The sequence below is a fragment of the Abrus precatorius genome, unplaced genomic scaffold (assembly GCF_003935025.1).
Source record: "Abrus precatorius isolate BTA unplaced genomic scaffold, Abrus_2018 Scaffold4, whole genome shotgun sequence".
Classification (NCBI taxonomy): domain Eukaryota; kingdom Viridiplantae; phylum Streptophyta; class Magnoliopsida; order Fabales; family Fabaceae; genus Abrus; species Abrus precatorius.
In genome coordinates, this window is record NW_020874384.1 from 2,892,742 (window position 1) to 2,964,830 (window position 72,089).

General features: G+C 30.6%; 6 protein-coding genes across 7 annotated transcripts; 4 read left to right on the top strand and 2 right to left on the bottom strand.

Annotated features, from left to right (window-relative positions):
• The first annotated feature begins 6,754 nt into the window (after window positions 1-6,754).
• Window positions 6,755-8,976, top strand: LOC113865525 (protein HYPER-SENSITIVITY-RELATED 4-like). Its single transcript, XM_027500133.1, has 2 exons — window positions 6,755-7,942; window positions 8,458-8,976. Exons 1-2 carry the CDS (start codon window positions 6,926-6,928, stop codon window positions 8,806-8,808), a joined length of 1,368 nt encoding a protein of 455 aa, XP_027355934.1. The 5' UTR covers window positions 6,755-6,925; the 3' UTR covers window positions 8,809-8,976.
• A 5,972-nt stretch (window positions 8,977-14,948) lies between these two features.
• LOC113864394 (bifunctional dihydrofolate reductase-thymidylate synthase-like) lies at window positions 14,949-20,148 on the bottom strand. Its single transcript, XM_027498038.1, has 12 exons — window positions 20,025-20,148; window positions 18,869-19,327; window positions 18,368-18,767; window positions 18,251-18,295; window positions 17,980-18,045; window positions 17,233-17,294; window positions 17,070-17,144; window positions 16,815-16,980; window positions 16,607-16,730; window positions 16,109-16,215; window positions 15,832-15,994; window positions 14,949-15,397 (listed from the first exon to the last, which is right to left on the bottom strand). Exons 2-11 carry the CDS (start codon window positions 19,309-19,311, stop codon window positions 15,884-15,886), a joined length of 1,599 nt encoding a protein of 532 aa, XP_027353839.1. The 5' UTR covers window positions 19,312-19,327; window positions 20,025-20,148; the 3' UTR covers window positions 14,949-15,397; window positions 15,832-15,883.
• LOC113865196 (phosphatidylinositol/phosphatidylcholine transfer protein SFH3-like) lies at window positions 20,035-30,975 on the top strand. The gene is made up of 15 exons (XM_027499599.1): window positions 20,035-20,210; window positions 27,572-27,816; window positions 27,913-28,012; window positions 28,096-28,362; window positions 28,594-28,671; window positions 28,761-28,862; window positions 28,959-29,008; window positions 29,243-29,342; window positions 29,417-29,509; window positions 29,608-29,673; window positions 29,811-29,861; window positions 29,963-30,032; window positions 30,290-30,648; window positions 30,777-30,848; window positions 30,964-30,975. The coding sequence occupies exons 1-15, from the start codon at window positions 20,157-20,159 to the stop codon at window positions 30,973-30,975; spliced, it is 1,719 nt and encodes a 572-aa protein (XP_027355400.1). The 5' UTR covers window positions 20,035-20,156.
• A 906-nt stretch (window positions 30,976-31,881) lies between these two features.
• LOC113864337 (phosphatidylinositol/phosphatidylcholine transfer protein SFH8-like) lies at window positions 31,882-37,305 on the bottom strand. Its single transcript, XM_027497941.1, has 14 exons — window positions 36,962-37,305; window positions 36,553-36,856; window positions 36,362-36,461; window positions 35,984-36,250; window positions 35,822-35,899; window positions 35,580-35,681; window positions 35,433-35,482; window positions 35,200-35,299; window positions 35,003-35,101; window positions 34,768-34,881; window positions 34,342-34,480; window positions 33,177-33,574; window positions 32,324-32,398; window positions 31,882-32,227 (listed from the first exon to the last, which is right to left on the bottom strand). The coding sequence occupies exons 1-14, from the start codon at window positions 36,993-36,995 to the stop codon at window positions 32,210-32,212; spliced, it is 1,878 nt and encodes a 625-aa protein (XP_027353742.1). The 5' UTR covers window positions 36,996-37,305; the 3' UTR covers window positions 31,882-32,209.
• A 16,032-nt stretch (window positions 37,306-53,337) lies between these two features.
• LOC113864509 (bZIP transcription factor 11-like) lies at window positions 53,338-55,844 on the top strand. Its single transcript, XM_027498309.1, has one exon. It carries the CDS (start codon window positions 54,351-54,353, stop codon window positions 54,813-54,815), a length of 465 nt encoding a protein of 154 aa, XP_027354110.1. The 5' UTR covers window positions 53,338-54,350; the 3' UTR covers window positions 54,816-55,844.
• Window positions 55,845-65,698: 9,854 nt separating this feature from the next.
• On the top strand, window positions 65,699-69,524 carry LOC113865660 (U-box domain-containing protein 44-like). 2 transcript variants are annotated; one of them, XM_027500366.1, is made up of 4 exons: window positions 65,699-65,770; window positions 65,885-66,627; window positions 66,730-67,030; window positions 67,913-69,524. In XM_027500366.1, the coding sequence occupies exons 2-4, from the start codon at window positions 65,896-65,898 to the stop codon at window positions 69,364-69,366; spliced, it is 2,487 nt and encodes an 828-aa protein (XP_027356167.1). In that variant the 5' UTR covers window positions 65,699-65,770; window positions 65,885-65,895; the 3' UTR covers window positions 69,367-69,524. The 2 variants fall into 2 exon arrangements, with proteins under 2 accessions (XP_027356167.1, XP_027356169.1); XM_027500368.1 differs by having other exon boundaries at window positions 65,710-65,749.
• Window positions 69,525-72,089: the final 2,565 nt, after the last annotated feature.

Below are 72,089 nucleotides of genomic sequence, written 5' to 3' on the forward strand. Positions count from 1 at the left end.
GGGATACCCTCATCAAACTGTATAAGATGAAATCACTTCACAATAGAATATTTTTGAAGAGGAGGTTGTATACTCTTCGGATGAGTGAGTCCACATCAGTAACAGACCACATCAACAATCTGAATACGTTGTTTGCTCAGCTTACATTGTCAGATTTCATAATACCAGAAAATGAGTGTGCCGAACTTCTGCTTCAGAGCTTGCCAGATTCGTATGATCAACTCATCATCAATATAACAAATAATAATATTGTTGGTCCCTTGCACTTTGATGATGTTGCCGGAGCCATTCTTGAAGAAGAATCTAGATGCAAAAATAAAGAAGATAGTAAAGAAAGTTCAAAGCAAGTGGAAGCATTGACGATGATGAGAGAAAGATCAATGGAGCATGGCCCTAGTGGGAGCTAGAACTATGGTAGATCAAAGTCTCGAAGACGGAAGAACTTTAAATGCTACAATTGTGGCATGAAGGGGCACCTGAAGAAAGATTGTTGGTATAACAAGAAAAATTCAGAGAAGTCTACTGGAGCAAGTACGTCTCAAAGGTGTGTTGCTAGTACCTCTGATTATGGAGAAATTCTATACAGCGAAGCTACAATTGGTTCCAAAGGCAAAAGACAACTCACTGACGCATGGATAATGGATTCTAGAGCAACATGGCACATGACTTCACAATGAGATTGGTTTTGCACTTATGAACCTATCTCAAAAGGATCTGTGTTCATGGAAAATGATCATGCTTTGGAAACTGCTGGGGTTGGTACTATCAAATTAAAAATGTATGATGGTACTGTTTGCACAATTGAGGGAGTACACCATGTGAAGGGATTGAAGAAAAATCTATTATCAATAGGGCAATTAGATAACCTCAGTTGTAAGACCCATATTGAAGGTGAGATCTTGAAAGTGGTTAAAGGTGCTCTAGTAGTGATGAAAGTAGCGAAGCTCTCTGCTAATCTATACATGCTTCTAGGAGATACATTGCAGGCAGCAGATGCATTAGTTACTTCAACAAGTCAAGAAGAAATGACGACGATGTGTCATTGTAAATTGGGCCATATGTCAGAACGTGGCTTGAAGATTCTTGCAGATCGCAATCTTCTTCACGAGCTCAAATCGGTAAATTTACCTTTTTGTGAGCATTGTGTGACTAGTAAGCAACATAGATTGAAATTTAATAAGTCTACCACTAGAAGTAAACATATATTAGACTTGATTCATTCTGATGTCTAGGAGTCACCAGAAATGTCCCTGGGAGGAGCAAAATATTTTGTATCTTTCATTGATAATCATTCCAGGAGATTATGAGTGTACCCAATCAAGAAAAAGTTTGATGTATTTCCAGTATTCAAGGAGTTTAAAAGTGGAGCTTGAAACTGGTAAGAAAATCAAGTGCTTGAGGACAGACAATGGAGGAGAATATACAAGTGGTGAATTTATTGCATTTTGCAAGCAAGAGGGTATTCAGAGGCAATTCACAGTGCCACATACGCCTCAGCAGAATGGTGTAGCAGAGCGGATGAACAGAACTCTCCTGGAGAAGACAAGAGCTATGTTGGAGACTGCGGATCTAGCCAAGTCTTTCTGGGCAGAAGCAGTCAAAACTGCCTGTTACGTGATAAATCAGTCACCATCAACTGTTGTTGGTCTTAAGACACCAATGGAGGTGTGGAAAGGAAAGCCAGCAGATTACTCTTCTCTACATGTATTTGGTTGTCCTGTGTATGTTATGTACAACACAAAGGAAAGAACAAAGCTGGATCAAAAATTCAGGAATGTATATTCTTGGGCTATGTTGATGGTGTTAAGGGGTATCGCCTGTGGGATCTCATTACCCACAAGGTTATTGTCAGCAGAGATGTAATTTTTGCATATAATGAACTGCAAACTGAGCAGAAAAATGATAGCACTTCTAAAGAAGCTACTACTGTTCAGATAGATAGAAAGTCTAGAAAAGATGCTTCTTTTGAAGCAGAACCAGAGCACGAAGAACAAGAACCAGATGAGACCAATGATGTAGAAGTTTGACGATTAACACGTCAGATAAGAAGACTATTTTGGCACTCAGACTATGTGATGGCAAGCCACGATGCATATTATCTTCTAACAGATAAAGGAGAACCGTCAACCTTTCAAGAGGCTGTGAGCAGTTCAGATGCTTCTCTGTGAATGGCAGCAATGCAGGAAGAAATGGAAATCTTACAGAGAAACAAGACATGGAAACTTGTAACACTTCCAGAAGATCGAAAAGCCATTGGAAACAAATGGGTTTACAAGATCAAACGATATGGCAATGATCAAGTGGAGCAGTATCGTGCTAGACTGGTGGTCAAAGGATATGCTCAGAAAAAAGGCATTGATTTCAATGAGATTTTCTCTCTAGTGGTTAGACTTACCACTATTAGAGCAGTCCTGACTATGTGTGCTGCATTTGATTTACATCTTGAACAGCTAGATGTAAAGACTACTTTTCTTCATGGAGAACTTGAAGAAGAAATATATATGCTCCAACCAGAAGGCTTTAAAGAACAAGGAAAAAGAAACTTGGTTTGCATGTTAACCAAATCTCTATACGGTCTAAAGCAGGCACCAAGATGTTGGTACAAGAGATTTAATTCCTTCATTATGAGCCTCAAATACAACAGACTGTGTTCAGACTGTATTCAGACCATTGTACATACTACAAGAGGTTTGATGATAATACTTTTATCATTTTACTGTTGTATGTAGATGACATGTTGGTTGTAGGCCCCAACAAAAATCAAATCCAAGAATTAAAGGCACAATTGGCTAGGGAGTTTGATATGAAGGACTTGGGACCAGCAAACAAGATTTTAGGGATGCAAATTCACCGAGACAGAAAAGATAGGAAAGTTTGGCTTTCTTAGAAGAACTACTTATTGAAAATTTTGCGTCGCTTCAACATGCAAGACTGTAAGCCATGTATTCTACCCCTCTTCTTATCAATTATAAATTATCCTCAAGTATAGGTCCTAGCAGTGAAGCAGAGAGGATGGAAATATCTCGAGTACCGTATGCATCAGCGGTGGGAAGCCTTATATATGCAATGATTTGCACGAGACTTGATATTGATCAGGCAATTGGTATGGTCAGTCGGTTCATGGTAGATCTTGGTAAAGAGCATTGGAATGCTGTAAAGAGGATCATGAGATATGTTAAAGCAACCTCTGGTGTTGTATTATGTTTTGGAGGATCAGAGTTTATTGTCAGAGGATATGTTGATTCTGATTTTGCAGGTGATCTTGATAAAAGGAAATCTATTATGGGCTATGTGTTTACACTTGCAAGATGAGCAGTAAGTTGGTTATCTAAATTACAATATGTTATAGCTTTATCTACTATAGAAACAGAATACATGGCAGTGACTCAGGCATGCAAATAAGCAATTTGGATACAAAGGTTATTGGAAGAACTCAGGTACAAGCAACCAAAGATTAGGGTGTATTGTGACAGTCATAGTGCCTTGCATATTGCAAGAAATCCAGCCTTTTATTCCAGGACAAAGCACATAGGGGTACAATACCACTTTGTCAGAGAAGTAGTAGAAGACGGTACTATGGACTTGCAGAAGATTCACACGAAAGATAACCTAGCAGATGTGATGACCAAGCCAATCAATGCAGAGAAGTTTACATGGAGTAGATCCTCCTATGGCCTATTGGAAACGTAAGCAACATGAAACTGGCAAGAAGAGAAAGTTTTGAAATATCACAAAAATGACTTTAAGTGGGAGATTATGAACATGTAAAGCCACTTTTATTGACTTTGTATAGTCAATATTGTTGGTTTTGTTTTCGGTGGAAGAAGTAAAAGAAAGGAAGCTATGAAGTTGGTTATGGATTAGGTGCATCCAGCTCATATTGAAGAAAAAAAAATGATGCATGTTATTCGGTGGCATGTGAAGGCACCGGAACAATCCTTGCCTATAAATACTTGTATCCTCCGTCAGTTTTAAGTATCCCAGCATCCAACACAATCGAATGTAATTTCATAGTGAGTAGAAAAAATATATATAGAGAGAAAAATATAGAGAGATAAAATAGTATTCTTCTGTTAGGTTTTCCTAGTGAGTGGGTTTTTTTTTTCTTATTTTTCAAGAGAGAGTGTCATTGTTCTCTCCTTGTAAATTGGAGAAAAAAAATTATAATATTTCTTTCACTTAGTAAAAATATTTCTCTAGTCTTACCCGTAATTTTTTCCTTATCTGTTGAGGGTTTTCCATGTAAAATTATTGAGCTTCAGTTCCTTTTTTCTCATCTATATTTTAGCTGTGTGATATTACTAAGTTACTCTAGTACCTAACAAAACTTAAAGGACTGAATTAGAAATTTTCAAAACTAAAAAATATTGTATTATAACATGATTCAATAATTGAATAAAAGATGCAAGATTTTTCAAAATAAGCTTATAGGCAGAAATTTTAGCAATCAAATTTATCACCAGTGGGTCATGGTTTTAAATTGCTATTGTGTGTAGTTTGTAAATTAAGTAATAAATTGCAAGCAAGCAAATGAAGCCATGGTTACAAGATAATGTCCATTAAAAATAAAAAACATTAAACAATTTGAAATGAAACAATTTTTTTGAAAAAAGAAATTCCTACTTGTGGAACCAATTTCTTTTCAAAGAATAAAATTCTAGGGGTTTGATTAGTACAAACATTGTTAATGCTAATAGGGTTCGATCAATTAGACATGAAAATCATAAATTATTCGGAGTCCTTTACCAACAAATTTTATATAAATATCGGTCTAAACACGTAGCTATGCATCTATTCCAGTTCCAGTACTTCATGCTAAAATCTTTAAAGTCGTGTTTGGAATCTAAACTAAGAGACTTAATTTCCTTTCCGATATTCCTTTTGGTTTAACATATATAACCGGACATATCAAGCTCTATGTCTCCTAAGACAGTGAAATTGTTTTGGAGAAAGAACACGGGCACAAACAAATGGTTCGATTTTGAACATGAAATACTTTCTAGGACCTCAAATGCAGCAAGTAAATATTCTTTAGACACAGGATACAGAGCAGTCACAATTTGTAGATATCACCAAGATTCATGCATGTTATCCCTTATCTTTTGTGCATGTTTGTATTAATTTTTAAATAATCGTAAATTCAATTTATTTTAAGACTAATAATTTCTGCGTTACATTTACTTTTTCAGATTTTTTTAAACTGACTATTGTTAGTCCTTCCAATAGGTGAATCAAGTGCAGAGGCTGTAGCCTAGTACAATGGAGTTGTTGCGGAACCGATTTTAAATGCATAGTTCAGAGAAGGAAATCATTGATGAATTGTTCCGTAGGTTCAAGAACAAGCATGTTCAACTTCATGGGAGCAGAGAAATTGGAGCTCAACAGCCAAGGGATTACAATGTACATCTATTTGATAAAAAGAAAATTTTCTTATGTTATAACGGGGCTGCTTGAAAATTTTTTCATATTATTAAGATGTGTTCTTCTTGAAAATCACAAGAAAAAGTTGTGATTGAAAGTATATGTTTTCACTAAAATTTGAATAATCATAAAAATTTTACTTTTTTGACAAGTTTTTATGAAAATATAAAGGTAAGAAAATATGAATTTTTTAATAAAAAAGGAGGAATATGAAGTTTTAATGGAAATGAAAAAATATTTTTAATTTGTTTTCTTAAAAGAGTTGTAAATGGGAAGGAAATTTTGTTTTTTTAGTATAAATAAATAAATATTTTTGACAACTTTTTTTGAGAAGTTTATGAATCGTTTGTAGATAAAAGTTGCAGAGCTTTAAGAATATCAAAAGTTAGTTTAAAAAAAGAAGTTTTAAAAGGTTTTTCAGAAGACATCGTCTTCAACAATTAAAGTTAAAAATTAGTTGAAAATAGTTCGTCAAAGAACTAGATCAAGCTATTTTTCGATGAAGTGTCTCAAATGACAAAGGCTTATACGAACAATAATGGATTTGTGTTGAAATTTTAAGTACATTGAGAACAGTTGCACATAAAGATACATAACAAAAATCATAGACAACATGCAAAAGCAGTTACAAAAATATGTTTTAAGTAATTAATTTATATTATACTTATAAATAATATTTCTTTTAATTATTTAAGAGTTACAACTTTATACTAAAAATGTCTTCACTTTAAAGTTCTATTATAAATTAGACTCAACAACCAAGAGATCAGCAGTTCTGTGTTAATTTATTGTTAAAAGTTATATGTTTATGTTTGTATTATTGTTGCAATTTATCTTTGCAATGCAATTACTTTTATTCCAATTTTATGTTATTCTATCTTTATTTTTCTTTTACAATTCTCTTTCTGCTCTATTCTATTTCTATTTTTACTCTTTTTACAATGTTACTAAATAATTACGATAAGAACACAATAAAAAATTAAAATTTAATGTGAGATTACTTTGAATTTATTTATATACTTGTTAAAATTTACCGTAAACAATGTTGCTGTAGAAAAGGTGCATAGTATATGTAATGATGTGCCTTTTAACAATTGTTCACAATCAACAATTTTTTTGGGTGTTTGATTCACAATAAAGTTGAAAAAGAGTTAGATTAAATAAATTCGTACCTGAAACAATATCCTAGGCATTTGAATCTAAGTTCTTTTGAAAATTGTTTCACTTCAAATTATATTTTGACTTTTCTCAATCTCTTACATTGGGCAGAGATCCAACGTTTTTCTTTTGTTGTCAGGCGAGAAGTAAACAGTGGTCAAGGAGTAAATTGCATAGCTATTTCCTGAGCATTAAATCCAACGACTTGTGTGCCAAAATGGAGAAATGCAAAACGACAACGACGACGAGAAAACAACCATGATGTACTAAACGCAGGAGACGACTCTGACCAACGAAATCGTCGTTCTCTTTCACTATCCATTCCATTACGATACTGATACCTACAATGACTCTTAAACTTCAAACAGTGATCTCCACCGCCGCCTCCGTCGCGGCCACCGCCATGCTCCTCCGTTCCTTGACCAGAGACTACCTCCCTCACGACCTCCACCACTACCTCCACTCCAAACTCTCGAAAATCCTCACTGCACTCTCCTCCGAAATCACCCTCGTCATCAACGAATTCGAAGCCCTAACAAACAACCACCTCTTCCACGCCGCACTACTCTACCTCAAACCCCACACCACACCCAACACAAAGCGCTTCAGAGCCACCATGCCTGCGAAATCCTCGCACATCTCCCTCCTCATCGACCGCAACAACGAAATCTCCGACACCTTCAACGGCGTCCAATTCAACTGGAAGCTCGTCTCCGAACAAATCCCCTCCAAATACATCCAATCCGACGATTACCACTCCACCTTGAGATCGGAGGTTCGATTCTTCGAATTGCGGTTCCACAAGAAGCACAAGGAGATGGTGTTGCGAGAGTACTTACAACACGTGATGGAGAAGGCGAAAGAGGCGAGGGAGAAGAGGAAGACGCTGAAGCTCTTCACTCTGAGGGATCGGAGAATGGGAGGGAGGAGGCGCGAGATGTGGCAGGGCGTGAATTTGGATCATCCTGCGACGTTTGAGACTTTGGCGATGGATTCAGATATGAAGAGTATGATAATGGAGGATTTGGATAGGTTTGTGGAGAGAAGGGGTTTGTATAGGAGTGTGGGGAAAGCGTGGAAACGTGGGTACTTGCTTTCTGGGCCTCCTGGGACTGGAAAATCGAGCTTGATTGCTGCAATGGCTAATTATCTGAATTTTGATGTTTATGATTTGGAGTTGACTGATGTTAAGCGTAATTCTGAGTTGAGGAAGTTGTTGATTGCGACGGCGAATCGTTCTATTCTTGTGGTGGAAGATATTGATTGTTCCCTTGAGCTCCATGATAGGCTTAAGCCGAAACCAGTGATTACACTTACAGCAACCACTATGCCCCACCACCTATTTGATGATCAAAAACCCCAGGTACTACAAATACTGTTTTGTCTTCCTCTCCATCAATTTATCATTTTCTTTATCATACTTCCAATAAAAATATCAATATTTGTTGACTTCGCTTCGCTTGTTACATTGTGATGTTTACCACATAACCTAGTTTGATAATGAAATTAAAAAGTTGTATCCAATCCTACTATGAAAAGAATATATGGTTATATTAGAATGTGTGGTATTGTTTAAATTTTTTTAATTAAATATGAAAAATGTGTTTTTATTCTAATATAATTATATTATATTAGTTAATTTGGTTAAAGGTAAATTTGGTCTTTTACTAGTTTGGTCACGTTGTTAGAAATCAGATTACATTTACTTGTTAACTTCATCAATTTAAGGACCCAATTGATTTTACTCGTTAAACACAATCTGTTGTGTGAATTTGACAGAGTGTTGGGATTGAATGGAGGGTCTTAGGATAAGTAAAATGAAGTGGCTGTGTTGTTATGTGATATTGGAATTTATGATTATGTTGATGTCGATTGCAGGTGACTTTATCGGGATTTCTGAATTTCGTAGATGGGTTGTGGTCGAGCTGTGGGGATGAGCGGATCATAGTGTTCACAACCAATCACAAAGAGAAATTGGACCCTGCTCTGTTGCGCCCTGGCCGAATGGATGTGCACATCGACATGACATACTGCACCCCATGCGGGTTCAAAATGCTGGCTTCCAATTACCTCGGGATCACACAACACCCACTTTTTGATGAAGTAGACAAGTTGCTAGGGACGACGAATGTCACTCCTGCAGAGGTGGGTGAGCAGTTTTTGAAGTATGAGGACCCTGAAATTGCTGTCAAAAGCCTGCTCCATCTCCTTATAGAGAAGGGCAATTAGATTTAATACAAGCGTCTTTTGTATCAAAAACTAAATAAACAACAACAGAAAAAGGGAACAACTATAAGCGTGACTGACACAACAGGTGAATGTGGTATTTTAAGGATTACACTAATCTGACCCCTTTTTATAGGGTCAATTTTTTTTTTAAATATGGCCTTTTATTATGAAAGTAAGAATATAAGTTTTTAACTAATATTACATGAATATGAAATTTAGAAAACATTGTCAGTAATAATTTTTGGAGGATAAAAAAATTAGTTAATAGTAAAAAATGTTCTTGGCGATCTTTAGAATGGAAAATTTTATTTTTATGCGTTAAAAAATTGCCATTGATGACTTTTAAAAAAATAATTTTTATACATTAAAAATTCATCATTGACGAATTTTAAAAAACATAATTTTTATACATTAAAAAATTATTGCTGCTAGCAAGTTTATAAAAAAATGATTTATTTAGTTATTAAAAATCATCACTAAAATATTGACTTTGTCAATATATTAAAGTGGAGGCTCAAAAAATAGTGAAGTATAATCTACCAATATCAAATATGTATTTTTGGAGATTTCATACAATATCAAGTAATGACAATAAACAACAATGATAATATTTAACAAATATTTTGGATCTAGCACGAGGTAAGAGTTAGAATATAATATCAAGTGATGATAATAAATAACAATAATAATATTCAACAAATATTTTAAATTTATCACGAGCGTCATAGTCTAACTCTTACCATTAAGTTATATATTGTTTTTAAACAAATTACTATTGGTGTATATACAAATATCATTTTTAACAAAAATGTTAAATGAAAATAAAAGAACACTAAAAGTGACCGATGATTGATGAATCCATAATTTTATTAGTATTTTAATGTAGTTTTAACCCATTTGATAAGGAAAAAATGTTAGAAAAAGCAGAAAAACTCATAAAAATAGAATAATTGAAGGTTTTCTTTAAATACATAGTTATTTTAACATTTGTGAATTTTCTGTTTAGAAATTAAGAATTTAATCATGTTTTTGTAGGAATAATCTAAGTAAAGCTCATGAAGATGAAAAATCAATGAAAAGATAGAGGAAGAGTAGCAATTCTAGACTCAAAAAACAATAATTATAGAATATAGTCTGGGCGTGGTCACTCTTATCAATGAAAGTGAGTGTTCCAGAGAGTTTCTCAGAAGAACACGTTGTGTATTATCACTTTCGCTGGCAAAAGTGAACGTTCCAGAGGACTTTAATGTCAGTAAAGTTGTGCGTGACCACTCTCGCTGGCGAAAGTGAGCGTTCCAGAAGAGCTTCACACATAACGAGTAGTGCGTGGTTACTCTTATTGGCGAAAGTAGATATTCCAGAAAAGTGTACAAAGGCAACTAGCGCGTGGCCACTTTAACTCAAGAAAGTGAAAAAGCGCACTACTCGACCTCATGCATTATCACTTTTATCAACAAAAGTGGTCGTTCCAATCTTCTAGAAACTATATAAGCCTCTGCGTGGCCACTCTTGTGGAGCATAGTGATAACGCACAGAGGCAAAAATTCTATAAATACTAGATAAAGCTCAGATTTTTGAATCTTTTTGCTCATTTTTCATTTTTTTTACTTCATTTAGAGAGAGTAAGGGAGAGGATTGGGGATGAACATCGAGCTCTAGCCTAGAAGGATCAGATTGGGGATCGATTGAAGACGATGCTTCTGCGTTCTTCCTCTTCTATTCCTTCTTTCTCTTTCTTTGTTGTAATCATTGCTTAATTCTTCGTAGTTAGGAGTTTGTAGATTTGGAATAGATGTATTTATTCAATTCTTGACTCTGAACTTTGAGTTCTTGGATTAATTGAGTGGTTGATTATGTTGTCAACGTAATTTTTGAATGGAAATTCAATTGATTAATAAAAGAGGAACTTTTACCAATGAGAATTGGAATTGATTCTCATATCTGAATTAACTACTAGAATTAGGGATTTCTTAGGGATAAGTGAACTTAATTCTGCAATCCTATGGTTTTGATTCTTAATGCTACTTGAAATTGAATTTCACCTAAGGGATTAGGGTGATTTAGTTGATTGTTAGGGTCAATGAGTCAAAGGATTAACCTTTGACTATTAATATGTGAAACTGATTGTCAATTAACTAATTACTTGATTGTTCAGAGACATAGTTGAATTGATATTGATATTCTGGTGAAATAAATTCCTAACTATCCTTCATTCATATCTCATCTTAACACAAAATTCGTACTCTATTTTTACAGCAAGTTTATTACCTTTTCTTGTTCTAGTTTATTACTTTTACATGTTAAAAAACTTCTAAATTCATATGGCTCAATTAGTTATTACTCTGTGAAGTGGTAATTGAATTCCTAATTTTTTATGGAGACGATACTTGGATATTAAATTTACTCATTACTTGTTGCAATTCTTAGTGTGCTTGCTAGTGTTTAGAAATCGTACGACAATGATGACTTTGAAAAGATTATAAAAGTGGTAAGGATGGTGATGATCAAGATTTGAATGATGATGTAGATTATAAGGACTCTCATTTATCAAATCAAGTGATTAGCCAACATTTGTCTGGGACATGTCGTTCATACATGCTTTAGATGTTAATGCTATGCAAGTTCATGAATTTCTAAAATATGCTAACTTAGGTATGTGACATGTTTTATTATATTTGTAGTAATAAATTTATCTTTAATTGTTTACATGAGTTTAAGTTTTTTTTTTTGTGTTTGATAGGTCATTATGAGATAGATGAAGATTTGTATGTTAGAATGCAATTTAATGACAGAGAAACTATTATATGAACAATTAAGTGTTATAATATATCAAAAGAAGTGAACTACAAGTTTTCAAGTTTGAACCAAATACATTTTATTATAAATGTGTCAATTATGACATAGATTGTAGATGATTTGTTTAGACTAGTTTGAGAAAGAACAAGTATTTTTGAAAAATCAAAAAGTATAATCAGCCACATCATTGTACTTAGGTAAAGATTTCACAAGATCACAAAAAGTTTGTGCAAAGATAATTGTAGAATGTATTAAGCCAGTGTTTGGATCTGACCATTTTTTTAAGATAAAAATGATGATTAGTGAAGTTCAAGCTTGATATACACACACAATAACATATCAAAAAACATGGATGGAAAAACAAAAAGTAATTGAAAATGTATTTGGTCAATAGAAAACCTCATATGAAGCCCCCTCACAATGGTGTGTAGCAATGTGTGACATTGTTCAAGAATCATAAAATCTCATTTGTTCTAATGTCACTCTAACATTTCTAAGGTCTCTGTATGGAGTGTATCGATGTGTCGTTAATTAAGTGCAAATGGAAATATTATTGATTCACCAGACATTGGAGCAAACCACAGGCGCAAGTGTCATGCCTATACATGCAACAAATTAGGCATTCACAAATACTTTAATATCTTGTCATAAACAACAATCTAGACCTCTATACAAATAAACAAGGCATACTAAACCATAACTATACATTCCAATTTCATTCACATTCACCAACAACTGTAAGAATTTTTCATGGACCACTAAATTACTTTTATTCAATATTAGAACATGTCCCAACAAAAAAGGTATGTATCCACGATCATATTGTGCTATCCTATGGTCAGAATTAGCAAGAAGCAAACCAAAATGTTGTGTGATTTACTTTAATCCTATTTTTGAACCTTTAACATCGTCTGATTTAGGTCAATTGTCTAGTAACTATTCATGCACATCCTACAGTGCTATAATATTGAGATTAGTAGAATCAATCGTTGATAGACTTTGAATTCGTAGTCTAAGCAATATAGCAACATCTAATCTTACTATGCATTCTTTAGAAAAAAGATGAAATATATGTATTTTTTACCTCTAACATTTAACCAATACATTAATAAGGTCATCATTTATATATATTTGACATATGTGTGCAATACAATAAAGTCCATCATTTTGTAAAATATTATATTTTCCAAGCCTAGGCAACGTTATTATGAAGTGACGAGGTTATAATAGTCTCACATGAAATAAAAAATAATTAATTAATCATTAAATACATTATTTAATAATATTTAAATTAATAATAGTTAAACATTATAACTATTTAATATTATTATAATTTAATTATAATATTACAACTATTATATTTTAATAATAGTTATAAAAATATTAATAATAATATTTTAATACATTATTTAAATATCATAGTTACATAATAATATCATAATTATCATAATTACATATTATTTAAATTATATTTATATTATTAAACTTTTAAATTAATAATATAAAAATATGATATTTAATAAAATTTAAATTATAATTTTTGTAACTATTATTTCATAATTTTTATAAATATTTAATAATATTATAACTATTCAAATATTAAATTATCTTTTAATATTATATTAATAGTTATCATATAACATTATGATATTTAAATAATGTATTTACTAATGAAATATATTTAATAATATTTATTTAAATAAATTAATAATAGTTATTTAATATCATAATAAAATTATTTGTTCAAATATTAAAAAAACTTTTGTTTTACTTAATCATAAATTATTTATTCATTTCTCACTATTAATCACAATTAGTAGTAAAATACTTATTTTTAATTCAAGTTTATAACTTTAATATTAAATAAGTTTACCAAAAGTACATTTAAAGAACACTAATTAACAAAATCAAAAAATGTTTTATACTTATTATTTATAACAATGTTCTTTATAAAAAAAATTATAAATATATTATACATTTTTCTATTAACTTTTCAGTATTTAAGAAAATCAATAAATATATTTTTTAATTTCTTATAACATTATTAAAAAGTTTAACAAATGTATTTCATATATTCCAATTCGTGTAAAAATTACTATAATAATTATTTTAATAAGCAATATCAAATAAAGTATTTAACTATTTATTTAAATATATTTTACTTTTATATTTTTTATAAAAATTTATTTACCACTCAAATAATTTATTATTAACTAAAATTTACTATTAATAACTTACATTAATTATAAAATTATATTTTTAATAACAAAAATAATAAATATTACTTAATTTTGAGCATGTACTTATTCCAAAATGTGTTTTTGTGAATTCATAGTTGTATCAAGAACTATATTCAAGAAATTTGTTAACTATAATACTTTTTGAAAATTTAAACTAACTATTTGAATTATTTTTTTTAAAAGTTTTTTCACTCTTTTTTTGCTCTTCTTTTTTTCTCGTTTCTACCTAGTTTCTCTCTTTCAAGTTGAAGCTTCTCCCTGTGCATGAGCTTTGTAGCTTTAAGGGTCATATATAATCCTAAAAAATTGTCAATGACAACTTTTTCCCTTTTAAGCTCATTCCTAACTTAAGTTGCAGCTGACAATCACAGAGATTCTTCTTAAGTTTCCAAAAATTGTCATTGACAGGTTTTCACTTTGTAAAAGCACTATTTACTGTAAAAACTCCACTATACATGACACATGGCATAACTATTCATAGCAGATTCAAAGGCCATATTCACATAATTTTGTTACAAACCCCATATCACTGTAACTACACACCTTAAATCTCATATTTAAATTAATTATCCTTTTCTATACGTTCAATTTTTGTTCTCCAATTAAAAAGGTGTCAAAGATTTCTTTCAAAACTTTCTTATACACTTTTTAACAATTTCTTTATTATTAATTAAAAAAATTGTAAAATCATGTGTAAAATCAACGGATAAAAAATTAGGATTTAAATAATTTCATGAATTTAATACATTACAATCAATAATAAAAAGTCTTACAAATATTTCTAAGGTGTCAAATAATGATCTTGAAAAAATATTACCTTCAAGACAATGATTAAAAAACAATTTAATTTTTTAATAAAAATGGCATTTGATAATACTAATACTTTTCCACCATAATTTCTAATAATTTAGCTATTGATTACTTTTTTTAAAAAAAGCAACCAAATAATTGTTTCTACGGTAATCACTCTTTGCATGCTGATCTGAATGATAACTATATTCAAGGATAATTTAAAAAAAAAATGATAATTTAAATAAAGTTCTTTCATGCATTTGAGTTTCGATACATAATATGCATCTTTTAAGCCGTCCCTTAGTTCCTCGTGGCCGCGCTGATCTGAATGGAAAATTAGTAAGTACAACAAAAATTGCCAAAAAAAAGAACAGTATCAAATGATGTAACAAAGCCCACAAAAAAAACAAGCAGCAATGAAACATCCAATAGTGATTGCAGCTCGGTTGGCCCCAAAAACAAAAAGTGATCGTAGCTCTTTCCCTCCTTTCCTCTTTTTTAGTTGGCTCCAGGGTAGGTGGAGAATCACAAAAATAGCCAAAAGCCCAACTCAAGACACCTCTAATCTTAAAACGTCATGATGCTGATCCCTCAGATGTATACCAGAACGTCTAATTGGAAAGAAATGAAAATGCGATTAACCTAAATCACCTTAGAGCCACGACAGTTGTGGACCTAAAGGATTCTCAATGTTAATATGATGAACTTGAAATATGTCCAACTAGTAGTTCTTTTATTTGTCCATAAATTTAACATATACCCTGAAACAATTGAGAATACCACGTTTTAGTACGAAGAGCAGAATATGGAACAGAACAACATATGCCGAGACATATTAAAAAAAATATACCATGCATTACAATGCATTCTCAGATAAAATGTGCTAAACAGCAGAGACATTAATAATATATTTCAAATGTGTGGCTTTAAAATACAGAAAACTAGATACTTACTGGTGAAATTGATTCTCAAATCTTTTATGTTAGGTAACTAATAAAACTTGAAAATCCAGTCTTGATTTATCTTTTTCCGATGGCCAGATCTTACTTTATCAGTTGAGTAAAAAATAGTTCAAAATGAATCCTAAACCAGCTGTTTTTCGGATTGCTATGCTGCTCATGTGACTAGTCCCAACCACAATATAAATCTCCTTCATATTAATCAAATCATGGAAAAAGAAATATATATTACTTGCCTCATTTCAAAAAGCATTACAGCCTGAAGAAGGGATTGTTAATCTCAGATTCCTAAACAGCCATCTTCATTTCTATCTTCTGGTGAGGATCATAGCCTATGAGATTGAAATCAGCAGCCACAAAAGAATCTATATCTTTCTTCTTCGGGTTTATCTTCAAAATCTGAATTGAAGTTTAGGTAATCAACAAGGAACAGAATTTATACGAGTGTGTACGGTAAACATTTTGTGTTCGTCTACATTAAAGCAAATGATTTCCTTCAGCATGTACACATACCGGAAAAGGTTTTGGCTGCTTCTGGAGCTGTTCCTGCAAAGGTCTCACATGATTGCGGTAAACATGGGCATCCCCAATAACATGGATAAAATCACCGGGAACGAGGTCTGACAGGAAAAAAGGATATAATAGACGGATCGATTAGTCCAATATGTGATGCCAATTTTCTTTTACATGAAAGGTGTCTTTCTCTATGAAAGATTATCAAACCTATAAACTTACAAACCCGCCGACACCCAAACTCCAAAGGAGAATTTCATAATTTTCCTTTTTCAACTCTGATTATTGGCATCCAAAAGGACCATTTGGCCCCTTGCACACAAAAAGTAAGCGGAACATAAGATCTTTTTAGTGAATCGCTACCCATTAATTAGCATAAAGCTATTTAGAATCAAATAATGACAAATCTCCATTAAACCCATGAAAGTAATGATTTAAGATGCCGTATACATCTAAATACATATTTAAGTCGAGCAAATAATGGCATAATTAGCGTACCACAAACATGAGCAATCATGCATGTCAGGAGCGCATATGATGCAATATTAAATGGCACACCCAGGCCCATGTCAGCAGATCGTTGATACATTTGACACGACAACTCCCCATTTGCTACATAAAACTGCGGAGGAAAAAAGAGGGAAATAGAGAAAACTTAGAGAGAGAGAGATTTCTTTCAATGAGAAATCCAAATATAGCTGCGAACCTGCGCAAACATGTGGCAGGGTGGAAGTGCCATCAATTTAAGATCGGATGGATTCCACGCTGAGAGAATGATCCGTCGATCGTCTGGATTATGCTTTATCTTATCAATAACATCTAAAAGCTGGTCAAATCCTTGCTCGGAGTAGTCAGCATGCATGTCAGTATACCTATAAAATGTAACATGGGTAATAATGAGCTAAGCAATCCAACAAAATTCAGCCTAATTACTTACAAAGATAAAGGTACATCCACCTACTTGGCTCCAAAGTGTCTCCACTGAAACCCATAAACAGGTCCTAAGTCACCCTCTTCTCTTTCTGTCAAACCAATGCTGTATGGAAATTACAAATCCGTCATTAACTGCACGGAGAAGGAAAAATTTGTAACTCATACATAAATCAGCGGACAGTCATGCTTGCCTATCGAGGTACTCCCTTGATGCATTCCCATCCCATATGTGAATGCCTTTTTCCTGCAGCACCTGTCAAATATAACATGTTTTCAGAATAAAATTCATATGATTCATATATAATGAACTAGTAAGACATTCTTGTGAACCAAGAAGAAATCCAGAGGCATTTTTTTAACGGTATCAATAATGAAACAAACAGGTGCTAACCAGCCATCATGAAGCAATTTCTATAATCTATGTTAATAGGCACACAATAAAGTCAATTCCACGAACTTCCATACGGACCATTGGGATCTAATATCAAAATTAGACTCAATAAATGTAATTAGGCAGCCTATAAATTATTGAATACAGTGACACTTGAGAAGCTTCCTATTTCACTGAAGAATCCAAAAAAGCTCCAACAAACTCCTCGATCTTGACGTTCAGTCTTAACTAGTAAGACATTGAACATTAGAGGTATTAATATTCTGTTCACTTGTGTGTGTATTAATAAGAATTCAATGTTTTGATCCACAATTTAGATGTTGATGAAAAAAATTGAAAACAAAATATCACTGGAAATAGTGAGTTGGCTTGGAAATTCCAAAAATTTGCATAAGTCTCGACCTATATTCTTTCCCTAGCTAAATAATATCAAGTGCACCAACATCAAGTTACCAAATAATAGACTCATGCAAACTATTTTGTGAATTGTAACCTAACTAGAAAAAGTCACGTGTCTGTGTAAATGATGGATAAAAAATATCATTACCTTGGCACTCGTTGAGCCACTGACAAACCAAAGAAGCTCTTCAACAACCCCTCGCCAAAATACTTTCTAGGAACCAAATGAAGATATCATGTCAACTTTTACATCAAAATGTACAATAGATATTCTTCTTCAGTCTTTTCTTATTAACTTTCAAAGTAACAAACAATGATTACATCAAAATACATTAAAAAAAAAAAAAAAAAGAGAGCACACAGATAAGAAATTACTTTGCAGTAGTTGATCCAAATCTAAAACCCAAATTCATACACACCTTAGTTGTCAGAAGCGGAAAGTTTCTGCGCAGATTAAATCTCATCTGTGGAATTATAGACAATTAATTCAGCATATAATTTATAGCAACTCCTCAGTAGACAAATCAAAATGTTACCTGGCAACCAAATTTTGACAAGGTACCAGTTCCTGTCCTATCATCCTTAGCTGTACCTTCAGAAATGATTTCTTGAACCAACCTAAGATAATTGAACTCCTCATGTCTCTCAAAAATCATTTTAGGAAGAAAAGAAAATTTCTTGACTTCAAATTTTAGAGAATCTGAATTATTATCATTAAATGGATCAGCATTTTGACTCAGGGACTCCGCTGGAGAACTCCTCACACGCACATAAGTGGTGAAAGAATAGCGGAGGTTGTTTTCCTCCAAGGGAAATGATGAATACCACGGCTGAAATACAGATGTATCAATTCGAGGCATAAAAGTATCACACTCAATGCTTGCCTCAATCTCTGTAATATGGGCAGCTTCACATCCAGGTGCATTAAGAGCCTCTCTGCACAAGAAAATTATCAGCTACAACAGTGAAAGAGCTTCATATGACTATGAAAGGGAACAAACAGAGAGAAAAAGCAAGATAAAAAAAAAAAAATTTACCTAAATATCTCACCACCTCCAGTAATAAACACTTTCTCAATTGACAGGCAATAAGGAGAAGCAGCCAACAATTCCATAGCAGAAGACACACTTCCACATATAACAACATTCTCTACTGTTGCAATATCAAAGCTACCAGAGCGAGTCAGAACAACATTAAGGCGACCAGGCAAAGGCCTGCCCTCGGGAGGGATACTCTCCCATGTTTTTCTACCCATTACAACAGCATTCTTCTTCCCCGGATCGGATGTTATCGTAGTGATCTCATCAAAAAATTTGAGATCAGTGGGTAATGTCCAGGGTAATTTTCCATCCTTAGAAATACCCATATCTCTAGTAGCAATCACTACTGCTTGGTAAGTCCTCTGCGGATGCGGATGCGGCTGCAACATGGCGTTACCATTGCCATTCCCATTGGAAATTACAAAAGAATCACCAGCCATAATAAAACTCAAAAGCCTGCACCACAAATTCTTTTGGAAATTAGATGAAATCCAAACAGTAATTGCCATTGGAAATTACAAAAGAATCACTGGCCATAATAAAACTCATAAGCCTGCACAAGAGATTCCTTTGAAATTGAGGTGGAATCTAAACACTATGAGATGAAACAGATGCAGTAATCAACAAGCAATGAGCAAAACAAGCACAAGGAACGAAGAATCGGCACAGCTAATTAGAATAAATCGTCTAATCCTACCACTTCTACCTCACCTGCATAAAATCAAATTATCTGCAATAATTCAAAGACTGTAAAATCCAAACCAATCAAACAAGTAAAATGAGAGTTGACCAAAATCCGTTTACACACTTAAACTAGATTAATCATAAACATAACTCAGACAATCATCTTCCTCAATGCATCACAATGAACAAAAGCATACGATTACGAAATAAACCGTTAAAACGATCAAGAAAAATAAGAAGCAAACAATATTTATTTAAAAAGAAAAAAAGAAAAACTCCGATGTACCGTACCACCAAATTCACGAACGATCTAATACCAACGAACATCATCTAGAACTCCATTAACAACACAGACACAATAGATTCGCCAAAAATAAATTAAAAATATCTTTTAAATGCAGAACTCAGAATGCGAGCTACGACTTGACGGATCTAAAGAGGAAGAGCGAGATTTTGAAAATGCTCTGACCTACAAAAGTTGTGCGAAGTATTTTCTGCTCTTCAACAATGAAAATCCGAAAATGAGAAAAGAAAGGGAAAGGAAAAGAAGTAGCTGAAACTGAAAAGTCAGAGTGTGTGAGAATAAGGAAAACGCTTCCGAATGCAGAGCTTTGAATCCTTTCTTTCTTGGCAGAGAAAACAATGGAAAGCGAATGTGAAAGAGAGAGAAGAAAATCCAAAACCACAGTTGACGCCAAGTGCCGCCAAGGAACGTATGTTAGAGTTTTTCTACACTGTACGTTACCGTATAGTGGTTGTCTATACCAATTTTCTCTTTTGCCACAAATGCCCTTTCACCAAACCACTCAAGCATAGTTTTTTATTGATAAAATGTGTATCTAGTTAATGCATTTGATGCTAAGATTGTGTGTTATAATTAAGAGGTTAATAACTATATTAAACATTTTACTTATCTAGATCACGCTTGTTGCAATTATATGATATAGTATTTTTGTCTTATTTATTAAAAAAAATACTTGATTTGTCAATGTTAAGAAAAAATAATTATATTACATGAATTTATATTTTAGTTAAAAAATATTCATCACATTGATATGTGTTCATTTATACCAATAAAGAGTGGGTATTTTATTAATATAAATTTCATAATAATTAAATAAGACTAGATATAGTCTTATTGTTAATTTTGCTTTATTCTTATCTTAATGATAACTAATATCTAAATAAGTTCACATTTGCGGTAGAAACTTGTGAAAAATATTTTAATCTTGCTATTTTGGATTTTTTTTAAAAAATAAAAGTAGTATGTTCTGAATTATAGGCATGCAAAAAAATATTAAATAAAATTCTGAATGTGTTTTTTTTATGGTACATTAATTAAAAAAATCAATTAAAATAAAAAAAATTAAGAACTCCTTAGAATATTAGTTAGAAACTTAAAAATATATATTTAAATTAGAAATTAAAAACCATTTAGATAGATACTTAAAATAATTTAATGTAATTCATTAAATAATTTAAATAATAAAAATAAATTAGCATAGGAGTTATACATAATGAATTTGTAGAATATGATGATGGTGAGGGTATTTTTTGAATTGCAGTGATGAATGGAGAATTAAAAATTGTAGGTATGTGACATTAATACAGCAAGTAAAAGCACGTGCGGGCCCCAAAAGGAGGGTTGTGTTAAAGGGCGGGAAATTCACAGATACCCAATAATATCACGCCATGTGTCTACTATGCATCGTACATTCCGCTTTTTGGATCTTGACCGTCCAGTTGGCAATCATCCGTAGCATGAATAGCTTTTGGTAGTTAATTAATCGCTAATAAATAATGTAGGTATTAACTTAATGCGTGGACGTCTTGATTAGATTACCCCAGCAAGCAGCAACTGCATTTCACTTTCATTTCAGATAATCCGTCCCTGATGAAATCTTGGCCGTCCATGTCTTTATCCACAACAGATCTGTAATTCTCATTTCATTTCCTTTTCTTTTTAAACTTTCCCTATGTTGTTTAGATTTGTCAATATTGGTAAAGCTATAGAATTGTTTAGCCTGAAAGCCTATATAACTCACTCAGATATTTGAGTATAATTAATAAAATTAATATAACCAATTATTTTAACATATTTTGACTTGGTCTAATGCAAACTAGCTTGTAATGGATTGGGACAATTTATAAGTTAAAAAATGACATTTTAACCAAGTTATTAAAAAATATCATAGAAATTAATTAAGCCATTAATTTTCTAATTTGACTTTATTTGTTATGGATTGGTCCATGTTTAGCCCCCCTCGAGCTAGCCTAAATAAGCTTTTGTGCTCTGGATATTGAGCTATCAAATAACTGATTTTCAAGCAAACCTAATTTTATCTCTATATTGATAAAAAAAAAAAAAGAATAAAATAAATAGTAATTAAAGTATTAGAAACTATTTTTTATTATTTAATACTTTTAAAAATAAAGTGGAGTGTAATAGATTAAGATGAATTTTTTCATCTCATCTGAAACATTTTATTTTTTCCTAATTAGGAAAGTATAGGAGAACATTTATTTATTATTTATTAATTTCATTATCATTTCGTCCACTTCTCTAATAACAGGATGAAGACTTTCTTCTGTTTTATTATAAAACGCTAAAATATATGTAAACAATTATACAATATTTTTTAACTTCAACTGTTATCAAATATTTAAATGAAACATAATTTTGCAAAAATTACAAGAAACTTTGTTATTTACAAAAATTATTTTATCTCTGATCTTTTATATGAGAAAAGAAGAAGTAACTTATTAATATAAATAAAAAAATTATATACCATAAATGTATATTATGTTTCAAAGATATCCATGGCATTAAATAGTTAAATTAATTTATTTATATTAAATGAATGAATATATTTACTGATAATTGAGTACATATATATATGTCATCAACACAAATTTCACAATAAATAAAAATATAAAAATAATTAATACATTTAAAAGTGAGTTTTTATCTCATATACTTAGGACTAAAAAATATAATTAGTTTTTTTTATAAAAAAAATCAGAGATAATATTAAACAATGAATCGCTTTTTTTATTGTGATTTAACCGTGATTCAGTAAAAATAAAAAGTTAAAGAATATCCTGAGTAAATATGATATTTAATATTAATAAAATAAAGCAAAATGATGCAACAATAATTGATGATAAAAAGAAATCTTAAATCTTATATTGAGAATCTCAATACATTGTTTCGAATGTTGCCCTGAAAAACAAGAAAGTATGGGTTCGCTAGGAGCCAAATCTCTCTTTATCATCACATTATTTTTGGTATACTTTGAACTTGTCTGATAGAAAGCTACACCCAAGTCTAAAAAACGTAAAAGGGTCTTCATATCATAGTTTAAATCATCATGGTTGTCCTCATTCCTAAGAAATCTCAATGGGTGAAAGTGAAAAACAAAGGATTAAAAGCAGACAAATTTATGGTTTTTGATTTGGAAAAAGGTAATTGGGTAGCACCGATCGATGCTCGAATTCAAAGATTGTCATCATTTTAGCAAATGGTTTTCCATGCTTTAATGCTTAGAATCACAGCAAGCCCTTCTTTGTCACTGTCTCTTTTTCTTTGAGATGGAAATGAGTTAGTGCATCCAGAATAAAAAATACTAACTTAGAATATGAATGATATAGTTATAGATTTGCGACAATGCTCGCAAGAAACATAAATGCTTCTTTGGGATTTTCATTCTACTCTATTGGTATCCACTTATTAATCAATAATAGAGTAGTCACTATTACATGTAAAATATAAGTTTCAAGGATATCGTTGCTGCGAAAAGAAGGTGAAGTTAAATATTAGATTTAAACAGGAAGGATAAACGTGGGAAAGATGATTTCTAGAGAGTAGACATCTGAGAAAGGAACTATTTCCTACTTATTAATAGCTTAACTATTGGCATTCTCTGTTGGTAGACAAAAGCAGCTGTAAAAAAATGATCCTAACCTTCTCAATGTCTTTTAAAGTTAAATATATTTTTTCAAAAACATTATATATTTTTGAGATATATGTATAAATTAACCTGAACTGCATATTTTTTATTAGAATGTGCACTTTATATTAAAAAGTGTGAAATTTGGAGAAAAAGACACTTATTTTTTTTATGAGAACTATATGATAGTTTATAAAAAAATGTTAATAATATATACTTTTTATTATTGGATAAAATTTATATATGAATCATTATTATTTCTTATTTAACAAGTCTCATAAATTTTACCCAATAAGAAAGATTATATTAAAAATAACATACTTTAGCATTGCTCAATACATGATCAAATGTTCATGGCATTTTATATTTATGTGGAACAAATACTCAAAACAACCATGTCATGCACACTTAGACATGAAATATGATGGATTATTTAAACGTTTCAACCATAAGAGAGTCCAAAGTCAACCAAGTGCAAATTAATTAAAGACAGATCTGCATTCCATTAAGTATTGAATAATCTATTTCCAGATTCACATGTTCATTTTCATTCATACTAGTCATTTTTTAATAAGTTTCATTTCAATCTTCTTTACTCCATAATGAGAAGAGTTTAGACTTTTGAGATCTACCACTGTTCTTGTATACCAACAAGAAACATATTTTTCCATTGTAAGTTGTTTACCAATTTCGTGCAGTGAGCAGTTACATTACGTAAGGCCAAACCAGCATATATGTGTGCTACAAAACCTCATGCTTTTTCGGCAAAAGAAATTATGGTTATTATATAATAAGAAATGTGGTGCTGTCATGTACTACTGATGAGGTGAAAGTGGGGATAATTCAGTAATGTTGGTATATTATTGTCAAAGAGAGGAAGGAAAAAAACAATATAAAAACGGCAACAAGGATAGATCCGATATCAATAATAAAAAAAAAATTAAGAATTTTATTAACTTCAGTCCTAAATAATTAATAATAGTAAAATTTTATTAAAAAGAGAAGTATTTATTGTATTTTTATAATTTTTCATAAAAAAAATTATTTGTAAATATTTAAATTTAGTTTTAAAGACTGAAGTTAACAAAATTCAAAGATTAATCATCTGATGAATATGAATAATAAATTAAAGGTATTAACAATTAATAACGTTAAAAGATGAAAAGTAAATTCAAGGCAATTCTCACTCTAGCTAGAATAGTATGTTTAATTGACATAACAAACCAATTATAGCAAGGAACAATTCAATATTCTGGTTGAGGCATGAAAAAACGCCTAACGACATATATGTTAACATTCTCTATTACTCTATCTAAGAACTTCAACTAATTCAATATGCAAAAATGGAAGGCCACGGTTTCTAGCAAAATTAGAGATGAGTTTATGTTTATTTTTTCTCTTGCATGCACTATCTTTAATGTTTTTGTTGAAGGGATTGATCCTGAGCAGCATATTATGGATAATATATTTTATGTTGGTCTGGATTCAATCCGTGTGCCTGAATTAGAATGAGGTATTTAGTTTTAAGCCATGAAAGTGATTTACAGAAATTATTGCCCATTTTAAAACGAGTATAGTACATGTAATAATAGTCCAAAGCCAATTTTTTTAATGAACTTATTAACCTCTCTTTAAGAAAAACATTAAAAGGAAAATGAGTTGTTTGTAAAATAAATTACTACCATTTGGATAATAAACACACAATCCACAAATAATAATTAATTTAATGCAGATTAGTACAATTTGAAGGGCAAAAAAAAGCCAGTCTCAATTCAGTTACCAATTACAAAGCGCAGGTCTCGATACTATGACCATTCTCAATATTGTCAAAGTCAATTCTCAATGCTTCTAGTGTACTTTAACTTTTTTGAAGGGAGATGCCATTATATAAAAGAATATAAGAAGTTGTCACGAATGATACTCATGCATGGGGAATTTTTTTTCTTCTAGTGATTCTCATTTGTTTTTCAAGAAGTGATAATCTTAGTGTACTCCTGTTTATCTTTAACCATCTATTTTTTTAGTTTAAAACATAAGAATTTTTACTCAAACGTGTAAGCTGTATAACATATTATATGCGACAAAGTTGTTTATCTATTTATATATATTAATAAAAATCACATTAAAATTATATATGCATTAATAATTTTTTTAACAAAAAATTTTCACCTTAATTTTTTAACTAATGTCCTTAGAAATTTAATTAATTAGCATTTAGCTAATCTTCTTAAAAATGCCAAATGCTCTTAAATAAAGGAAGAGTATTAAACAAGTCCGCGAGCATGTGGAAGTACAAAGGCGTAAAGATCAATAAATTAAGGGTAGACTTAACCATTTGTTTAACTAGACTTAATTTTAGCGTTGTTCACCGATTTCCTCATCTAAACACGATTTTCAAGTAACATTAATAAAGGATTAAGATATTTTGAACAACTTACAAGATACATAGAATGGTTGTGATAAATTTTCACGTTGAGAGAACTTAATCAGACCCTTAAAGTGATCAAACTAAACGCAACCCCAAAACACTGTACAAAAATTTAGTTAATACATTAAATGCTATAAATAAAAAAACATATGTTAAAGACAAACCAAAAATAGCATAAACAGTAAACAGATAGAAACTATAGATGAATTGGTTAGATTACGTAGTGGATAGAACGGAGTGGCTTGCATTTCGCCAACACCATATCCATATCTGCGTTTCCTAGTAGTAACAGAAGCTGGAAAAAAATCACGTCAATAATAGTAAACAAGTAAAAAACGGCAAACTCTAAAAATGAGTTGCACCAACCTAGCTTCCCGTTTTGACCCTCCCATCATCAAAGATATATTCGGATCATAAATCTGCATTTTCTTGCTTTTACAACGCCTACATTCTTGTATCGAGGTATCTTCTCTTACCATTCTATCTTCTACTCCATTATCTGCTATGTATTTGATTCATTAACCTTTTGAGTTTCATTTAGCTGCACTTTATCATTAAGGGTGCGTTTGGTTTAACTTCTTTTAAAGAAATGATTACTTGTTTCTTTTAGTTTCTTAATATAATTTTTTGGAACATACTATTATCTTTTCAAAAAATAATGATATCTAAACATGCATTAAGCATATATATATCATTGTCGTAACAATATCTCTATTTTTTGGCTTTTCTTTTTCCATGCATGCTGAATATGATGAAGGTTGATTTGCTATATTGCTATAAGAATTGGTTTTGCAGATTCTAACACGTTGTTCGTTGACAAAAATATAGGTGTAGGCGCATATGAGAGTTATTGATTCTCTTTTGAGTGAACGGATGTTTGTGCTCATTGAGAAAGCTTGCGATAATTAATAATTAATCAAGTGTGACATTATGACGGTACCTACTACAGATCATCGACCTGTTAAAGGTGGTAAATTATGCTATTTCAATTTCATTCCCCTTGCATTTGTTTGTCGTTTACTTGTGTTTTATGCACGTGCTACGAAAGAAATCTTTACATATTGTATATGATCATGTTTGTATCAGAATGTGAAGTGGCATTGCTTAATTGTTTTGCACGTTTCTTAATGTATGACGATGAGAAAGATGAAAATTAAAGGAAACTGAAATCAGATGATTATAACAGAAGCATTTACTATTTAGAACGCTTTATCTTATTGAAGCTTATTCATACTGTGTACCCCAAGTGGTGATCAATGATAGAAATCAAGATGATTTTTTTCTCCGTGGTTACCTTTACATATGTCTGACCAATGCATAAATTTTTGTGGTATGGATTATATGGATAAGTACAAATACGGGGGATATACAATTTTCACAGCCAATAGAGTTCTACTAGTGTGTTTCACTAGGGTGATTGTAATGTTAGGTTGATAACAAACAGAAAACAATTATAAATCCAAATTAATGTTGTACTTGTACCATTAATATTGGACAAACTTGTACTTTATATTTGTTAATAACAGAAACAACAGCAGTAGGATGAAGATGAATTGTTTGAGTTTCTTTCTTCTATCTTGCCTTCTTGTCAAACTTCTGTGAGAAATTTTTTTTCTTTCTGCAAAATCAGGTCTTGAGATTGAATATTCAGAGGATGATAAGAAGACAAAGCTTGGCTCTTTAAAGAAGGTAGCAATCAATGCATCTTCAAAGTTCAGGCATTCCTTGCAAAAGAAGGGGAGGAGGCATAGCAGGGTTATGTCTGTTGCTATTGAGGATGAACTTGATGCAGAAGAGTTGCAGGCAGTTGATGCTTTTCGTCAAGCACTTATCTTGGAAGAGCTATTACCTGCAAAACATGATGATCATCATATGATGCTAAGGTATCCCTTAGAACATAGTTTCTTGTTCATTCATTTATTTACTTATAGCTATAGCATGAGTAGCATTATTTAATGCCTGGTTATGTGATGATCTAGATTCTTGAGAGCAAGGAAATTTGACATTGAGAAAACAAAGCAAATGTGGGCTGATATGCTTCAGTGGAGGATGGAGTTTGGTGCTGACACCATCATGGAGGTATTTTCCTGTGGATAAAGAAAAATAAAATGTTCACAATTATTCTTCTATATATAACCTTTTATTTATGTGGCTTTGTTAAGGATTTTGACTTCAAGGAGATAGATGAAGTTCTAAAATACTACCCTCAAGGGCATCATGGAGTTGATAAGGAGGGACGACCAGTTTACATAGAAAGGTTGGGTCAGGTTGACTCTAGCAAGCTGATGCAAGTAACAACCATGGATCGCTATCTTAAGTACCACGTAAGAGAGTTTGAGAGGACACTCGTTGTTAAGTTCCCTGCTTGTTCGGTTGCAGCAAAGAAGCACATTGACCAAAGCACATCTATCTTGGATGTGCAGGGAGTGGTACGTATAAAATTTTACAATAGTATAACTCTATAGTAACCACTCTTTCCAAGTAAAACCAGCAAGTGAAAATAACTATTATAACACCTTAATTCAATGATGATCACATTACATTTAAGGTGTTTTCAATTTCCTATTATTATTTTAGATATCGTATCATATTATATCACCTGTTATATATGTAAATGTAAGAGAAGTTTCACACAACTGCTGACTAGCATGGTTGCTCAGGGTCTCAAAAGTATGAACAAAATTGCCAGGGATCTCATCCAGCGTCTTCAGAAGATTGATGGTGAAAACTATCCTGAGGTACTAGTTACCTACTAAGTAGTCTTGGTTACCTCTAGCTCAAATGCCATCTTCTGAATTAATACCATTGAACTTTTCTTTTCACACAGACCCTGAACCGTATGTTCATCATAAATGCTGGTTCTGGATTTAGGCTGTTGTGGAACACTGTTAAGTCATTCCTAGATCCCAAGACCACCTCAAAAATCCATGTAAGCACTTCTTCTTTTCTATGTACTTATCACTGTGAGGCAATGTTGATTTCAGTTAAATAGGAGCACTCAACCGATTATTGCTTTATTGACCAGGTTCTAGGTAACAAATACCAGAGCAAATTGCTTGAAATCATTGATGCCAGGTTAGTGTTCTCCATTCTCGTTGAAGTATTTTATCTGATTCTCGTCTCAATTGAAATTAAGGGCATCAAAATCATACTGTGGCATAGTTTAGATTGAGTAATATTAACCCTTTCTGACCGTGTACTTTAATGAGGATGTTCTTTCAATATGTTGGTATATATGTGACTGAATAATTGAATATAGCTTTACTTCTTAAACTATACATTACACCTTGTTTTCATGTTATTTACCAGTGAACTTCCAGAGTTTTTGGGTGGTACTTGTACTTGTGCAGACAAAGGTGGTTGTTTGCATTCAGACAAGGGGCCATGGAATGACTCAGAAATCTTGAAGGTAGTAAGATCATTTTCTTTTCAGCTATATAATTAGAAAAGAAAATAATGAAACGTTTTCTTTGGATGAATTAGATGGTTCAAAATGGCCAAGCAAAATGCAGGAGGAAAACCGTATCTGGGGTTGAGGAGAAAACCATCATTGAAGATGAATCAGCATATCAAAAGGTAGTTAGTCACCTACTTTACAACTTTAATTTCAAATTTCACTTTCTTCCAATCATATTTGTTTGCCAGAAAATATGATGACTTGATATGTTACCAAGGTGGCATGCCATGTGCAAGGTTCACTGCCAAAAGGGGAGCATCCCGAACCCTGTGTTGCTCCAGAAGTAAGTTTCCGAGGTTTAAATCACTTGTTGCTTCCATTCTATGTATTACACATTGCACGAGACAGTTAAGGAAACTGTATATATTAGCATGATACAGATGATTTCTCTGAACATGGTTATTGACTGTGTCTATACAGTCGCGGCTTTGTAGCTTAATAACATTTAATAATCTGTATGGTGGGGAAAAAGTACTTTCCTTTTGTTTGAAATATAAAACAAACGATTGATCAAATATAACAAATAATCTATATTAACCTGTTCTTTGGGTGTTGCCCTTACATATTGGCAGGTCTCCTTTGTCCCAGTGATTGGCAAGCCAGTCAATGCATCTTGGAAAAAAACTGTACAAAATGATCCAGGTATTTGGTACTATTGTATGATTGTTCTTACTGGTTAGAATTATACTTGCATCTATGTGAATGAAGCTTATGATTCTAGTAAGTTCTCTTTAGGTTATTTATATAAGCTTTTTAGCATAGTTTAACAAAATAAGTTATTTACAATTTATTATAGTTAAATTTGACATAAGTCATTGTTTAAAAAGAATTTATTGAATAAGTCATTAATTAAGTTGTATGTCCAAGCTCACCCTAAATATGTTTTCCTTGACCTGCAGATTGCTTACGAGATAATGCCTGCAAGACTTCAAAGGGGTTTACAAATCGAATTACTAGTGGAATCATGGCCCTTGTTATGGGAGTTGTAACAATGATCCGCATGACACGGAACATACCAAGGAAAATCACTGAAGGTGCCTTGCATGGTAACTCAGTATATGGTGATGGGAATGTGATGAAAGCACCTGTAATTTCCATTGATGATCACATAGCCCTGATGAAGCGGATGGCTGAACTAGAAGAGAAAGTTAATATCCTTGCTATGAGACCTGCCATGCCACCTGAAATGGAGCAATTGCTGAATAATGCTCTAAATAGAGTCAGTGTACTGGAACAAGAGTTGGCTACTGCCAACAAGGTATTACTAGTTTTACTTCATACTTGGAATGCTATCATCATTTTGGAATAACAGATGATAAACTAAAAGCATGTTTTAGTGTTAACTGCTAACATATTTGTAACTTTTTGTTTCCTTTTCGGCTTTAGGCTCTTGATCATGCCCATACTCGACAAGTGGAGCTCCAAGCCCACATTGATAAAAAGAAGAAGAAGAAGTTGGTAGGTCATTTGAACTTTGACATTGATCCATGCATTACTTGCCATGCAATTCAAAAATAGATACTTCTACTACATAGTGGCTTTGCTTACTCAAGTTTTGGGTTTATGAATGCAGTTCCGCTGGTAAGGTGATAGGTATCTATTGCTGTCTGACCTCAAGTATTTAACATTAGTAAGAGTTGTGAAGTTGGTGGCGTTTTATTATCATCAGCCCCATCTGATGCTGTTGCATTCAGCTTTGTATAATTTCCTCGTTATTCAGTACTGAAATCTTCTGTATAATATTATGTGTGCCATTCCTTGACATTTTTCTTGTCTATATATTCGTTAAATAAACTCGAGTGTCGTTTAACAAAAATCAGATTAGGTTGCTTTACAAATTCTGTCTTGAACCAATTAGAAGTATACCAAGCAGTAGTAGTTCCGGAAAATCATATTTCCCTGTCAATTTATTCTTCATACTCTAATTTCCAAGGATAATTTTTTGAAGTATCTCATGCATTCCCGTAGGCTATATCTTCCCCTTTTTTTTTAAGTAATCACTCCTCTTATCCTAAATTCGAACCCTTAACAATCAAACTTTATCACAACAGCCTACAAACAACAAGTAGTTTTAGTAAATCTCTACAACTATCTATTTGACAAACGAATATTTTTTTAATTCTCTCTTTAACTATTAATTAAAATTTATTAAAAACTATAAAAATCATTTGAGAACTTCTCTTTCTAACTTCTAAATTAATATATTTTTCTTATACTCTTATAGTTTTCAAAAAATTGCAATCAATAATTAATAGTATATTATTAAAAAATTAGTGAGAGAATGTGTTGTTAACCTCCCTTGAAAAAGATATATATATATATACGCCCCTTACAATCAATTACTTTAATTTGAAAAAATTAAATTAACATTGCTCGGGGGACTAAGGATTTATTAAGGTTTACTCCGAAATGATCGGCCAGATTCCCTAAACACCTTTGCAAGATTGTTCTTTTGACCTTTGTTCCCCCCTCACCTCGCTATCCCTCCCATATAGAATAATATTTTCAATGCAAGTTGTGAGAGATCAGAAGTACAAAGACTTATCCAGCCAACAAAGACAATCACACCAAATACAAATAAAAGCGGCGAGAGCAAAAACAAGAAGGCATTCTAGCTATACACCACAAACAAAGGTGTTTTTTAAGCCAGCAAAGAAGCCATTCTAGCTATACACAAGTTTGAAACAATTCTTTAGTTTACTCGGTAAACTAGAAATCACTGTTCAGATTTTACATCATGTGCAAGATCAACTTTCCTAGAAATGCCATAATTTTGAAAAAAACAAAAAAACTCCTCGAGAGTCTATCAGCAACAAAACTCACCAGCAAAATTTCTTCTGAAAAGCAGCAGAATGAAGGAATAAGAAATATCAAAAATTAGAAAAATGATGAAAGGTATCAACTGTGTTCAAAAGATACATGTGACAACTTACCCGTAACTTAGCTTCTTCTTGGCTATCAATGTAAGCAAGCAGCTCTTCTTGCCTCATTAACGCCTCATAAAGAGCCTATCACACAACTCAGTAAAGTGCAAATGTAAGAGTATTACTCAGGAAAGGAAACAAGAAACTACGCATTCATCACATCTCCATGGCCATAATATGACATTTAGAACATGCACCCAAACGTAAGTAGGGCAAAAATATACACATGCATGCAGAAAACAAAACATATCTGCTACAAGCAATTTGCATAATTCACCAGGAAGTGAAACTCTACAAAAATGAAAGTCTAAAAATTCTGCAACATCCCAACATAATTATTAATAACCATTAGTGGAACATCAGTGTGAAGCCAACCTTACTGCGATAAGACTTGAACGTTATCGTTGTTGTAGTAGAATATCAGTGTGAGCACAAAAAAATACACTCATTTACTAACCAACACATAAAATAACCAGCTTTGGCCGGCTTTTGAGAGGTAACAGGCAAGCAGATCATTGATTTTTCTCTTTCTTTGGTTTATTCTTTCGACAAATATTGTACCTCAATTGCATGCAGATTGCAAGATTCTTTTTAACACTGAATGCGACATAAAATCAGATGTGAAAAATATGGGACTGATTCATTACGAATGTGCATATCTTTATATTCACAGAGCAGCCAGGTACCCAGCTATCAGGATCAAGGCAGGTTTAGTTTTGAATTTGAAGATAACAAACACAATAAGAACAAAAGACAGCAAGGAAATACCTAAGTGTAATAAATATGCACAAAAGTGTATAATCACAAGTCATGATTGCAGTTTCTTAAAAATTAGTGGAAATGCAAAATTATAGCATCCTACCTTTTTAGTTGCAATTAGCTCTGCTTCCAAGGCATCCACCCGACAAACAGCAGCATTTAGCAATTCTTCTTTCTCATATGGCATTTCAGATGGCTTAGATTGGAGTGTGTTGACCTTCTCTTCAAGCTCACCTAACCTCTTCATCATGGAGGAAAGGAGATTTGCCTCTGTATATGCTGGAGTCGGGGAAGGAAGTTTCTCATTGTTTGCTGTATCAAAGGTTGGTTCTGAAGTGCTCTGATAACCGTTACATGATACTGCAAGAAGTTTCTTGGTCACACGGCATGCGACTGAACGGAAGAAAGTGAACAGGGTCAAAAAGAAGACAGTCAGAGCTACCCAGACCCGAGCTCGAATCCCTTCAGGAGTTTTAGGAGTGTCAAGGAGGGAAGGTGTTCCTATAATGGAAATTTTAATTGAATAAGCCTTGGACCCAGAGAAAAGTACATCAATTATCATATCAAATTATCAACAAACCAAGCAAAGAACTAGCTCTCCCTAAAGCTTAAAGCTTTGAGGTGCAGGCCTAGGACTTCTGGACATGTTAGCATCACAAACAAATTCCCGCAAACAGAAGTCTTTTGTGCTTAAAGCATTGCAAAGCACAAATACTAGGTTAACTCCAAGTGCTTAAACTCTTAAGTGTACCAGATGTAATACACCATTTTCATAAGTTGAAGTTCACACTATCTGGTTTTTCAAGTTGTTGAAAATATTCAACTTTCAAATTTGAAAGTATTAGGTTTTAAAATAAGGTGATAGATTGCTATTTATGGTGCAATAAGTGAATGGTGTACAGCATACTGACAACATGAGCATCAGCATTCCAAGAAAATAAAGTTCATGCCTTCAAAATCCATAAATCAAAATATCAGAATCCAACATCGATTGGTCCAGAATTCAAGATTTAATTAATATAATATTTTATATTATGATATAAGATTGTAGACCAAAGCTCGTGACATAATACATTTACAGCCACCAAATGTTCCTCAAAAGTTAAAGCACAATTACTGCCACTGCTGATAAAGAAATGAATTTTAATTGAGATTTAGAACAGAAAGCATCCACAGTCTGTGTTGTTTTTTGGGAAATAAGCAATTAAGCACCATGAGAAGATTCATGGAAAGGGTATATACAGCAATACTAATTTAAAGTTGCTAACCTTTTGAAGTTTGAGACCTCTGGAATGATGTTTGATTCTTCCAGCCAGCATCAACAGCTTTGTCCACCATTGGAACGTATTCATCATACCCAGCCAAGTTACAACTACCAGCATAGCTTGACTTTCCAACTACCTTAGCCTGACAATGAACACAAAATGTAAATAACTTTTGTGTTTGGGATAGTGCAAGGCAAGTCCTAAGAACAAGTTCCTTGACAAGCATTATATTTTGATCATTTAAACACAAGTACTTTGGATCTTACATATTAAACTCACAGAATACTAGGTGTAAGAGTGATCATATAAAATTTTGCAGAGTAAAATTCCTCAGGCGAGGAGCAGTGCACAAAAAACCAGTAATTAATTAATCGAAACTTCTTCCATTTTAGTGAAAACAAGTTAACAGATCAAAATGTCAATGCTTACTTCCTCACGAACAGGCGTCAACCTCATGTGAGCGTAACTCTTCATTGCTTTGGGAGAAGCTATATCTTCAGCTTCAGACCCTGATTCAGCTGTGGATGTGTCACTTCCTTTTACCTGCAAGAAAAAGCTGATGCAATCAATAAAGTTACACAATGAAATGGACACTGAAGAAATACGGAGGAATCAAATCAGCCTCCTCTCAGTTCAAGCAATAATAAGCCACACAATGCATTACCATTGGGTATCGTGGTTTGGCATATGCAATAACCTTTCCTTCACTATTTAAAACTTTTACTACCTGCCTTGCCCGTCGCGCTTCACCACTGAGAATCATCTGCAAAATGTCCACATGCAGTTAACAGTTAGCATGTAGTACAATTGATAGAGTAGAATGCCTGTTGAGTTTATTAAGAGGCAAGGCCGGTATATAACCTTCAATATTTCAGGGTTTTTCCAGGGCCCTTTATCAGATCTGAGGCAACCACCCTGATCTGCGCAGGTACAGGTACCTCCCAGAAATTCCGGTAACTCACTTCATTAAGTGGACAAAAATACTAGGCATTTTAAAGGGTGATGCTTAAAACCTAAAATACATTGATTGATAGGTAAAAAAATCTAACAAACAAGAGAAGCAGCTCCATGTAAGAAATAGGACCATTATGTACCTGGCATCAATTATTTCAAGCAATTTGCTTTGATACTTGTTTCCAAGAACCTAGGTAATATTTCCAAAGAGGCATCAAGAAAAGTTAGCACCCATAAACCATTATAGAAAGAATCTTAGACAGCTAGAATATTGTGTCTTTACATACATGAATCTTTGAAGTTGTTTTGGGATCAAGAAAAGACTTGACAGTGTTCCAGAGCAACCTAAACCCAGGGCCAGCATTTATAATAAACATTTGGCAAAGAGTCTGTATTAACAAAAGAAAAAATAAATAAATTATCAGTAATCACAGAGACCTTAGTACATGTTCTTCTTTAAAAATTTCTATAATTGATGAAATCAAAATAAGAGGCATAACAACATTACAGAGGAACAGATATTACTCACCTCAGGGTAATTGTCACCGTCAATCTTTTGCAATCGCATAATTAGATCCCGGGCAGACTTTGTAAAGTTCTTAAGGCCCTAAAATTTGACATTATAGCATAATTTTTTTGTATATTACGGGAATTCATACGCAACACAATGGAATAGTTAATGGCAACATACCACGCCTTGAACATCTAAGATTGTGGTGCTTGAATCTATGTGCCTTTTAGCAGCAATTGTGCAAGCAGGAAACTTTATCGCAAAAGCTTTCTCAAACTCCTGTACATGGTACTTTACATACCTATCCATGGTCGTAGCTTGCATAAGTTTGTTTGGGTCCACCTTCCCAAGTCTTTCAATGTAAACAGGTCTCCCCTCCTTATCAACACCGTGATGACCATGTGGATAATACCTCACAACTTCATTTACTTCTTTGAACTCAAAATCCTAATGCAAATATGAAACACCAAGCGTAAGATCACAACAGTGTCACACAATTTCATAAATTTAAATCTGCAGAAGCAGAGAGACATTATTCGAATTTCATCAATATTTTACCTCCATAATAGTGTCAGCGCCAAACTCCTTCCTCCATTGTAGCATATCAGCCCACATATGCTTTGCCTTTTCAATATCAAACTTCCTCGCTTTCAGGAACCTGCAAAATGCGGGAAAAAAAAACAGCTATAAGTAACTTTATTAACACAAAATCATGAAAGAAATTTTAATTTAACAGAAATTTAGTGCACCTCAACATCATATGGTAATCGTCGTGTTTTTCAGGAAGCAGTTCATCCATAATCAAGGATTGGCGAAAGGCATCAACGGCCTGCAACTCCTCAACGTCACGAACATCCTCAATGGAAACAGAACTAACACGACCATCGCTTTTTCTCCTACTACTCTTCTTTTTCAGCGAATGCTTGAACTTGGAAGACGCATTCAGCGCTTTCTTCTTGAGAGATCCAATTCTGGTTCTCCTTTCATCCTCGGAGTTCTCAAAATCAGATCTCCTTTCCTTCTTCTCATCACTCCCTGAAAACCCCTCAAAACCTGCCACAATCGAAACGAAACGCGTGAGCGAAAACCAAAAGAAGAAGAGAACAGTAACAGCAACAAGAGTGACACACACAGAGAGAGAGAGAGAGAGGAACTAACAAGGTCTAGCGAAACGGTCGAGTGGGCCTGACATTGTGCTAAGGAGGGTGAATGTGGGAGCGAAGCCACATTCAGAGATAAGAAAACCCTAAGAATGGAGGAAGAAGGGAGCGCGTGGGAGAGTGGGAGGGGCGCGTGGAGCTGAAAAAATAAGAGAATGTTGGGGAATCACGAGAAGAATGGATGTTTCACTCCGACACTGCTCTGTCTCTGCTTCTGCTGTTAGTATTTTACTTTTCCGGTTTCCACCGCGGATCTCACCCTATCTTCATAATTCACGGAATGTTGCTTTTCTCTTCAGAGAAACCGACACGTGGCGGTGGTAGGACAGTTGGAAACGGCTGAATGATTTGGTCAGCTAGAGCTAGCAGCCCTATTCACTACTTCCTACTCTATACCCTATCCTTCTTGACCTCTGACCAGAAAATAACATCATTATTCTCTTCTATAACAAGCTTTCCTTCCATTTCTCTTAATCATTACTCTCTCATCATCCCTCAGTTATTTCATTCCCATCTTCTTAAAAATTTATCAAATTAATTATTAAGACGAATACAAATAATTCTATTTTATATTTTTTATTCACTAATTTCATATTTTTATATTCAAATTTAAAAGTTAAAAATAATAAATTCATTTTTGTTTTATCAAGTGTTTTAATTTAAACTATTTTATGATTAAGAATGAGTCGGAGAAGCTGGATTGTCTCAAAAAAGAAAAGGGCAAAATCATCGCCGAAAAGAATGGCAAAGTCCATATGAAACATCCGTAATTGGACCCGCCAGTGTTTGTTTATTTTTCCTTTTGGTTGCATTACAATTGTGGTTCGATGTTGACCCTCTTTGTTATTCTCTGTTTTTTCTCTTTTGAATTTAACGTGTGTTCATGTATTACTTTCGCTGTTTCATTTAACTAACTTGATATTTCCTACTATGCATAGATATTTTATTTTAAAATAAATATAAACACCATTTAATAAACAAACTAAAATTTTTATAAATATTCATATATAATAATAATTTTATAAAAATATTTAACTCCATAATTCTAAATAGTAAGCATCAAAATAATAAAAGAATATTTATTTTAAAATAATACTAACCAAAGAAACACATAAATAAATTAATTATACATTAGGATGAGAGTTATTCAAATATTGTATATGTATAAAACTATACAATTGAGTACAGTTTTAAAAAATTTATTAATATTATCAATAATAATAAAATATTTTTTTAGTAGCTTATTACTTAATAATTTGAAAGTTAAGCATGTTTGACTTGAGGAATTATGATATAACTTAAAAAAATTTCAAACTTGTCTTGGAGTAATTTAAAATTATTGTATTAAAAAATTATAATTTGTATTTCGTTTTTAACCAATTCTATTCTTAAAATTTACAAAATTATAAAAGAAAAATAATTTTATATAATTTATTTTCTAAATAGAAAATTCTTATTTATAATATATACTTCAATGATCAGTCCCTATGTTCTAGAAGGAAAATTAAAAGTAAAGAAAAAAATTTGCAAAATTTAATAACAAAGTAAGTAACCTGTCTTGGTGGTGACAAATTGATACTTTATGCTCTCTGCCAAAGAACTAGCAACTTTTTTTTGTCTTTGCCCCTTTGATTGGGCAACGTCTTTTATTTTTTTTTAATGATAATTGATATTTGATAAATGCTTAAAACAACAGCAATGAATGGAAGTATTCCCGCATGAGATGATGCATGTCTCATCTGCCCCTAAATCATCATTTTGCTTAATCATTGCTAATTATTATAAACGTTCTACGTCCAATGTTTTTATGGTGTCATCTTCTATTTTCCCTCGTGCCATTATAAGATACTTTAACTAATTTTATATATTTTTGCATTAACCGAGTCTAATTAAATAACTTACCTGCGGTGAATAGACATTTTTATTCTTAAAATATCTTTCGTTATTCTATTTTCTTTAATGAACGTACATTAAATTCACCTGCAAAATCCATTAATTTTGGTGGAAGTGGCTATACCCCTTTCTTTCGTATTATTTGTCTTTTTAAAATAATATATACTCCTTTAAAATATTATTAATTATATAATTAGTAGGATATTATGATTTTTTTACTAAAATATCTTTATCAAAATAATTAGAATATAAATGTAAATACATTTGAATATGATTTTGATTTTAATACAAAATTAATGTAAATATTTTTATGGTATTAACTAATTAAAATATATGATAAGTATACTTTTTAATTTAATTATTATGATAGTCAACTTTGCTTCTATAGAAAAATATTAAAATTAGATGACTTGATAAAAGATTTATATTATCAGTGCATTTTTAAGTATACTTTAAAAATATTTATATAAGAAACTAATAAATGTGAGTATTATTAGAAAAATATTTGACTTTTCCTTGATTTTTAAGATGACAAACTTAAAAAGTCAAAGAGCTGTATAATAGACACACCAGAACATTATTAATGAATAGGGTCAAATCACAACAACAACAAATAGATATATCTAGTCTAAAATTAGAAATTATTTTCACTTGTACTATAATTACTTAACTAACTCGTTCTTATTTAACGAATCTTTTTTATGGGTTAAAAAATAGTCTCTATATATATTATACACGCGCGCGCGTTATTTCTTTTGAAGCTGTGGTTAATTGGACTTCGTGAATATGTCTAACTCCGTTCACTGCACGCGCATTGGTTGGGTGAGCTTGGCTTGTCAACCACCGCAGGTGCATGATGATGAATGCGCTTATTCATGTTCATTGAGAGTAACATATTAACTTCTAAGCACTCTTATCTCAAACAATACCATCATCAAGCCCAACACCCATATTCTAGCTAATTTTTTTAGTTATAAATAACAATTTTTATTAAAGATCATATTTCATTAAATTTTTATTTTAGCTTATCCAAAATCATTCTTAATATGTTATTTTTTTTAATTGTAAAACTATATCAAATTTTTTATTATAAAAATTCGTTAGTCAGCTTAAAATTGATTAATTAACCTATGAGATATGTTAAATAAATCCTTATTGGTTGGGGTTTTTTTTTTCTCTTGTATGATTTACAAAAAAATGAAAATAGAGTGCTGAAAATAAGTTAAATGAATCTGTATTTATTAATTAAATAAAAACACGTTAAATTACGTTTTAATATATTTAAATAGATTTGACATCATAGTCCTTAATCATTTGACTCTTTTATTGTATGTTTGAGTGAATGTTTCTAAACTTGATTTAGAATGAATTTGATTATTTAGAATTAATTTTGTTTGAAAGCAAATTTAAAATAACGTGGTCTATGTTTGGAAACTTGTATTTTAAAAGTAAATAAGTAATAAAAATCAGTATAAAATTGTCAACTCAACGCAAAAGTTACAATTTACTATGTTCGTTCAAACATAAATTTTAATATAAATTAAAAATACCCAACATCAAATTATATATATAAATCATGTTACAATGCAAAAAACATCATTTTACATCAACTTGACTTGCATTCACTAAGCAGAGAGTCAACATATATGTGCATTGGCATGACAGGAACATCTTAAATGAGCGAGGTTCACAACTTCACCCTCCAACTTATGTGAACAAACACGGTTGCATGATGATGAAATCTTTGGTTAGCGTTTCATGACAAAAACCATCCTGAAGCTCAAGTCCTATACCAGTTCGAGACAATGTTTTAAAGCCGACAGCACTGCTAATAAAATGTTTCCATGTCCCTCACTTGATACAGGTTTGCATATTACGTCTCCACAATCAAGATCATCTGAATTATGTGTAAAACTCTTTTACTTCTATGATTAATTAAAAACCGAATTGATTTGATATAAAAGTTATAAAATATATATCACAAAATGATAATTAGGGATAAGGAATAATATACAAAAGAAAGTTGATTTTTAATTAACGAGTCAAATATTTAACATAAGATGTAAAAATGGATAATATAATTAAATGTAGGTATATTTTCTGAAATAAAAAGTTCAATAACTTTTTTCAATTACAATAGAAAATTTTAATGACATTGCTTATGATAACCTCACCTCAAATTAGTAGTATATGCATAACTCTGATTAGTGATTAATATGGATTACCAGTTACCAAAGTGAATGCAGGACCCGTGATAGAAGTGCAGAGAAACTTGTTTTGAAAGTAAAACAAAATGGTCAGTGGTGAAAAATTGGCAGTGGCAGTGCCTAAAAAATGGCAGAAAGCAACATTGCATCTTTGGGCAACAAACTTGAGAACTGTCAGGGGTTTCATGAAGATCTCCCATTACCATATGATATGTTCATATCATCTGATTTGTGCTGTTCTGCCCCATTCCCATATATTATGTTCTGTCACCATCAACTCCACCATGCCAAAAAGTTCATCATCTCACTCACTTGATAACGATTGTTTAGATAAAATGTGTGAGAATATAATCATTTTAATAGGCCAATTACGGCAAAACACTACCTATATGATATCACCGTTTATGTAAGTTTTTGTCTACCACATAAACAAATTGTCCTTTTCTTTTTTGTAAAAAATGTAAAATTGTTTGAGAAGTTAATGTAACATGTTTCAAGCCCTGTCTTATGTTATTTTCGTTTTGGGTCCTTTATGGGGATTAAAGAATCTAAGACGTTTCAAGCCCGGCAAGTAACAGGCTTCGTTCCTCCCTTGTCATGGGCTTAAATAAGAAATACGAAAAATAGCAAAGGCCCACTGGGCTTCCTTTCCCACTCGGGTGTTTGGTCCCAATATCTTGCAATCCGGTTAATGTTTTGAGGAATGTGATGTTGAATAGATAATTCACCCTGAAAATTTATAATACTTTGAATCTATGAGCCATTAATTTGTTTTAGGTTTATACTATACAATTAAATTTTTTAATTTTTATAATTTTCACACACTCAATACTAGTACTACTTAAATATAATTGTTTAGTGGATAAGCCTTTGATCCAATTTGACGTTATGTATAAAATGTATTATTGAATAATAATAGTAAGTACATTGTCTTTAATTTAAACTCACATTTTTTTTTCTAACTATTTAGCTTGAGTATTTTATTCCCCGTCTTATGATTTAGTCTCTAACTCTCCACACTTATACGTATGAGATTATGTTTGTAAATATATTATAACTTAATTTTTAAGAGGGACATTTTAATAATCAAATTACAATTTAGAATTAGTTAAATTTATTTTAAGTTTAGTTTCATATATAAGAAATAGTAAATATTTTCTTTCTTATAAAAATTATTTTTAAAATAATCTATAGATATTAATATGCAATAAAAATTATAAAAAATTTAATGCTATATTTTATTTATTCATTTGAAGGTAAGGAAAAAATATAAAATAAACGTATGTTAATTTTAATTCTTAAAAATAAATTTAAGCAACCAATTATAATAAAAAAATTAAAATGAAAAATTTTTATTTATACTTTTATAACTTTAATATAATGCATTATTTTTAATAATATTTTTTCTACTTTTAAATGTTTAAACTCAACTTAAAGAGCTAAAATTAACACAATTCTAAAAAATAAAGTAAAATTTTGTATTAGCCAATAATCATATTTTTAATACAAAATTAATAACACTCAACCCAAAAATTTAAATTAATAATTTTTTATTTTATATATTTATCTTTTAATATACATTCAATTAAATGAATAAAGTATCATTATCAATATTTTTATCATAATTCTTACTTTATATTAATTTTTATAAAATATTTTTAAAAGAAAATTTACTAGATATAAGTTTGTTTAATGATAAAAATTTTATTTTTTCAAAATTTTATAATTTTTAAAAACTTGAAGATACGATACTTATTTATAAATTAATGTCTAGTTGATATTTAAGTTTTAGTCTTTATTATCGAACATAGTTAATATATTTTTAACAAGTATTAATATAAAAATATTTACTCATAAAAAATAAATTATTACATATTTTTATATAAGGAATAATTAAAAATGCGTATTAAGTATAAAAACTAAAATTATAATGTAATCTTAAAGTTATAAATTTGTCCCTATTCTAGATGTAAGTCTAATCCAAGAAAAAAACAAGTTCCAATACCTCTTACAAACTTCATCGTGTGGACCAAAAGCAAACCTTAGCGGTGAAAAAATGGCCTATTTTTAGACAGTGACGAACTGGGGCCCGAATCTAAACATTCAAACAAAAAACACGCCCTTTAGAATCCATTTCTTTTTGTGGGCAAATGAATGACACAATGCACAGTTATATCCACTATCTCTCAGCCATCACTCACCAAAAAAACTCCCCTATATTAGAGTATTTTGTCATTTTTGTGCATTATGCACATATTTATAAACTAAAAAAATAAACAATATAAATTTATAAACTATTTAAGAGAATTCAATTTATTAATAAAAAATAAATTAAAACATACAGATTATAAATATTCAAAACTTAAAAGAATTTTAATATGATAAAATGTCGATTTATTTTAAAGTAAAAGGAGCACTTTGTCATTAATTAAAAAGATATATAATTTATTAAATATTAAATAATTAATACATAATTTTAAAGTATTAAATTAAAAAAAACTAAATATTAAAGAGATTAAGCCTATAAATGTGAATTGAAGGGCCTTCAATGAATAATGTGAATCCATAAAATTACATAGTTTGAATCCATAAATAACTTTAAAGAATAAATTTTACAACTTAATTGATTAAAGCGAATAATGTTCCTTTAAAATATTAAGAGTATGTTTATTTGTATTTTTAAAAATATTTTTTTAATTAAAATTACATATATTTTTAATTTTAAAAAAATCTGTTTAAAAATGTAAGCAAACGTACCCTAAGTTCAATAGTTTTGGTTTGTAGCATTTTCATTGTCTGTCCTTTCAACTCATAACCATTAGTCCATTGGAGAGAGCTGATAACTGTTTTTCGTTTGTTTTATTTCAACAACTTAAGATCATGACCAATCAAAGCTTTGTCAGACGTATAATTATGGGTTAAAGAGGATCTTTCATCAAATTATTATGTAAAATCAACTTGAAAAAAAAAAGATAAAAAATTATAAAATAAATTTTTTTATTATATATATATTCACTACAATAATGTGCAGTACTTTTAGCATACTTAGTTTTGAATAATTAGTAGAGGTGATGATTTATAATTGTGTGTCCAAAAATTATAGATAAATTAATTTGTAATTTTATTTAATAAAAAATTATAAAATAATAAAATATATTAAAAGTTTGTAAATATAACTGCTACAACAGTGGTCAATTGCAGGTATTTTATTAGGTCAAAGATCATTGATAACGTTTAGAGATCTTAATGTCACGTTTACAATATCTTTCAAATTGTAGATTTTTTTCTATTTTATGGAAAAATCGTCAATGACATTTTTTGAAATATCGCATTTACATAGTTTTGCAAAAATCATCATATTTCTATAATTTTATTTTATATTTATCATATTTAAATTATTATACGTAATTGATGAATACATGTATTAATTTTAAAGACAAAGTTGATGATTTACTAAAATTTAGTAGTAGAATTGAACTCGATACGACTCACGAGTGGTCGGTACTTGACTACTTGGTAGTCGGTGCTGAAAGCTTTGACCGTGACCCCACTTAACTGACTGTAGTTCACACAATGTTTAGTATACAATAACCAAGATTAATAATAAATAATATATTTTATTATTTAATTAAATTTTATTAAAAATATATAAATTATATAATTTTAATTTTAATTTATAAATTATTTTTTTAGTTTTAATAAATTTTAATTAATAATAAATGATATATTAAAAAATATGTTATTAACATTTTTCTTAATATACTACTTCGTTCTTGATTTTTACATATTTTTAGTGTAGAATATAAATAATTATTATTAAATATATGTTAAATTATTTAGAATTTTTAGAATTTAGCGGTAAATAGATCACTTTCCTTATGCCTAGCATCTTATGTAGTTCCTCTTCTTGTATTTTAACTGTCTATTTACAAGAAAAAAATGTGTTGATTATGAAACTTTAGTTAGTTTTTTTTTATTAAGATTATTTTCATCCACAAAATTCAATACAATTAATAAAAAATATATTTCTTAAACATGTTAATCAAATTAATTTATATTCGTAAGTATGAAAAATACTTAAAAAAATGGATGAGAAATATAATAGATACATACAAAAAATATATATATTAAATTTATTTTGAATTTCTTGATATGATATTTATTATTAAGTTTTCGTCATTTAAACAAAAATAAAGAATTAGTTATAAATATAATAATTAATATAATCTTCTAATTTTTAAATAAACAGATAAATAAAAATAATTTTAAAATTAGAGGAATACAAATTTTTCTTTTCAGTAGTTCACATCTATTTAGCTCATTTAGCCCCGTAATGAAATATAATTGTACTAAACATTTAATTGCATATACACAAACTGTTTCTTTAATTCAAGCCTTTTTTTGGGGCAATTTCAGAGTTTTTATTTTGTGATAAAGTGTAGTCATATTTCTTTATGTACATTGAGTTCAATTTCAAGATTTTTAAATGCGATAAAATAATATTTAGAAGAGTCTCTTACTTAAAGGTTTAACCATGTTATGAAAAATTAATCTATATATCATTTATCAAATACAGAGTATTTTTAAAGTAAAATAATAATTGTGAAAAGAATAATGTATGCAAGACACATCTAAATAAATATTACTTGATAAATCTAAATATATATTCACGCACTTTTACATAATATGTATTATTTCTTTAAAATCTAAATCCTAATCAACAAATCTGGAAATTTGAGATGAGTTTGTAATTATAAAATTGACAAATATCACCGATCACTCATTTATTGACTAGTGTACATGGAATCAAGCTACCTGTACGAGCTCTACACACACGAGGTTTTCATAGATGTCTCTATCACCATTGACTCAAACTAATAAATAGTAACATCTGGTGGTGGAGATTTAATCAGTTTATTGCTACTAATAATTTATTCACAAAATATCATGTTATTTTTATTTTGTTTAGATCATCTTATATATACACACCAATTAAGAGCCCTGATTGAATGGCACTTAATGTGGTTCTCCAATAATCTCAAGCTTGTATTCTAACCCCAAAAACGAACATTTGGCTTAATCTAAGTAGACTCAGCTAACTCTCAAAAACCATATACAATGATTGCCATAATGCCATGTCGTATTGGTTCAATCTACCTATACAAATTACGTTGCTGTTTTCCCATTTCCTTCAATTGCTTATTCCTGTTTTCTCTTTTTCTTTCCACTAAAATCTTGGGTCGCTTCCAATCTACACGTCACCATTCTTCCAATGCTGAGTGGAATTTAAACTTTCAAGACAATGACGCAGTAACTGTTCCAATGTTTTTTATATAGTGACTGTACAGCCAATACATATCTTCATTTTCTTTCCTCTCAATGTCTCTGTGTCATACATCTTGGTAAATTTTCTTTCAATTCATAATATCTACTCAAACTCCATAAGTTGAAGATCATAGATATGCTAATTAAAAATGTAGAATGAAAAAAGTGGACCATGGTATTGTAGAGGGGGAAAAGATCATAGAGAAGAAAGAAGGGTCAATCTTGGCTTTCACTTTCCGATCTACCGCAACCACCCATATCTATATATACACGCTTTTCTTATCAATGAAGGCAATGGTGATTTGCTGAAACGAAATATTATTGCATCTAATACATTGTACCAAATCTAAAAACAACATGTTCGGGACAATTTGTCAAACAAAGTGGCAATTCTATGTTCTCGACAATGATGTTATGGTCACTCTCTTTAGTGCTCCGTGTTATTGATGCACAGTTTTCGGTCTTTCAATTTCCATAAAAACATGTCCGGGCCAGTTTTCAAACGGAATTTTAATGTGGTAACGCTAGTCCCTTTCTTAATTTGGTTTTCTTTTATTTTGTGTGTTCGATGTGTTGTGATGCGCCAGAGTAAAACGAAATTTTCAAATGCTAACACGTGTGTGATTGAGGAAATCCAGTGAAATCTTTTCATTGAAAACTATTTTATAAGATATACTTTTTAGGACATCAGTTAAAACGACTCTAACTTTAAATAAACTAAAGTATTGGTTTATAATATTTTTACCAATTATTTTATGACCAAACTTTTTTTAAAAATGATTTTATCTTATGACCAAACTTGCTATAAGAAATAAGAAGATGAAGTTAGAATGAGCTGGCTAACACCTTGTATGTATATGTATCATTGTTTATTCATTCACAGGGATTTTGGTGGGCGAATATTTGGCTCGATGGAGCATTGAAATTGGATACAAGTAAATATTTATAACTAAATTTTTATTGTAAAATTGTTAAAATCAAAATATGAAATTCGTGTAAATTTTTTAAAATTATTATGTAACTTTAAATTATTATATGATCAATATTTTTTTTCTCACTTTCTTGCCCTATCTTTTTAACTCAGTATGTCAAGTCTTTAATGATTATAAATTAAGTTTCATTATTTTTAAAAATACTGAGTACAAATTTGGTTTAGATTAAATTCTTAGCCAATTTAATGAACTTTCTCAGAAAAAAAAAACTTGTTTATATAAACTATTTCGAATTAATATAATGTAAATTAATTTAAAAATATTGAAAAACATGTAAGGAAATAAAATAATGAGGTTGAATTATGTTTCTAAAGGTATTGGCTAATTCGCAAAGTTAAGCATTTAACCATTCAAGCAACTTTAACACGACAAGACAGTATAACTACCTGAAGTTTGAAAATTAAAGTTTTAGACAATACCTTGGAACATAGGTTTTTTCAAAAATAAGTTTTAAATCATTTTATAAACACTTGTTTTTCACAAAACAATTCTCTGAGGTTAGATAATGAAAATAATAGAGATAACGATGAAAAAAAAAACACATAAATAGAATTATCTTAATTCATTCTCTAATCACTTAAGAATTATGTTCAGTCCTTAACACAAAAAGTAGGACTTACACTTTGAACAGTGTAACACTTTTTTCACGAGTCTTCTCAGATTCACAATCCAAGTGTGAAGAAGTAGAACGTTGAGACTTAAACGATTAGGCTCAAGGCAATTGGATAAGAACATCTTGAACCTTTGTTAAGAGCATGAAGTTGTTGTACAGTATCTGTCAATTATACAACTATTTTTCAGAGATGTGGTGTAATAATGTCAATATCTTTTACTCTTTTTTTTTATGAACATAATGTCGCGTAATGTAATGTTTCCGTTTTTTTATTCTTCTTTGCTGTATTGATTCTTGGTTCGTGGCGTCTGCTCATCGTATTTGTCTTGTATTTTATTTCAAAGCGGTGGCACAAAATTTTGTAAAGGTGTTGCTTCAAATATATTTTAGATAATTCTCAAATAACTTCTATATTGCATATTTAGTAAGTTTATTAGATTATTTGAGTCATTTGGTTAATTTTTTAAAAATATATAAAATAATTAAAATATAAATATTTTTTTATAAATTAAAAATAATTTATCTCAAATTTTAGAGAAGTTAAATGAGAGAATTTTTAATAATTAAAAATAATAAATTATTTCTAAATTTTTTATACAAGTTTATCTAAACTATACATTATTTAACTTTATTTGATTTTTAAAGTTATACCAACATTACAACTTTTGAAGACGTCAAATTTAGACATATTTACTCTGATATGCATTAACTTATTATTTTACTCAATTTTTTTTGGCAAGGCAGGAATCCTTATTTTAAACTTTATTAAAACAATAAATTTACATACTTTCACTTTCTGTAATAAATTATGCACTTAATATATATATACATTAAAAAAATATAAATTATATAAAAGAAAATAGTGTTAATAACAGTGTGAGAGTAAAATAAAAAATCGTGATTCAAAAGATAGAATGTAAACATTATGAATAATCAATTTTAATTATAGTATAATTTTATGAGATTAACCCTTGAAATTATGACTATAATTTAAAATATTATAATTTTAAATCTAATGTTCATTCCAATCCCAACTCTCAATTTCTTATATTTTATTTCATACACCAAACAAATAAGAAATGTCTTTCTGTTATAATGTCCTTTTTTATAATATAAATAAAGCGAGATGAGATGTATTATCTATTTATACTCTTTATTAATTGTTTATAATTTCAATAATATAAATTAACTTTTATTTATATATTAAAAATTTAAATTATTATTCTTTATAATTTTATGCTTTTCTTTTCATATAACTATTTTTTTTATGACACATGTCTCGTAAATTTCCGTATCAAATTAAATCAATTATCTACTTCAGCTACTTATCTACAAATTACATTATTTCTTAAATGATATTTTTGTTAGGTTAATGTTGCTGTTATAACATTAAGAAACAATACAATATTTAATGCGATAAAACATCTCATTTTTATTTTAGTTGAAAATGCATGCTTATACAACTTTTTAAAAATTCCAATAGATGATAATATCATTAATAGGTACAATCAAATACTGTTATTATACATATGAAAGAAAATATTTAAGATGAATGAAAATAGGAGATAATTTGAAATTGATGAATCAGTAAAATGGAAACCCAAGTGTTGAGCAGGTGTTATATGTTGCCAATTCGGTGTCGTGGCATGCCTTTAACGTGGGGCCTGGACCTGTGGGCTTGATAGTCAACCTCTTCACGAGAGGGATGTGCAAATGAGAAAGGAATCTCCTTCTCTGCGGCATAAAAAGACAAAATAGTAAATTAGACTTATTTTTCTAATCAATTTAATTTATATTTCTTTCTAAAATTTAATTCTCACTGTTTTGAAGACAAATGGACTATTTATTAATATTAAATGTATTTAATTTTCTTCCAGTAAATTTTCAGATTTAAATTCTATATATAAATAAATTGTTAGACGAGATAATCCTACAATGTTGTAAATGTTTTTTTTATAAATATTTTCTATAAAATATTTCTAACAATTAATTCGATGGAAAGATAATGTTCACGATTTCTTTTCTAATTTTAATGAAAACCAAACGTCTTTTATTAAAATTATAACATACCGTCGTATATTATATCATGTACGTACTCTGTATTTTTAAGTTTAGGAAAACTTTAATACACTGGCAATATTTGAAATAATCAAATATAAGAATTCTTAAAAATTTATGTATCATAAAATTTTATTAAAAATTTTAATATATAATAATTTTGAATTATATAATTTGTAATAATTTTTTTATTACTGATTTTTACCCTTAAATACATATAAAAATTATTATTTTGTCTTATTTATAAAAAATATTTACTTTATTAATGCTAATAAAAAGTAGTTATGTATTATAAATTTATATCATAAATATTTATTTAATTAATTGATGTCTTATATATTAAATAATTAAATATATTTATTTATATAAATAATAATTTTTTTACCAGTATAATTTTTACGATAAATAAAAATATAAAATGAAATAATAATTAACATATAGTAAAAATAATTATTTATCTGAATATTTTTTTAAAATTAATAATTATTTTTACAGAAAAATTGAAGGTAATTAATATTTTTAAATAAACAATTTATATACAATATCATGAATATTATCAGTAAATTTTAATAAAAATTAAAATATTATTTTTAAATATTAATATGTGAAATTTAAATATTGATTTTTATTATGTATATTATCAAAATAAAAATTTAATTAAAAATACTAATTATAATGATTTGTTTTAGGAAAAAAGGAAATAAAGACAAGTGGGGGAAGGGGGTAAATGCAGTAGTGAAGGTTAAAATGGGGAATGCAATGATGAAGGGGAAGATGGTGGGGCCCGAATCTCAAAAGCGAGATTTAATTGGTAGGCCACACCAACCGAGGCTACATCCTATCCCACCCTACATTTATTTATTTGGAGCAATTTGTGAACTTAAAAAAGTGATCGTGTCAGAACATTGCTCGGCCTATGTTTACCAGCGCGTACTCAACACTGCCCACACCCAAACCGTCTGTGTTGTGCAAGCGCTTCTCCTGCAAGTGGATGATAACGACACTTCCTCGCCACCAGACATGACTATCGAGGTCAGTGCCGGAACCGTCACGCGCAGCACGTAGAACCCTCATTTCCTCATCTCTCTTGGTGGAGGTGCGCGTGGACTTACGCGTCATAGGGATCCGTGAGTTAAAGTTTTCCCCTCTTCCACTTGCAGTTGGAGCGGTGAAAAAAATGAGCGACACACTTTTGTTTGCGGCACTGCACACAGCAGTCTTATGTATATTCTTATAATTTTAATTTTTTAAATGAAAAATTAAAAATGTTAAAAGTTGTGTGTTTCGTGAAATGTGAGAAAAGTGATATAAAAATGTGGTGAGGAATGAAAGATTAATATTGATGATGCAGTATGAAGAAAAAATCGATGATGTAGAGCGCGAACGACACTAAATAATATAAAATGACGTTTTATTAATGAGAAAGCAACTCGCTTGGCAGGTGTGTGATCTCCATCGCTTGAAACTAATGATGGCAAAGATGGATCTTAGCTTTGGAATTAAACTACAAAAATGTCACGTTTGAAGACGATGCCTGGGAATATGCTGATATTTTGCAATGCGATCGTGATTTGTTTTACAGTTCCCATTCTTAGAATTTTTTAATTTTAGTAATTAATGACACTTTCAACTTATATATTATACACGAACAATTATTCATAATGGATGGCACTTCAATTCTTTTTCTAATCATTCTTTACGGGAATTATTTTATATATTTGAATATTTAAGAAAGATAAAATAAAAATAAAAATCGGCGCTGTCGAGATACACTGCACAATAAGTTAGTTGTAAGATAATTTTATCCTAAAGACGAAAAATAGTTAGTTCATTGAATCTAGCACAGTGTAAAAATAAAATAAAAATTTAGCACTGACCATACCCTATAAACTATAAAGATTCATTTCAGGCACAAGAATATTATTCACAAATATCCCCAACATCTTAATTAACAAAGTCAAAAATATTGTTTAATAATGTAAATATTGCTTGCAGTATAAAAATACAAATAATATTTATTTTCTATTTCGAATATCACTTAAAATATACATATTAAAAATAACAATTTATATTTTTTTTTATGTTTTAAAGTATTTAAGATAGGTTTAAAAATTGAATAAAAGATTTCCAAAGTACAGTAATACCCCCTTCACTCTCTGAAAATGAATCCTGGGAAATAAAGATTTTTGGGAGGTCATTTATTTCGTCCGCCAACTCATTGTCTTATCAGATAGCCTTTTCACTCTGTGGGGGACAAGTGAAAAAGATGGAACAAGTTACTTAGCCCAGCTTACCTGCCAGAATAATTTCAGTTGCAATATTATGATTTTCTAAAATTTAAGTAAATAAATTATGTAAAAAAATAAAATTAAATAGTTTACTTTTTATGATAATTTTTTTTTTATTCCAGAGAATAATGTTGCTTGTCAATTTTATTTTTTTTACAAAACACACAATTTAATCACTATTATTTAGCTCTTTTTTCATAATATTCTTAAGTTATTAAATATTTTTTAAAACTTAAAATTGAAACTTATTTTTTTAAAATTTTACATTTAAAATAACGAAATCAACTTTTTCTATTAAAGTTTCTATTCAATCATAAATTCTATTATTTTAATTTTTTTTTAATTTTACATTAAACTATTTTTTGCATCTTAATCATTTATATATTTATAAATAAATTATATGTACTGTCGTTTATATTTACGTAATAATTGTTACTGTAACTGTTTGTTTAAAACTATTTATCCCTTTAAAATATTAATAAAATATTATTATTGTTGTTATTTTTTAACCTCATTTTTCTTTCACATTTTCTTTAAATGATTTAGTATTGGTGTTTATGATTTATATATATATATATATATACATAATACCCAGTTTCATGATTTATTAATATCATGATTTATTTTTTTTCTTTAGAATTTAGACAAATTATTAATTCTCAAATCTTATGTAAAGTTTTAAAGCGTCAAATATTTTAAAATGAAGTTACTAATTATTAATTAAAAAGGTGAACACACGATACATTATGAAAATAGTAAAATCATAAACATTATTTGTTATTTAATGATTATAAAGAATCTATATTTGTATGTTTTAAAATACATATCTGATGTTGGTGGATACATACTCCTTCCCGCAAACTGTTCTGTTTGGGAGTGTGAGAGTGTGATGTTACTTTTGGAAGTATCTTGAAATATGATGATGCATTTTCAGTGATTGTTGGTTCCCAGCTGTCTATGGACCCTTGTGGTGTCTTCTCTCGTAGTCTCTTCTCTCTATTTTTACTTCTCACCATCGAAGAATCCCTCTATCAACCTCTCTCTCTCTCTCATTCCTTTTCTCTTTTAATAAAACTTTTTCAATTTATTTTCCCATGAAGTGATCCCAAACGAAAATAGAGGCTACTTTGCTTCCTTGTTTCTTGTCTTGGATTTTCATAATTAATAATTTTTCACCAACTTGTGGGCTTTTTTAGTTCTATAAATTCTCCGCTTGAATCACATAGAGTCCTCTTCCACTTTCTCCTTCTTTCTTTCTTATTACCCTCTCTCTAGGTAGCTAGCAAGATATTTCTTATATATCCTATGGTCCGTGAGAGCCCTTGTTCTCTACCAAGCCTTTCTTCCACATGTTCCCTGCCATGCTGAGCTTTAACTCATTCTCTTCCTAAGTTCCATATCAAATACCCTTTCAGATTCTCTTACCTTCTCTCATCGTTCTCCTCCTTAAACTTCACTTTTTCTTTTGGCTTCAGCATGCGCAACCCATATAGCAAATCTTCTATCATCCTTAATTCTAATACTTAAGTTTGAAACTTTTTAGTATTGGGTCGGAGAATTTGACGCTTGGGAACATAAAGTCTCTAATTTTTTTTTCTGTGTTTTTAATAGCTATTAGAAGTGCATATTAAATGTCCAACATCTTGTTGTTGATGTTTGATATTCATGTATCCGATTCTCAGTGAAATCTTCTTTTCCGGGTGTATGATCAATTCTACTGTAAGGCGCAGGACCCATTTAGTTCAATCCTTCTCAGTTGCTTTCCTCTATTGGCTTTACTACGTTTCATGATTTCTAACCTTTTCTTAGTTTAACGCTATATCATCAATAATAATATCATTATATCATCTACTACTACTACTACTATTATTACATATAAATACTAAATCTGCAGTAATTTTCTGAGTTTGTGTTTAGTGTCTGGGTCCTGTGCCAAGTGTGTTAATTGAAAAGAAAAAGGGTCGTGCAATATCCTATCTCCTGTTAATTAATCTCTGGTTATCACCATAATATGGCTTCCTCGAGTGGAACATCTTCAGGGTCATATATGCTTCAGAACTCAGGTTCAGAAGAGGACTTGCAGTTGCTTATGGATCAAAGGAAGAGGAAGAGGATGATATCCAATCGTGAATCTGCAAGGCGATCTAGAATGAGAAAGCAGAAGCACTTGGATGATCTGGTTTCTCAAGTGGCTCAGCTGAGGAAGGAGAATCAGCAAATTCTCACAAGCGTTAACATCACCACCCAACAGTACATGAGTGTCGAGGCTGAAAACTCAGTGCTGAGGGCTCAGGTTGGAGAGCTGAGTCACAGGTTAGAGTCTTTGAATGAGATCATCGAGGTGCTGAATGCCAGCACTGGGGTTTATGGAGCATCAAACAGCTTTTTTGATCAAACCAATAGCCTCTTCAACCCTTTCAATATGGCTTATCTGAACCAGCCTATTGTGGCTTCTGCAGACATGTTTCAGTACTAAGAAGAGAAGAAAGGAAGAGTGGTATTGTTGATTTCTTCTAGGTGTTGAGTCTGTTGAGAAATTGTAATCACTACCATATGGTGATAAGGAATAATGAATGTGTATCATAAAGCTGGTGAGATTGTTAGGTGCTGGTTCTGTGGATGGGGCCTGTTTGGAGACTAATATGAATTGGGATATGGGCCACTATTGTTGCCACCCTCCTTTGCTATATTGTAATAATAATATTAACCTAGTTCTCTATGTTATTCTACCTATATCTTTTTTTTTTTTCAATTGAATGTTTTATATAATTTGTAGTTCTATGCTGAAATCGGTGTTTATTTGACTAAGTCGAGAGGGTAGACGATTTTGCAAATTAATGTTGAATGATTGGGAAAGTGGACAAATTTGAGTTCATTACATTAGTGATCTTCCCTTGAACCTGGACATAGATGATTCATATATACATTCAATCACGGTTAAATCTGTCACTTCTCTTTGGATGGTGGTATTTTGAATTATTTTTCTGCTGATGTTTGCTCTTTCATGCACTATAAGGGGCAAACTAGGCTATGCTTATTGAGCATTCACACATACAAACTCGAGGCAAGTCAAAAGGCAATTTCCACCAGGCTCCATCGAAGAAGTTGATTTTAATGCGGTATTAGTATTTGGGGGCGATTAGAAGACCTTAATTAGGCGGTTCAAAGTGATTTGTAACCTTTTTATAAGGTTTTCAAATCTTTTAAGCATTTTTAACATTAGTTGTTTACTAATAGTAGAATTTTACTGCGATAAAAGTTAGTCACATTAATAAAAACCACACATGTTGTCCATTTGAAAAAGTGTATCACAGAAATTCAATAAAAATAAACTGTAATTTTTTGTAATACTGTTAAACTAGTAACTCAAACTTGCTCTAGGAAACAATAAAATTTATCAATACTAAGAAACAAGTTTTAAGATATCGAAAGAGATTACTAGAATTGTGTTTGTATTGTCTAGGTTCCTCATGTACTCATAAAAAACACGTATCTTAATTAAAGAAAAAGTCCAAAAATTACATGTAAAAGAAAAAGACATGAAGTGCATAAAGAGTAGGTCGCGGTTCCCGTTGTCACTTTTACTCGCAATAGCGGTTGCAGTTTGGAAGAAATTCCTTGAAATCAGAAATGTACACAAACATGTTTGGATAGTGGGTCTGTCGTATGTTTGGCTCCAATTGAGAATCATTATTGTCCTAGCAAGCCACTCTCTTAGATTAAGTTTCAGAGGAAGACATTTCAGCTCTACGGTTTTCAATTTTTCTTTCGGTTTGTCTAAGGAAACACAAATCAGTTCAATAATAAAGAGGTAAAGCGGCGACAAAAATGGATCAACTAAAAAAAAGTGACAATTAAAAATGAAAGTAAAGGTTGGAACTTTGGGTTGAAGTTGCTTGGTCAAGTTCTTGGAAAGGTTTAAAGATACATATTTTGAGGAAAGAGGAGACATGGGTGTGCTCATGTGATGAGGGTACAAGCTCCACGTGCAAGGAACAACGTTTCAAGAGCAACTGAACTACTAGTATGTATGAAATCAAGAAACACTATTATTTAAAATTTAATAAAAATATAAAAGTATAAAAAAAAGAAACATTAATTTAAATATAATAAAATAACATTTACGTAATTTTTAATAAATTGTAATTAATAATATAAAATGTGTCAGAAAAATATTCTTATTGCACATATGTGTGTTGTTTGTAAGCTTTGGGACACTTAACTGAATCGTATTACGTTAATGGCAAATGACGATAAACGTGTGATAGTGTATGGAGGTCGCTAAAATTCAGTTCTTACTTTATGATGTATAAATATAAAACGTTATGTAAATTAAATGACAGTGCATTTTAGGACAAAATTTAGCTTAGTATGATAAGTGTTTTTGGTCTAGTTTTTAATTATGATATAACATTAAATATAATTTTTATTAACCGAAATTTTAACTTAATTATTAATAAATAGTATAAACAACAGTATCTTGATCCTTTTGTTATCCTCAACTTTTAGGCTTAAGTTTAAACATTTTTAAAAAGTAAATTTTCATTAAAAAAATCATATTCTATAATAAAATATTACTATTATTAATTACTTAAATTTAACTCTTAAGAATTAAAGTTAATATTTTTTATTTTTTAATATAAAATCCACAGCACATCTATAAAAGAGATAAATACAAAGTTTCTACATGTACCCTATGTATAAAACTTCAACATGACTAAATTACTTAAACTAAATCTGATTCTTACTAACAGTTTGATACATCACGTTGAGGAAGTTTATAAAAGCATCACCTTTTTAAGAAGAGAAAGTTGTAACGATTAAATATTTTGTGACAAAGATGGGATCCATATCCATTTTTTTTTCTGCGTATATCGAAATCATTAGAAACAAGAATGTATTGTTAATTAAACGAATTAATGAATCGTTAATTAAACCAATTAACACTTTTTTATCAGAAGTTTACGATATTAGTGGAAGGTAGCCGTAAGACACACTAATACGCAAAGAAAGGATAAGTACGAAATGGTAAAAAAAAATATGATGCATACACACACATATAACTGATTTTTTTTTTTCATGGATTTCACATACAAAGTAGAGTCTCTCTTATAAAGATCAACTTAAGTTTCATATGAATTTTAAAATGATACGAAATTCATTTAGAATAATGCAAGTATCAGTTAAAATGGAATGTTTAAACTGCATTCTGTTTAATTTATTTAAAAAAACAAGTGTGTGTGTGTATATATATTCTTTTAGTTTCAGCTTGTATTTTAAGTGGTTTTATTATTATTATTGTTATTTAAATTTTTGTTTTTATTTTTTATTTTGAGCCGTTTATGTTTTTTCAAATACTTTTAGACTAAGATTTGATACTAAATTAGAATTTTTAATGTGGGTCTAATCTAAAAATAGGAGAGTATGTTTAAGTTTTGTTTGTTTAATTTTTATGACAATTTTGATTTATAGTTTATATTAATTATATGTATTTTATTATATTGCTAACCCATCAATATAAATTTTTTTATCATCTAAGACTCATCTCATATATGCACAAAAAATCTTTAAAAATAAAATAAAATTTAGAATCAACCCTAAAACCACATGCTTGAGCTATAGAGCTTCCTATTCTACTTAAATGCACATGCTTTACATTACATATTTCATAACTATATTTGTGAATAATAAAATATGATGTAAAGCTGTGAAGTTAGGTTTTGAGAGGGAACACCGTTAGGGTTTATAATTTTGAGTGAAATATGAAATTTTTATTCAATAAATTTTGATTGAAAGAAGCTTTAAATGATTTACCTGGTTTTAAAAATGTAAACAGAAGGAACTAACCGAAAAAGTGGATTGCAATAATAAAAAATTGGAAAATTAAGTTTAGTAAGAATTATTAAATGACCCAAACAGCACATTAACTATCGTGGATCAAATAAAATTGCAATTAGTCCCTTTTAATCACGTTATTCACATAATTGTTTGGTTTAAAATAATAACAATTTAATTTTACTACGCTTAGAACAAAAGTTGAGGGTCTAGTTTCCTTAAGATTCTAACATCTGTGTAATTCTCCTTCTTAAATAATGAAAAGAAACAAAACACAATAATTAAGAGATTTTTTAAAAAAATTTCAATCACTATCTTTGTCTTTGGATGCCCACATATTTCTTCCACAAAAAAACGGAACATTGTAAGGGGTCGACTCAAGGGTTGTCAATGTTACAGTCACATATCATAGATAATTAAAAACTATGGTCTTGTGGCATCCTACGCAACTTAGCTTCTTTAAATAATCATCTTTTGAAGAGTAACCATTAAAGATTGTTCATTTTTGTCAACCCTCAACTTCACAACAGACAAAAGCACCATCCCCAAACGTGTATTTTGAAATGACTATTAGGCCATTGGAGGACTTTGCACGCCCAAATAAACACAAGTGTAATTACACGTACGAACCAAGAAACAAGCAATTAATTCAATATTGATAAACAGTAAAAAGATAACTGATGAATTAAAAATAGAAGGTGCGAAAAAAAATACCACCAATTCTTAAAACTGAGTTAAATTTTCATTAAAAAAAATTAGTATGCTTTTATATTTTAGTTATCATAAATATTTTTTAAGAAAAAATTATTACTTTTAAATACTTAAATTCAATCATAACATTTGAGGTGAGACTTGAAAGGAATTTCTCGAAATTACAAATAAAAAGTCTACAATTAAAATGGTGTCAGGAATTGGAGGAAAAAAAACAACATGCAAGCCGAGAAGTCACATTGTACATAATGTTGGACATAGGTGCAAGAGTCTGGTTCATTGAAATCTATGTGCATTATAAGAAAAAATATTTATCAACCAAAGAAAATGTAAGTTGTTTGGATTGTTTTATGGATACACCTCTTGTCTAATAGAAATTAAACCATCAATATAGATATTTTAGATTTATATTAATGACAGAATTTTTAAATGTATATTTAACAATACATAATACAAAATTAATAAATAATACATTTTTATAAAAATACAATATTTAGCATTATTAACACATAAAATTCTATAATTTTTAATAAAATTATTATTTCAAGTCTTTAAATACTCATTAAAAAAATAATATTGATATAAATTGTAATGATAATATATCTCAACATTCTACAATAATAAAATTATTTATTAATGCAATTTATTATACTATTTATGTATACTTGTAATGTTTATACTAATTACTTATTTTTTATTAAGTAAAAATTACTCTACTCATCTCTGAAAATTATTTATTTAGTTAATTTTTATAATAGTCATTTTATAATTTAAATTTTTATTTAATTCTTAATATAATTCTTATCTCAAAATTTATTTTTAATTATTTTCTATATTCATGTATTGTATAAACAAATTTCAAAATAAATATAATAAAATGTTTCTTAATATCTTTAATAAAAATTAAATACATTTATTAATTTTTGTATTAAAGCCTTAAATAAATATTTTTAAAAATAAAAAAGTAATAAAAACTGCTCTATTGTAAAGTGTTGAGAAATGACATCTCTCTCTCTCTCTCATGGAATGTGTAATTCTACTGTAGAGTAAGGTAGCATTGGATTGCTAACAAAGGTTGCTTCAAGTGTTAGTATCAAAAAAACGTCTACAAGATGATATAAAGTGTTAATATCGATTTTTACTGACAGTATATATATATATATAATGTGTTGAGACATGTCTGATTTTGTAGAGGGACAAGTTGCTTCTCAAAGCACCTAATCCCAAAAAGAAAAAAAAGTAGCTTTCAGTTTTATTTTATTTCTTATGCTAAGAACAATAGTTGCCTAAGATTGACCATCATGTAGCCATGACTGAGTGGCGGCCAAACAATAGCAGTAGCCACCACTGCACAAAGAAAAAACACAAGTCAATTTAATTTATCCACAATAGTTTAAAGGAGAAACTCCACATAGTAAGTATATCAAAGCAAAATATTGATCTTTTTTTTTTAAAGATATTTTTCTAGTGTGGTTTGAGGAACCTTCCTATCTCGGATTATTTTATATATATATATATATATATATATATATATATCAAAATATGTTATTTTAAAAAAATTATAAAAATATAAAATTTCAATTTTTTATATATAATATTTAAAAATAATATATGTTAAAATATGATATATATTTTTTAAAAATTATAAAAACATGAAGTTTAAAAATCACTGCTCTTTAGTACAGGTGCATAGATTTAGAGATAAATATTGTTAAAAATATTTAAAAATTTAAAAAGTCAAAACTCATTAAGGGTATTTTTTATTTTTTAAAATATAAAAAATGCCATGGACAATTTTGAATTTATTTTCGTAAATTTTCCAAAACACCACCATATTTTGATTATTTTCTTTTTTTTTCATGAAAAAAAGCCTCATATCTCAGTTATATATATATATACACTAGTAATTCATAAAGTTGCCGAGCTAGAAGCTTAAGATGTGTAGAAGGGACCCATAGCGACTATAGTTAGATTGGAATATATTTCTCTGAATATGACAAGATTTCCAATGGAGGGTTGACAAAAAATTTGGGAGAATAGTTCGAAACTTTCATAAGAAACATGAGAATTATAATCTTTCATTTGGAATTATTTACTATTTTAATGTGTAATAAAGAATAAAATCTTATCCATATAACTTTTTTAAGTGAGTATCCACATATCTTTTTCCTTTCTTTGATTAAGAGCTTGTATACCTCCTCTTAACTATGCATTGAAATGGAAAGAATAATTCCCAATATGCAAAAAGAAAATGAAAAGAATGGACATCTTGGTGGGCATCAATCAGGTGAAAGCAAAGAGTACTTCTTTTTGTGATGCTCTATGGTACCATATTATGCGAGGGAGAATGCAAGATTGCTCGGCAAGAAAACCAATCAAAATGAAAATTACAAACATAAAAGTCATCAAAAAATAATATTTCAAGCAATTAATAAAGCTTCTCTAGCTTTCAACCATCCATCATTTGATACCGATCTTTAAAAATGGGAAGCACTAAGGTGAAAAATTCAAAATAAGCTTTGTTATATGGTCACTTCATTTTACTTTTTTTAACATTTAGTTATTCCATTCTAGAAGCATAGACTTGGGCTGCAAATCTGGAGAAAAATAATGGGCACTGATTCTTTATAAAAACGTAACCAATAAGATTCCCACACATGCAATATTAGGCTAAGCACCAAAGTAGCATGAGTGCTCTAACTGGTTTCCATAATTTGCTTGATTGGCAAAAATATATAAAAAGAAGATGATACTGAGACCCATGTTTACATTTCAAAATTTTCTCCAACTCGAGAGATGCAAAAGAACATAGATGAAAAGACATTAAATATAATAAGCAAAAGGGTTCAAAGTGGATTATTTTGGCATTCTGATTTATAATTCCACGTCTTGAAGAAAAAGTCAGTATGGAGCTTATATTATTATATTATATATGTATATAGGTACAACATGTGAAAAGAGGGGACAAGGATGAGAAAATCTCCAACGATGCCTTCTTCTTTGTGGTTTTCATTGCATGTTAGGAAAGTTAATTTAGTACATTTATTTATTTATGTCAAAGAGGGAGAGCATGTGGCCAGCCAGATTGTTGAATAGTTCACATGCTTCGATAAAAAGTTGTCCTAATATGAGTTTATTTTGTAGTAGATTCGTTGTTGATTATTGGGATCTAATTGAAGTATGTTGTACTACTAGTGGCATTAGCCTCAGTGATCTACAATTTGTCAATTTCTTAAAGATAGCCTGCACTATTCCTCTAATAAGAAATACTGAAGAATAAGAGGATACACCAGAGATACAAACTATGTATGATATAGGTTAAAGAAAATTGTGGTAGTGATATGTAATCAAATTAACCCTCAGACATTTTTGGTGGTGGGATAGGGGACCATTTGGAGTAGATAAAGGAATGGCAAGTTTTCTAATTTCAAAATTACTATAGTTTGGATGGCTCTGCATCCAAGTTACCAAATCAAGCTTTATAGTGCTGATAGCTTACACACACACACACACACATGTACACACACACACACACACAGAGAGAGAGAGAGAGAGAGAGAGAGAGAGAGAGAGAGAGAGAGAGAGAGAGAGAGAGAGAGAGTTTTAAATTCTGTGACACATTTAATGTAAGTTATTTAATATTAAAAAAAGTTCATATGCTATTATTTGATATAACACATAAGTGATTTTATCTAAGTTCTATCCCTTTTTATTTCTCTGGGCTAAACTACAAACACATTTTTTGTTAAAAGAAATACAAAGTGATAACCAGAAGTTGCTACAGTCCATTGAAGAATTGTAGTAAATTAGCAATACCTACTCCATCCAGGTTTATGAGGTTACCAATAAAATGGAGAGAATGCGGTAAAGTACGAACACTTTGCATTGGGTCTAACAAATTAATTCTTTCTTAAAAAATTAGTCTCTTTAGTAAATTTTTTTCTTGAAATAATAATAATTTTACATTTTTAAGGTAAAAAAATAATTCTTTTTTTAATTTTACTCTTAAGATAATCATTATCTCAAAACTCATTTTTTTTTATCTTCCCTCTGTTCATTTATTACATAAACAAATTTTAAAATGGGTATAATAAGAAATTTTATATAAAAATAAGATAAATGAATGTATTTTTTTAGTTCATGTGTCACAGTCTTAACAACTATTTTCCAAAGATGAAGAGAATAGATAGGAAAACTTTTTATTAAATTTAAGATCCTGTAGTGTCTTCGAAAAATAGGGTAAAAAACTAATAAAAAAATTATTAGAAATCGTTTTATAATCTAAAAGGTAACTTCTAAGAGGTTATAGTAGCTATTTGTTTTCCTCCACAAAAAATAACTCGAGAAAAAAAAGTACTTCTTTGAAGTGAACTTAATTTGAGAGTAACAGTAAAAAAAAAAGTAAGAATGTTTACTTTTGAATGGTGTTTAATTGATAAAATCACAATATGCTTTAAATGAAAAATACACCCTTATTAGTTCACTTTAAACACCCTTATTTTAAGGGAATTTAATCCTTAATTATATCGTTGTGGCACTCTCTCATCTTCTCTAAGTTAACATACTGGATTGCATTATAGCTATTAGAGATTACTATGTTCACTTTTCTTGATCAAGAAAGAGGGCAGAACTAAAAGCATTTTGACGTCATTGGTTGGGATAAATTTTCACTTTTGGAGTGGATGCATATACCCTGCGCAATAAAATGGAAATATACCCGTATCACAAAGTAAATTGAAGAATGGAAACCCAAAATGGTTGCACAAAAGATAAAAAGAGGGAGAAAAAATCCTAATGAGGGACGAAAGGTTCTCTTTTCCTGCCGAGTTGATTGTATGTAAAATGAGAACGTTCGTGTTTGTTGATGGTTAAATTAGAAAAGATAAAGCCTACATAACCTTGTTAATCTAGTAGCATCTCTTCGGGTTACTAGAAAATTGTAGTGTCTAAAGTAAAGAAGATAAAATAAAATTATCCCACGTAAATTATCTCCTTTAGGAAGGACTCCCGTGATAACTAAATAAAATTGTCAAAGAAACAAATGCTAACAATATACTTATTTTTTTTCAAATAAAATTTAGATAATGATTTTACCTTAAACACAGAAAATATTATCAAATTTAAAATGTTCATTACTAGAGAGTAGAATACTGAAAATGTACTCTACAATTTCTCATCCTACTCAATGACCCCAAGTAAATGTAGACTTAAACCAGTACACTCAAGAAGAGAGGACTAAGGGGAGGACCAGGGTTTCAAACTTTGTTGAAGGAAATATATATAGGGCTTGTTTACATACACCAAGAATCGATTATTTTCAAAGAGAAAAATAAGTATTGTCATGTAACATGCTTTGATAGATTAAAAAAAATGTAACATTCTTAGGAATTCGTGCTTATCATTCATTTTTAGTGGTATGATATTGGCAACCTACAAAGAGAAGTGCAAGAAAGGATAAGTTTAAGCTTCCAATCCCATGAAATCAATGTTCATGAGGTAGAGAGCTGTATTAAGAATGAGATGCCTGAACTTGTATTTTAAGAATTTGGAGAGACAATGTCTTTGAACATCAAAATTACTAACCCCAATTTTAAGTGAAAGCATTCTAGAAGAATTCATGAAAATCTATGAAAGCCAACCTTTATAGACTTGGTAGAAAAGGAATCAACATCAGAACTCAATGCAAAACTAGTTCTGCAGCTAGATATGCTCAAATCACTAAAGCAAGTTTCAATTCTTCCATAGCCCATTGACTGTAATGGACATAATTCTCTTTTATCATTTCTGTTCTTTTCAATCTCTAGGACAAATCCATTGATTTGAATAAATTATGCACACCCAGAATTTTGAATATAAATCAAAGCAATAAAATGCAGTCCCTCAGTTGTTCCAAAATGAATGATGGTACATTGAATGATTGTACCATTAAAAAACTAAGGAAAGATCAATTTGACAGGAAAATGTGTAGACAAAGCACAGAACAAATTCTAGATTCAGGCCAGCAAGTCATACCAAGTTAAAGACAAACCCAACAAAGCATCAAGTTTAGAGAAAACTCTTTTCCAAATCTTCCACTATGTTGCTTGTTTGTTACAAGAAGCAGGAACAGTGCAGCAATTGGCTGGTAAACATCTCAGTATCAACATGTGTGTGTTATTTTCCAGTGGCTACCAAATTGGGAGACGCTGCTAGAAGACCCTCAATTCCTATACACGTCCACAAACTGTTTTGTCAGCACAAGAGCATAGAAGTTGAATCCATAATTCAACATCAATACAAGACTAAGCTTTGCTATACAAACTAAAAATTAATCCTGAATTAAAAAGACGTAACATTAGAAATAATGCACAACTAACAGACTAAGTTATTGAAGTAGGAAACGGATTTCATAACGCAATAGTCTATGTTGATAACACGGAGAGTGATGGGAAGATAGATTGTATAGATAAAACAAAACATACAAAAAAAGACACAGATCATGTATCCTGATTTAGCCGTTTGAGTATACAATGCACATTAGTTCCTTAGTTTTCTTATCATCAGGAATCAGCACTGTAGGGGTAGTTGATTTTGACTTGGTCCTTCTTCTACCCGTGGGCGCAATTAGCAAAGCATGATAACCATATAGTTATTATAATACAATCTTGTTTTAATGGGTCATAGTCATAGCCATCTGAAAATGACTTCTCCTTACTATAATCCAAACTTCAAACTGTCCAGGCCAACGGTAAGAAGAATTGTGGTGGTCTTATTCATTGCTTGTTGATTTGGATTTTTAAAAAGTCTTATCTTCAAACATGTGAAGGTCTAAGCTCACGAGAGAAATAATCAGCTTTCTTAGTTATCCTTGCGCTTGCCCTGCAGGTTCCATTCACTTTCTTTTTCGTATTGCTTCTGATTCTCTTTCTGTTTTCAATCATTCCTTATGTGTTGTTTATCAATTATAGTAATTTTTTGTTCTCTTTTATAACTGATTTTTCTTTTTCTACAAAATTTCAGCTTTCATAAATATGAAGGAAAAGAGAAGTTTTTCTGAATTTGTGTCAGAGTTAATAGTTCTAGCTGATGAGGTTGCTTCTTTTACTAAGAATCCTGAAATCAAGGTAGATGATGCTTTTGCTGAGTTTGGCATGTTGGTTGAGAAATTCGCACCAATCTTCAATGACTTGAGAGACAAAAGCACAATCATGAACAAGCCAGCCATTAGGAAGTCTTTGGAATCACTTATGAATGAGCTTGGTCGTGCTAAAGCTTTGATCAAAAGCCACTCTTTGAAAGAGCCCATCAAACGAATTGAGAACATAACACATGATCTTGGTCGATCATTAGGCATGCTGCTTGTGGCCACCCGTGAAATGTCCGCAGATTTTAGAGAAAAGATTGGTACATTGCAGAAACAGCTGATGACTGCTAGGTTTGTTGGGAATACGAGTCTAACTTCATGTTCAATATCAAAGTTTGTCAATGAAATGAAGGTGGTAGGGGAAATAGAAGAGGAAATAATTAATGTTACTAGTGACGATGTTTTGCTACAGCTTAAGAATGGTAACACTGAAGAAGTTGCAGTTGCACTTTTAAGACTAAAGAAGTTCTTCAAGGTTGGAAAACTAGACAGTGGTTTGGTTAACGTGGAAGCTGTTGTTTTCATTCTTTTCAATTGTCTAGGTTCATGTAAAGCAGGCAATAGGCTTACCATCATTCAATTGCTACGAAATATTGCTTTGGGAAATGATGAGACAAAGGTAAATTTCTGCTAATAAGGCGACATTTCTTATGCATGTTGGTCTAAAATCACTGCAGTCCTTGTTGTTAGTTATCTTATGTTATATCATAGTATTATGCAGGAGAAGATGACAAATATTGAGTTTTTATCAGCAGTGGTGAAGTCTCTAACTAGAGACACTGAAGAGAGGAGAGAAGCAGTGGGACTGCTGCTTGAACTCTCTGACCTTCCTGCAGTTAGAAGGAAGATTGGAAGAATTCAGGGGTGTATCGTTATGTTAGTTTCTATCTTGAATGGAATTGACCCTGTTGCTTCACATGATGCTGCAAAGTTGTTGGATATATTATCCTATAATACACAAAATGCACTTCATATGGCTGAGGCCGGTTACTTTGGGCCACTAGTGCTGTATCTGAATGAAGGTGATGTAGAACTTTCCATCACTAAAATTGATACATCACTTAGCTATGTTAATTTTAATACAAGAAATTTGAGGAGTATAATTGGTAGATTTTGTAGATACTGTAAACTTAGCATTTGTTTTAACCAAGGCAGTCCACTAAAAGTTTTTGGACATTAGTGGCCCCTTGTAATTGTAGAATGCATGTACCAAGCCAGAGGAGGTATGACTGTGACATGAAAATCATTTGTGGGATTATTTACGAAATTACGATAATTAATTTGCAGAAAATTTAAATTTAGGCTTAACAATTTGTCAGTCTTTGCAAATTTTGCATTCAGACATGTAGATTAAGGTGTTTCTTTCTATATAAATGCTACATGCATGCAGCGGTAACAGATTTATTTTGTTTGATAATTAGTGTTTAGACCTGTGCAATTCATGGTGTAAACTTTATTTATTGAAAGGAATAAAACAGATTGTAGCTAGTTGGTTCAATACTAAAAATGTGTTGACAAATTTAGTTTGTCTCTTCAAATGTAAAGCTAAATGTTTATATAAATAACAATTGCAATGAGAAATCAAAATGGATCCTGCCAAAAGATAAGAATCTTCGATCAACTGAATCCAAAACCTACTAACAACATTACAAAATTAGGGGGCCAAAATTGTTGCTAATGCTCACCTTCTAACTCAATTGACAGGAAGTGAAAAAACCATCATAGCTCATAAAGAACCGATGAATTCTTTAAGTTGTGAAATAAATTTGAATTTAAAAAGAGATAATTGAGCTGTAATTGAAATTATCTAATTATGTGTGTAATTTATAGATGAGACAATAATCAGAACTGGAGTAAATTTCTCTATTCCCTTGACTTAAAAATTTCAACCCATATTATTGCAGGTTCTGACATGAAAAAGATACTTATGGCAACAACACTTTCTAGGCTGGTGCTCACTGATCATAGCGAACTTATCCTTGGACAAGATGGGGCAATTGAGCTCCTTGCGAAAATGTTCAATTCTGGGAAACTCGAGTCCAAGTCATCTGCTCTAAATGCACTCCAAAATCTTACCAGCTTGACAGAAAATGTGCAACGTTTGATCAGAACTGGAATTGCAGGAAATCTTCTACAACTTCTTTTCTCTACAACATCTGTGCTCATAACTCTAAGGGAGCCTGCAGCAGCTATTCTTGCAAGAATTGCTAAGTCAGGATCTGTTCTTGTTAATCAAAGTGTGGCTCAACAGATGCTCTCACTCTTGAATCTTTCTAGCCCAGTAATTCAAGGTCATATATTAGAATCTCTAAATAGCATTGCTTCCCATGCTTGTGCTTCAAAAGTCAGAAGCAAAATGAAGGAAAGAGGAGCACTTCAGCTAGTTTTACCTCTTCTGAAGGAAACAAAAATTGAAATACGGAGCAAGGCCGTCAAATTGTTGTATACTCTCTCCGAAGATCTAACAGATGAGTTGAGTGAACATCTTGATGAAACTCATCTTTTTGACATTGTTAACATTGTCTCATCATCAACATCAGATTGTGATAAGGCTGCTGCTGTTGGCATACTGAGTAATCTTCCTGTTAGTGATAAAAAAGTAACAGATGTACTGAAAAGAGCTAATTTGTTGTCTATTTTGGTATCCATCATGGATTCAGGTTCCAGAACTAACTCATGCACTAGAAGGAGCTTAATGGAGAGTATTTCAGGCATTGCAATCCGGTTCACATGTTCTTCTGACCAGAAACTACAACTTTTTTCAGCACAACATGGGGTGATTCCTTTGCTTGTTAAACTGCTCTCAAGTAGTTCAGCAATCACAAAACTTAGAGCTGCAATCTCTCTCACTCAACTATCACAGAATTCCCTCTCTCTTAGGAGGTCTAGGAAGTCAAGGTGGTTGTGTGTTCCTCCCTCAGTGGATGCATATTGTGAAGTTCATGATGGTTATTGCTTTGTAAGCAGCACATTTTGTTTGATCAAGGCAGGTGCAGTTTCTCCACTTATCCAAATACTAGAAGATAAGGATGAAGAAGTAGTAGAAGCTGCTTTGAATGCCCTTTCAACTCTTTTGCAAGATGAGATATGGGAAGGTGGTGTCAATTGCATAACCAAATTGTCAGGTGTAAATGCTCTTGTCAAAATATTAGAAGCAGGTGATGTGAAGGTTCAAGAAAAAGCATTATGGATGTTGGAGAGAATATTCAGGGTTGAAGAACACAGAATAAAATATGGAGATTTTGCTCAAGTTGTTCTTATTGATCTTGCACAGAGGAGTGATTCTAGATTAAAGTCAACAGTTGCAAAGGTTTTGGCTGTGCTGGAGCTCCTGCTAGTTCAATCAAGCTATTTTTGATACAAAGTTTATCTCTGCGATTCATATTATGCTAGTGAATATATTATGTTCTATTCATTTATATTTTTTTGGTGTACATGCTTGTATAGTTGTATTTAATTTTGTTTCCATCATGGTAAATTACCATGATGTATCAGGAAGATATAGAAGTTATTATCCGATATCTGTCTATAATATATATATATATATATATATATATATAAATTTATTTTGTGAAAAGTTGAATGAAGTGTGTCAATATCTCATGAAAAACTTCTTTAGTACTCTTTTTTTATCTCTGATTATTTTCAGAAATTTTATTCTATTGTATATTTTTATAAAAAAAATAATAATTATTATTTGACAAGGTCATTTATTATTCAACATTTTCTATATTAACATGTTATTTTGACATGTTGTATTGGAACTCATTCTAAGAAACTACAAAAGAAAAGAAATCCTATGAGCACATAAAGAAATAAATAAAACCTTTCACCAAATAGTGTTATCAAAATTTGGAATCAATCCTATGTGCTTTGTAACTTTGAAGTTCTTTTTGCCTTCTATTACAAACCCTGCATTTGAATAGAAGAAAAGTTAACCAACGAAAGTTAGGTATCATGTTTTGTTTTCTTGTATCTTCATGTTTGATTCTCCCTTATTTACATTGTTTGAAATCAGTTTGACGTGTTCTACGACTTCATTGCTCTTACTTTCTATATTTACAAATCCTGTAAATAAATAGAGGAAAGGTTAACCAATAATAGTTAGGTATAATTTGCATTTTATTTTCTTATTTTTTCATGTTTGGTTTACCTTTCTTTATATTGTAATTGTATGGACACCCAAAAAATAAATTCACCCAGCAACAAGTCCTTTCAACTTTTTTTTTTTAATCAATTTTATGTACTTTGCGACTCCACTGTCCTTAACCAAAAATCTTGCATTTGAATAGGAAAAAAGCTTAACAAAGCAAACTTAGGTAGTATCTCGATTTTCTTTTCTTATATTGCAGATTGCGATATCTATAATTTGATTGTGATTAATTTTAATTATTAGAGATTTTCATTTTGATTTGTAATTATCTTTGTATATCTTTGTAATTATTCTGTTATTTTTTCCTTATTTTTGTAATATGTTAGAAAGATTTGTAGGAGATCTGTTAGCTCTATTTTGAGAAAGATCTGATGTTGTTTTGTATATATTAGGCATTTAGCCTCCAAAGAATAAATAAGGAAAAAGATTTATCTTTGTTTTGTTATGGTACCAGAGTTGTAACAAGTTCTGTTGTGACCAGAATTTTTAAGCCATATGGCAGAAAAGAAGGAAATAAGTGAAACTACAAAACCTGAGGTGGGAAAGAAAATATCATCTCCATATGACTTGAGTTTGAGTGATAATCCAGGAAACGTGATCATCCAAGTGCAACTAAGAGGTGAGAATTATAAGGAATGGGCTAGAGCTATGAAGAGGTCCCTACGTGCAAAATGAAAGTGGGATTTTCTCGAAGGCACAATAAAACAACTAAAGGAAGGATCTTTCAAATTGGAAGATTGGTGGACGGTACAATCAATGTTGGTGTCATAGATCCTAAATACAATTGAACCAACACTACATTCTACTATCTCATATATGGAAAATGCCAAAGATTTATGGAAGGACATTCAAGAATGTTTTTCAATTGTTAATAGATCCAAAATTCAACAATTGAAATTCAAACTAGCTGAATGCAAACAAAGTAGAATGACCATGGTAAGTTACTATGGAAAATTCAAAGCTTTGTGGGATGAATTAGCCAATTACCAGCAAATATCGAAATACACATATGGAGGATGCAAATGTGATATAGCAGCCAAACTAAAGAAGCACAGGGAGGAAGAAAAAGTGCATGAAGAGCGCATGAAGATAATTACTAAAACAAAGGAAGGACGAGGGGAGGGTCCAAGGTGGCAGAAAAACAAGAGGACACGATAAAATAAAAGATAACAATGTAGAATGCTTAATTTGCAAAAGAAAGGGACACTATGCATTAAGTGCAGGAATTTTATATATAAAATTAAAGATAACACAATTATATATAATACACATCATAACAACTCAATACAATTCCAACTATATATAATTGAATAATTGCGTTAAACGTGTACCTGATGAGAACCCACGAGTCATAAGCAATCCCGATGAGAACCATGAGTCATAAGCAATCCTTGTTTTGAGTGAGCGTGTACTACTCTCTTATCTGATTGCTATTATCCCAAACTAGTAACTGTCTAATAGGGCAACAATTATATAAGCCTAATCAGATGAGAGCAGGAACCTCTCATTGGGCACATAGAATAGTCCAACCCATCATGTACTATTTACACTAAGAGCCCAATTACAAAATCTATATAATAATAATAATAATTATTATACACATTTATTTTACGTCATAATTAATAATAATATAATCATAATAATTTAATAATGTTAATCCATAAATTAATATAAATATTAATATTAATGTTAAAAAATCTAACATTCTCTCACTTGGATAGCATTATTAAATTACTAAGTTCACAAACTATGTTGTCGTAACAAGTTATTAATTATCACCAAAGAAATAATAAGCTCTCGATAGTATACAATTATATCCGATAGGGATATATATTACATACTACAAGCAACTTATATTCCAATCACAATATAGATAAAGGAAACGTAAATATCATTTCCACAAAGGTCCAAGTATAAAAAGATTGTCA

Bases quoted from the DNA above. Each gene is read 5' to 3' on its own strand.
- LOC113865525 (XM_027500133.1), top strand. From the start codon at position 6,926: ATGACTCTTAAACTTCAAACAGTGATCTCCACCGCCGCCTCCGTCGCG. The intron at 7,943-8,457 runs GTACTACAAATA...TGTCGATTGCAG, and splicing joins TTGATGATCAAAAACCCCAG to GTGACTTTATCGGGATTTCT.
- LOC113864394 (XM_027498038.1), bottom strand. From the start codon at position 19,311: ATGGCTGGTGATTCTTTTGTAATTTCCAATGGGAATGGCAATGGTAAC. The intron at 17,295-17,979 runs GTAATGATATTT...TATATTTGACAG, and splicing joins GTGGCTCAACGAGTGCCAAG to GTGCTGCAGGAAAAAGGCAT. The intron at 17,145-17,232 runs GCAAGCATGACT...ATTTCCATACAG, and splicing joins TCAAGGGAGTACCTCGATAG to CATTGGTTTGACAGAAAGAG.
- LOC113865196 (XM_027499599.1), top strand. From the start codon at position 20,157: ATGCAGAGCTTTGAATCCTTTCTTTCTTGGCAGAGAAAACAATGGAAA. The intron at 28,363-28,593 runs GTACGTATAAAA...ATGGTTGCTCAG, and splicing joins TCTTGGATGTGCAGGGAGTG to GGTCTCAAAAGTATGAACAA. The intron at 29,674-29,810 runs GTAAGTTTCCGA...GTGTCTATACAG, and splicing joins AACCCTGTGTTGCTCCAGAA to TCGCGGCTTTGTAGCTTAAT.
- LOC113864337 (XM_027497941.1), bottom strand. From the start codon at position 36,995: ATGTCAGGCCCACTCGACCGTTTCGCTAGACCTT. The intron at 35,300-35,432 runs GTACATAATGGT...CACTTAATGAAG, and splicing joins CTTGAAATAATTGATGCCAG to TGAGTTACCGGAATTTCTGG. The intron at 34,882-35,002 runs GTAATGCATTGT...TTTTTCTTGCAG, and splicing joins CCAAACCACGATACCCAATG to GTAAAAGGAAGTGACACATC.
- LOC113864509 (XM_027498309.1), top strand. From the start codon at position 54,351: ATGGCTTCCTCGAGTGGAACATCTTCAGGGTCATATATGCTTCAGAAC.
- LOC113865660 (XM_027500366.1), top strand. From the start codon at position 65,896: ATGAAGGAAAAGAGAAGTTTTTCTGAATTTGTGTCAGAGTTAATAGTT. The intron at 66,628-66,729 runs GTAAATTTCTGC...AGTATTATGCAG, and splicing joins TGGGAAATGATGAGACAAAG to GAGAAGATGACAAATATTGA. The intron at 67,031-67,912 runs GTGATGTAGAAC...ATATTATTGCAG, and splicing joins AGTGCTGTATCTGAATGAAG to GTTCTGACATGAAAAAGATA.